The sequence below is a fragment of the Saccopteryx leptura genome, chromosome X (assembly GCF_036850995.1).
Source record: "Saccopteryx leptura isolate mSacLep1 chromosome X, mSacLep1_pri_phased_curated, whole genome shotgun sequence".
In the NCBI taxonomy this organism is placed as follows: domain Eukaryota; kingdom Metazoa; phylum Chordata; class Mammalia; order Chiroptera; family Emballonuridae; genus Saccopteryx; species Saccopteryx leptura.
Genome location: NC_089516.1, coordinates 110,509,936 through 110,581,539, shown reverse-complemented (window position 1 = coordinate 110,581,539; position 71,604 = coordinate 110,509,936). Strand labels below are relative to the sequence as shown.

General features: G+C 39.0%; 2 protein-coding genes across 2 annotated transcripts; both read right to left on the bottom strand.

Annotated features, from left to right (window-relative positions):
• Positions 1-20,152: 20,152 nt before the first annotated feature.
• On the bottom strand, positions 20,153-20,791 carry LOC136386457 (cancer/testis antigen family 47 member C1-like). The gene has a single exon (XM_066357869.1). It carries the CDS (start codon positions 20,789-20,791, stop codon positions 20,153-20,155), a length of 639 nt encoding a protein of 212 aa, XP_066213966.1.
• A 41,773-nt stretch (positions 20,792-62,564) lies between these two features.
• On the bottom strand, positions 62,565-63,203 carry LOC136386456 (cancer/testis antigen family 47 member B1-like). Its single transcript, XM_066357868.1, has one exon. It carries the CDS (start codon positions 63,201-63,203, stop codon positions 62,565-62,567), a length of 639 nt encoding a protein of 212 aa, XP_066213965.1.
• Between the last annotated feature and the right edge of the window lie 8,401 nt (positions 63,204-71,604).

Genomic DNA, 71,604 nt, shown 5'->3' with positions numbered 1-71,604 from the left:
TTCTTTGAAGTAACTATTGTAGTGGAATAATCCATCTCATGAACTTGAATGGGAACACAGCCAACAAGAAAAGAATGTTCTGCCAAGAGAATTGTTTTGTGATTCGCAGGGGAGTCACTGAAACAAGTCTATGTGACCGAAAGCGGTTGCTACACTCCCTTCTCAGCAAAACATTCTCATAAGGTTTTACTGCTTCCTTCAAGGCTATTCCTTGAGATAAAAGAAAGGAATGTTGTGGGAACCATAGAATCAATAGCAGTTAATGCCTTTTGATATTGTATTGTTATTAAGCTATCATGCAATTGTATTCCATGTATATTTAAGTAAAGGTTATGCTTGATTCTATGCCAATTTCTCAGTAAACAAGCTTTTTGAAATCTTGTGAACAAAATTAGGACACAGCACGAACTCGGTGCCATTTGCCTGAGAGAGCGGTGGTCCTATGCTAGTTCACAATGATTTTGTCTGCTGATCTCTCTCTCTGTGACTCTGACTCTCAACAATATTTGGCACCTACCATGGGGCCTTAAGAAGGGATTAAGAATGGGTGAAATTGGCCCTGGCCGGTTGGCTCAGCGGTAGAGCGTCGGCCTAGCGTGCGGAAGACCCGGGTTCGATTCCTGGCCAGGGCACACAGGGGAAGCGCCCATTTGCTTCTCCACCCCTCTGCCACGCCTTCCTCTCTGTCTCTATCTTCCCCTCCTGCAGCCAAGGCTTCATTGGAGCAAAGATGGCCCGGGCGCTGGGGATGGCTCTGTGGCCTCTGCCTCAGGTGCTAGAGTGGCTCTGGTCGCAACATGGCGACGCCCAGGATGGGCAGAGCATCGCCCCCTGGTGGGCAGAGCATTGCCCCATGTTGGGCGTGCCGGGTGGATCCCGGTCGGGCGCATGCGGGAGTCTGTCTGACTGTCTCTCCCTGTTTCCAGCTTCAGAAAAATGCAAAAAAAAAAAAAAAAAAAAAAAAAAAGAATGGGTGAAACTGAAAGGGTAAGTTGGACACGCTGTGTATGCAAAACTTTTGGGAATAACTAGCAAAGTCATGGGGAATTCCCATTTATTACTAGATGATTATGTACAAGTTTTAAAATCCCATTTAAAGGGACCTGGAATTCAAAAAAAGACAAGGCTTTGTTATGTCTTCTAAATGCTATTCAGAAACATTGTAATTATTATTCTCCTGAACATCGTAATCAATTGAATTTGAATGTTTGGCAACAAGTAGGGAAATCTTTATGCCGTGCTCATCATCACAGAGCTCTGCTTGATGCTGAAATGTGGGCTGCTTATAATCTTACTGCTACACCCCTTGGCCCTTTGCAATCAGATGGAGATTCTGTTAAAGACTTGAGTGAGGTTATTTAGAATGAGCCTGAAGGACATGATTCAGCACAGAATGAGCAGAATAATAACTTGGTCAATACTGCTTCTGCTTCTGAGGTTACTAATAATGTTAATGAAATTCAGACACCCATAAACTTTCATCCCTCTTTCCAAAAAATGACAGAGCCCCAATAGATGATGTTGACTGTCTAAAACATTTATTAAATAAACTACAACTTACACTGGAACAACAGGAAACTGGAAATCAGTTTACGGCTTATCCTGTTCAAAATTAAAATATATGTGAGCCTATGGCTCCTCCAATTCAAGGTCAAGAATTAATTGGTACTGGCAGGGGAAGGATTTTTCAATTCCCTGAAATCTCTAAAATGCAACAGGTGCTTGTGCGTCATGATGATTTAGAATCTAATTCTAGTAATTTTTCTGCATCTATTTTTCCAATTATTCGACAGCCTTTTCCTCCTAATGATCGTGGGGGAGGGCATAATGTCCAATTTGACCAAATTGAATTTACTTTCTTAAAGCTAGTCAAACAATCTGTTGCTACGTATGGACCTCAGTCCCTATACGTTCAAGGTCTTATCTCTTCCTACTGGAATGATCATTTAGTGATTCCTTTGGATTGGGATTTACTTGCTAGTATGGTTTTGGAACCGGGGCCATATTTACAATTCAAATCTTGGTGGAGAAAGGAGGTTCTTGGAATATCTCATATAAATGCCAGAAATAATCCCCCAAAGCCACTTTTGAAATGCTCATTGGCACTGGTACTTATGGAGCTGTGGGACAAAAAAATGGTTATACTGATGCTGTGATAGCTCAGATTAGATCTGCTTGTCTTAAAGCCTAAATGCAAATCACTGGAGTTGGAAACAAGGGAGAAAAGCTTGTAGCTTTACATAAGTTGGTACAAATTCAATTAGAATTAGGTCATATAGAAGAATTATGAAGTTCTTAGAATTCTCTAGTCTTTGTAATTATAAAAAAATAAATAAATACTGATTTTCTTTGGTGTTTTAGCTACAATCCTCTGAGCTCTCATTTTGTTTCGTTCTTATTCTTTGCCTGGAAACTGAGGCGGGGGCATGTGTTGGATCTGACTTTAGAAAATATCCCAACAGTTGCCAAGAGAATTTTTTGGGGCAAATTTTGTTGTGTCATCCATCGTCAGACCCTCTTTCAGAAAATGCCCTGATTAAAATCAGGCAGGAATTTTTCTAATCTGACTGTGCTCTGAAATCTTGGGTTTCTCTTTGGCTTGTCTATTCTAGTTTGTCTGATTCCAATTTCTGTTTATTTTTTGTTTGATGTCTAAAATGTGATTTTTAAGGCCTCAATTAAGTGTTTACATGCAAAAATTAAAAATACTGGCGTTTATATTGAAAATATAGTTTCATCCATATATTTATTGCTTTAAAATTAAAAATTATAAAGCACACTCATTTAAATTTAAATTAAATAAATATGAATCCTTAAGACTTGCTAATTTGAGTGATGTCTGAGAAATGGTGCCGTGAGGAGTGAGACCGACAGATCTCCCCAAAATTTCAACAAGTTCATCAACCAGAGACAGAAAAATCTATCCTTGGAGCATATGGAAGTTTCACACACTGAAGGTGAAGGTAAGACCGAGAGAAAAATTGACGAAATATATAATCAACCCTGAAGGAAATAAGTCGGACAAAGAAACATTCTGCCTTCCTCACTAAGCTGAGCAAAGGCTGATTTCAATAGGAACTGAGAGTGAGGGGGGAGCTAAGGGTGTGGAGGAAGCTAGACTGTGGCATGGATGTTCATTCAAGCCGAGGAAAGAGTGTGCCTGTGGTGAATCAGCCCACATGAGCAACCGCCCGTGCGCCACGAACAACAGCCCGCACACAGCGCCGCGAGCAACCCAGCTACCCGCAGGCCAAGCCACGAGCATTTCGACCGCCTGCATGCCATACCGTGACTAGCCAGGCTGCCCGCGCATGCCATGTGCAATACCTGCACGCAAGCAACCGCATGCGCCACAAGCAGCAGCTGCGAGTGCCACACCAAGAGAGTGCCAAAGCGAACTTCCCTACGCCCAAGCTTCTCTAGACGAGCGGGGCACCTCACCGAGCCATTCAAGCTAACAAACAAGCGTTGGAGGATGGGTGCACGGGCAGCTTGCAGTCCTTTCTGGAGCAATTTGGCAGATCAAATCACTGAAATTAGCTTAACCCACAGGCTACTCACCTCCCAACTGAACTACGTGGCTCTAATTGAAAAGATCTCTCTCAGTTCAGCGATCCAAGACAAGAGGAGTGATATGTTTTAGTGCCTCTTGCTAAAGGGGTGGGGGCAACTTCTGATTGGCAGAGATTTCATATTCAGGGATATATGCTAAAAAAAGAAACTTGGCAGACGTTAACACCACCTGTACTGCAGGCAGCGACTAGGGCATCTTCTTCCCAGCCAAAACAGTTACAAACTGTGGAAAGCCTGAGGAGAGTGGTCCCACAGAGTGCTAGGCATGCTGAACAGGCCTGGAGGATCATAGAAAGTTACCTTGAGAGCTATTGGCTCCCAGCCCCCCTGATTATGCTGGAGGCTCTGACTGCCAGAGCCTTACCCAGAGACCTGCATTGAGTGGGGATAGAGTGGGGATTTGCCAGCTCTTTGAGCCTCTTACTCCCCAGGCAGAGGCAGCAGCAGCCTCAAAGCTGGATTATCAGGCTGCTAATTTAGGAAGGAGAGACTAGGAGAGAGGCTGCGGGAAAATGGACTCTCTCATTCTTGGAGCCTGCAAATGCTAACAAGCCTTGACTACCAACGAGACTGAAGCCAAATATATGACATTGCCGTAGAGTCTCATCAACTGCAAATCCATACCTAAGCATGACACAGGGGCAGAGCCTGGTGTACAGAGTCACCGACCAGGAAGAAGGAGAGGAAAGAAAAAGGAAGAAGTTATCCTCTCAAAATCAAGAAAAATCCACAAACTTTATAATTTGTTCCACTATTTTTTGTTTCTTACATCTTCTTGCCTTTTTTTATTATTATTTCTGTTTCCTCCACCTTGATCCTTTTATTCTCTGCCTGTCTTACTCTTTCCTTTTCTTGAACTACACAACCCATAAGTGTTACATTTTATTTCTTTTCTTCTTCCTTACTCTCCATGAGGGTTCCACTCCAAAACCCCTAACTCTCTCTTTCTCTTTTTGTTTTCTTTTTTTTCCTTTCCTTTTCCCCTTTTTCTTATTTCTCCCTTTCTATTAGTTTCTTCTTTTCTTCTTTTACTTTTCCTCTCATTCAATCCTCAATCATGAACAAAGTATTTAAATTGGGACACAACCATTTTTTGTGGCATTTTGGGTGCTTTTTACTTCACTTTTTAACTCATTAGCATTCCTCCCAACCCAGGATCTCCATTCTATTTAGATTTTGCTCCACTTAATACAAGTTTTTTTTCCTGTTTCCTGTTTCCCTCTTATCCCTCTCATTATATCTCTTAGTCGACCATGACTTAGAAGTAAACAATTTTATACTTGACCCAAATTTTTTTCTTTTTTTGCATTTTGTGGGTCCCTACTTCCTTTTTTGCCCCTTGACCACTTTCCCCCAACTCAGGCCCTCTGATATAGGCAGTTTTTATTCCATTTAGCATAATATAATTCACAGTTCATCACAATATTTTTCTAAGGAGGAAGGGAGAGAAGAGGAAGAGAACAAAGAAAAGGGGGGAAAATAATAAATTATTATTGGGATTTTAAGTATTTTTTTTCCAATTTTTTTTACTTTTTCTTTTCTACCTTTGTTTTAACTTTTTTATTTTTTATTAATTCTCATTAGTTCTATCAACAAGACCACCCTCAAATGCCATCAAGAAAAATGAAATCAAATATCATGGATACAAAAGATATAGAAGTAACAAAGATAGATGTGAAAAATGTATAGAGAAAAAATTAATATATTGGAAACCTTGGAGCTAAATGACAGAGAACTTAATATAGAAATCCTAAATATACACAGAGATATACAAGAAAACACAGAAAGTCAAATGAGGTAGCTCAGAAAACAACTCAAGGAACACAAAGAATATATTACCAAAGAAATTGAAACTATAAAAACAAATCAAACAGAGATGAAAAACTCAATTCATGAACTGAAAAATGAGGTAACAAGCTTAGCTAATAGAACAGGCCAGATAGAAGGTAGGATTAGTGACATAGAAGACAAGCAACTTCAGGCACAACAGAGAGAAGAAGAGAGAGACTCAAAAATTAAAAAACAAGAGAGAGCCCTACAGGAATTTTCTGACTCCATCAAAAAGAATAACATAAGAATAATAGGTATATCAGAGGGAGAAGAGAGAGAAAATGGAATAGAGAATATATTCAAACAAATTATAGACAAGAACTTCCCAAGTCTGTGGAAAGAACTAAAGCCTCAAATTCAAGAAGCAAACATAACACCGAGTTTTCTTAAACACAGTAAACCTACTCCAAGGCACATCATAAAGAAAATGGCACAAACCAAAGACAAAGATAAAATTCTCAAGTCAGCCAGGGAAAAGAAGAATACAACATATAAAGAAAAGCCTATTAGATTATCATCAGATTTCTCAGCAGAAACTCTACAAGTTAGAAGAGAGTGGACCCCAATATTCAAAGCCCTGAAAGAGAGGAACTTTCAGCCAAGAATACTATACCCATCAAAGCTATCCTTCAAGTATGAAGGAGAAATAAATACAGAAAAGATGAGGGAGTTTATCATCAGAAAATCCCCATTCCAGGAACTACTAAAGGGGGTTTTCCAACCAGATTCTAAAAACAAAACAAAACCACAAGTAAGAGCTCCACCAAGAACACAATAAAACCAAATTTAAACTGTGACAACAAAAGCAAAAAAAAAAGAAAAAAAAAAACAGGGAGAGGACGAAGATTAATAGTAGCAAAGGATGACGAAGTGCAGAAACACTCATAAGATAGGTTACTACAATGAATATGGTAGGTACCCTTTTCATTACTTAATGGCAAACACCCTTGAAAAAACCACCACAGAAGCACATGTCCTAGAAAAGGTAGCAACAGAGAAAAGAAGTATGGAATACAAACAAACAAAAACAAATGATAGAAAAACAAAAGAGAAGAATCAAACAAGATACAAAACTAACAGAAAGCAAATTATAAAATGGCAATAGGGAACCCACATGTGTCAATAATTACACTAAATGTAAATGGATTAAACTCACCAATTAAAAGACACAAGAGTAGCAGAATGGATTAAAAAAAATCCAACTGTATGCTGCCTACAAGAAACACATCTAAGCAACAAGGATAAAAAGAAATTCAAAGTGAAAGGCTGGAAAACAATACTCCAAGCAAATAACATCCAAAAAAAGCAAATGTAGCAATATTCATATCTAATAATGCTGAGTATAAGACAGAAAAAGTACTCAGAGACAAAAATGGTCATTTCATAATGATTAAGGGGATGCTGAATCAAGAAGACATAACAATCCTTAATATATATCCACCAAACCAAGGAGCATCAAAATATATAAGACAGCTACTTATTGACCTAAAAACAAAAACTGACAAAAATATAATCATACTTGGAGAACTCAATACACTGCTGATGGCTCTAGATTGGTCATCCAAACAGAGAATCAATAAAGATATATTGGCCTTAAACGAAACACTAGAGAACTTGGATATGATAGACATTTATAGGACACTTCATCCCAAAGTGACAGAGTATACATTTTTCTCCAGTGTACATGCAACAGTCTCAAGAATTGACAATATGTTGGGCCACAAAAATAACATCAACAAATTCAGAAAAATTGAAATTGTACCAAGCATATTTTCTGATTATAAAGACTTGAAACTAGAATTCAACTGCAAAAAATAGCAAAAAACCCCACAAAAATGTGAAAACTAAAGAACATACATTTAAAAAATGAATGGGTCAAAGAAGAAATAAGCACAGAGATCAAAAAATATATACAGACAAATGAAAATGACAATACAACATACCAGAATCTCTGGGATGCAGCAAAAGCACTAATAAGACGGAAGTTCATATCACTTCAGGCCTATATGAACAAACAAGAGAGAGCCCAAGTGAAGCACTTAACTTCACACCTTAAGAACTAGAAAAATAAAAACAAAGACAACCCAAAACCAGCCAAAGAAAGAAAATAATAAAAATTAGAGCAGAAATAAAAGAAATAGAGAACAGAAAAACTGTAGAAAAAATTAATAAAACAAGAAGCTGGGTCTTAGAAAAGATCAACAAAATTGACAAACCCTTGGCAAGAATCACCAAGAAAAAAATAGAAAGGACTCATATAAACTAAATTCGAAATAAAAGACAAGAAATCACCACGGACATCATAGATATACAAAGAATTATTGTAGAATACTACAAAAAACTATATGCCACCAAATTCAACAATCTAGAAGAAATGGATAAATTCCTAGAACAATACAACCTTCCTAGACTGAGTCATGAAGAAGCAGAAAGCCTAAACAGAACAATTAGCAGGGAGGAAATAGAAAATCTATTAAAAACCTCCCCAAAAATAAAAGTCTGGGTCAAGACGGTTACACTATTGAATTCTATCAAACATTCAAAGAAGACTTGGTTCCTATTCTACTCAAAGTCTTCCAAAAAATTGAAGAAGAAGCAATACTTCCAAACACATTTGATGCGGCCAACATAACCCTCATACCGAAACCTGGCAAGGACGGCACAAAAAAAGAAAACTAAAGACCAATATTGCTAATGAATACAGATGCTAAAATACTAAACAAAATACTGGCAAATCGAATACAACAACATATTAAAAAAATAGTACAACATGATCAAGTGAGATTCATCCCAGAATCTCAAGGATGGTTCAACATACGTAAAATGGTTAATGTAATACACCACACCAACAAAACAAAGAACAAAAACCACATGATCTTATCAATAGATGCAGAAAAGGCATTCAATAAAATACAGCACAACTTTATGTTTAAGACATTCAACAAAATTGGTATGGAAAGAAAATATCTCAACGTGATAAAGGCCATATATGATAAACCATCAGCTGACATCATATTAAATGGCATAAAACTGAGGACTTTCCACGTTAAATCAGGAACAAGACAGAGTTGTCCACTCTTATTTAACTTGGTGCTAGAAGTTCTGGCCAGAGAAATCAGACAAGAGAAAGAAATAAAAGGCATCCATATCAAAAAAGAAGAAGTAAAGGTATCACTTTTTGCAGATGATATGATTCTATTCTTCGAAAACCCCAAAGACTCCACAAAAAGATTACTAGAAACAATAAACCAATACAGTGAGGTCACAGGATACAAAATTAACATACAAAAGCCCATAGCCTTTAATATGCCAACCATGAAATATTAGAAAACGAACTCAAAAAAATTATCCCCTTCACAATTGCAACAAAAAAAATAGAATACCTAGGAATAAACATGACAAAGAATGTAAAGTACCTATATAACGAAAACTACAAAGCATTGTTAAGGGAAATAGAAAAAGATTCAATGAGATGGAAGAATATTTCTTGCTCTTGGATAGGAAGAATAAATATAATCAAGATGGCCATAATACCCAAAACAATATACAAATTTAATGCAATTCCCATCAAAATTCCAATGACATTTTTTAAAGAAATGGAACAAAAACCCATCAGATTTATATGGAACTATAAAAAACCCCAAATAGCCAAAGCAATCCTAAGGAAAAAGAATGAATCTGGGGGCATTACAATACCTGACTTCAAACAATATTATAAGGCCACAACAATCAAAACAGCATGGTATTGGCAGAAAAATAGACACTCAGACCAATGGAACAGAATAGAGAGTCCAGAAATAAAACCACATACATATGGTCAAATAATTTTCGATAAAGGGGACAACAACACACAATGGAGAAAAGAAAGCCTGTTCAACAAATGGTGCTGAGAAAACTGGAAAGCCACATGCAAAAGAATGAAACTCGACTACAGCTTGTACTCTGGCACTAAAATGAATTCAAAATGGATCAAAGATCTAAATATAATACCAGAAACAATAAAGTACATAGAAAAAGACATAGGTACTAAACTCATGGACCTGGGTTTTAAAGAGCATTTTATGAATTTGACTCCAAAGGAAAGAGAAGTGAAGGCAAAGATAAATGAATGGGACTACATCAGACTAAAATTTTTTGCTCAGCAAAAGAAACTGACAACAAAATAAACAGACAGCCAACAAAATGGGAAATGATATTTTCAAACAACAGCTCAGATAAGGGCCTAATATCCAAAATTTACAAAGAACTCATAAAACTCAACAACAAACAAACAAACAATCCAATAAAAAAATGGGAAGAGGACATGAACAGACACTTCTCCCAGGAAGAAATACAAATGGCCAACAGATATATGAAAAGATGCTCATCTTCTTTAGCTATTAGAGAAATGCAAATCAAAACGGCAATGAGATACCACCTCACACCTGTTAGATTAGCTATTATCAACAAGACAGGTAATAGCAAAAGTTGGAGAGGCTGTGGAGGAAAAGGAACCCTCATTCACTGTTGGTGGGAATGTAAAGTAGTACAACCATTATGGAAGAGAATACGGTGGTTCCTCAAAAAGCTGCAAATAGAACTACCTTATGACCCAGCAATCCCTCTGCTGGGTATATACCCCAAAAACTCAGAAACATTGATACGTAAAGACACATGTAGCCCCATGTTCATTGCAGCATTGTTCACAGTGGCCAAGACATGGAAACAACCAAAAAGCCCTTCAATAGAAGACAGGATAAAGAAGATGTGGCACATATACACTATGGAATACTACTCAGCCATAAGAAATGATGACATCGGATCATTTACAACAAAATGTGGGATCTTGATAACATTATAAGGAGTGAAATATGTAAATCAGAAAAAAACAAGAACTACATGATGCCATACATTGGTGGGACATAAAAATGAGATGAAGAGACATGGACAAGTGTGTGGTGGTTACCGGGGATAGGGGGGAGGGGAGGTGTGGGAGGGAGGGAGGGATAGGGGAAAGGGGAGGGGGAGGGGCACAAAGAAAACTAGATAGAGAGGGATGGAGGACAATCTGATTTTGGGTGATGGGTATGCAACGTAATTGAATGAGAAGATAACCTGGACATGTTTTCTTTGAATATATGCACCCTGGTTTATTGATGTCACCCCATTAACAATAATAAAAATTTATTTTAAAAAGAGACTTGCTAATTTGGTTAATACATTGTAAGGTGTATTCAAAGTTTGAATTCAAATAAGAATTCAAGTATTAGGATTAATTAAAGTTATAGGTTATATGATACTTGTGTTTCTGTGTTGCAAATTATCTTATTTGTATGTAAAATATGCTTAAAACTGTAAAACTAAAGAATTAAGTGAAATTAAATCATTTTAAGAATTTATCTCAAGCTGCTTCAGGCAGTTGGCTGTTTGTAAGGCCACATCCTGAAAAAGGAGGCACTGAGGAAAGTGGCAATTTAGTTCCTCTGATGCCCTATAATAAACTTAACAATACAAAAGACTTTTAGATATAGAAGCTGATGCATCTCTTTTTACTAAGCAACATTAGTTTTCTTTTTAGCCCACTTAGGCAGTAGTCACTAAGCTGCAAGGCTTAGGGAAAGTTCCTAACAAAGCTCTAATATTTGGTTTTTACAACAGGAAAATAACAAGGGTCATTTGACCTCTGATAAAGAAAAACATTTATCTTATAAATAATTAAAAGAGCAACTTTTTAAATTACAGTCTAAACTTTCTGACAAGGAGTTTTTTATACTCACTAGGACCAAATTTCTATCAAAGCTCTTAAAGAGTTAAAAACGGCTTGCTCCCAGCATAGAACTAACTGTCTTCATACGCAGGATCTGCTATCCTCCTTCATAGACTCTGAATGTTTTATCTAAGGAAATTTAGAAATGTTAGCTCGGACTGTTCTTTCAAAAGGGAAAGAGTTACAATTTATGACTTAGTAGGAGAATCAGGCTGTATTCAAGCTGATTGGAATGCTAATGCTAACCCTCTTGTTAATATTACACAAGATGAACTTTTTAGATGGACAGTTTGCTAATTTACAACAGCAATGTAGGCAAAATGTAGGGGTGAGGAGTTGCTCTTATCTCCACAGATACGGGAGACCAATAGATACCTTCCAGAAGATTGAAGCCTTGACATGAGTCGAAAATAGGAGAAAGAATGTTTTGACAATTAAATAAACTTACCCAGAAGGCAAAGAATGTTTTAATTAAGACTAAGACTTCAAAAAACATCTTTGACTCTGTTTCTAACAATGCTAGCTGTTGTGTCTATAACAATAAGCAGAACTAACTATTCTTACTAAGTTTATATTACTTCCACAAGCAATGTTGAATAGCCCGACACTGTATCAACATTATGTAAATCAACCTTTATAAAAAATTCATCAGAAATATCCTCAATTTTTAATAATCCATTATAGATGATATATGAATAGCTTGTGATAATAATGCTGAACTTGCAGTCATCCTTAAAGATACTTCTGAAACCTTAAGTCAGTATAGTTTAATTATAGCTGAAGACAAAATTCAAATATCCTGTCCTATTAACATTGTTATTGATTCACAATACGTAGAAAATATAGTTAAACTTATAGAAACTGATTATACTTCAAATGATAGTTCTAGATTGCAAAAATTGTCTCAAGAGTTACAACTTTTATTGTAAAAACGAAATTTGCCTGTCTATATAACTTACATTTGTTTTCATACAGCTTTACCAGGACCTATGTCTACAACAAATAATAAAGTTAATCAATTACTCATTAGATCAATAGAAATAGCTACTAAATTTCATACAAAGACTCATACAAATAGAAAAGGTTTAATGCAAAAATTTAAAATGACCAGGCAAGGAGCTCAGAATATTGTTAGAAACTGTCCTTGGTATAGTATTATAAATGCTCCTCCGTTACCGAGAGGAATGAATCCTAGAGGAAAACACAGTAATAACCTATAGCAAATAGATATTACTCATATTTCTTCTTTTAGAAAACTATCTTATGTACAATTCTATTAATATTTATTCTTCCTTTCAATAGGCCACACCTTTGTCCAGAGAAAAGTCTAATTGTGTCATTCAACATCTTATTGAAGCTTTTGATGTTATAGGCATTCCTAAAGCAATTATTTAAAACTGACAATAGTCCTGCCTATACATCTGCTAAATTTCAACAGTTCTTAGCATTTTAGAATATTAAACATACTACTAGAATTCCATAGAACCCACAAGGACAAGCAATTATTGAACGCAGTAATTGCACTCTAAAAAATATGTTACTTAAACAAAAAGGAGAGACAAGGAAGATTATCCCCTAGACTTATGTTACCCAAAGCTTTATTTACTTTAAATTTCTTAAATACAGGAGAAGATAATTTGACTGTTGCAGCAGACATTGGACAAAAAATAACAGTTCTAAGATTAATCAACCTCTGCATTATAAAAATGAGTTGGATCAATAGGTACCTAGTGTAGTGCAACATTGGGGAAGAGGGTTTGCTTGTGTCATTGCAGAATCCAGTGAATTCCTTTGGATTTCTGCTCGCAGAATTAAACTAACAACATGAATAAGAACAATAGATTGTTTCCATATCTGCCCATTGCTGAGAAAGAAGAAATGAATTTCAAAAGAAGAATCTTAAAGAAGCAGCAGGTGCTGCTGCCTGGTATTGAAAAGGCTAAAATATCAAGTTGGGGTGAACTTAAAAAGCTGACCTTTAATGGTAAAAAGATGCTACAAGCTACTAGAAAAGAAAAAAAATGTTACTAACCTGTTTTTAGCAATGATTGCTTTGGTAAAAATTCCAGTAAGTAGAGCTGAAAATTTTAGTTATTAGGCATATATCCCTAATCCTGCATTAAGTAGAGATATTCATTAGGAAAATAGTGCCTTTCCTATTTTTGTTAATGACTCTAATTGGCTTCCAGGATCTTTTAATGATAGAAGTCCCTTAGCACCTTTGGAAGAAGGCATGAAATTAGAAAATTATACAACAGGAGTTGAGGGATTACCTATATGTATAGGACATGAGCCACATTGTTTCAAAATAGAAGCTCAAGCTTGGCTCTCTATTGTCAAAGATAACAGTAAAGGAGAAGGAAAAGAAAAATATTTGTTATAAGGATACGAATTTAAAAGAAATATATCTGTACATGACATGTCATAGATTAAAGCCCTCATGGTTCCGACCCAGTGAAAGGGCAGGGTGCTGATTTAAAGTGGCATAAGAACAATGGTTTAATTACAGCTGGTGGTCAAGGTAATCATACTATCATATGGCATAGAGGAGGGATGTCACCTCGAGCTCCACATATAAAATTTGGTCCTATACAATATCATTTGTAGAAAGTAACCACGGCACTTAAACATATGTCAGCGTAGAAAGAAAAAAATCTGGAGAAACTATCCTTCTAATCATATTATGTTAATCTTTAAGAGAAATGAATCACATTTCATATCTGCTTGTGTTAGATTGCCTTATATGTTTATTATAGGTGAAAGCAAATAGACAGCTGAAAATTATTCAGTAACTTTCAATAAGTGTACTTTTTATACATGTATTAACTCTTCTATTCCTTTTAATGAAAATAGTCAAAGTCTTTACATTTTAAGAACCCAAACAGGAGTCTGGATTCCAGTACAGATGAATTGGATGTGACAGGGTTCCCCTTCCATAATGCTGTTACAACATCTTATTATGTCTTTGAAGCAAACCAAGAGACCGGTTGGCCTGATGATCACCATCATTATGGGACAAATAGCTGTAACCACCTGTATCTGGAGTTGCATTACATCAAAGTATACAGACTGTGGACTTTGTACAAAAATGGCATGAAGATTCTGAACAACTGCGGACTTCTCAATAATGTATAGATAGTAACATTAATGCTAAAGTTAATGATTTAGAACAGACTATGATTATGTTAAGAGATCAAATTGTTAGCCTACAAAGACAAATTAAGCTAAAATGTGATTAGAATGTAACTACTTTTTGTGTTACCCCTATTCCTTAAAATCATACTTACTTCTCTTAGGAAAATGTTAAAAAGCATTTGTTAAATCATGATAATATGACTAAAGAAATAATTGAATTACAAGACATATTCAATAAGCTTTTCAAAGGAAATTAGAAATTCTGATAGATCAACCTATATTGAAGGGATTAATAAATAATTTATCACAATTAAAACCTATTGAACATATTAAAGGATTTATGGGATCCATTGTAGGACTTTTTATAATAGTATTAATACTATGTCTTCTTCTATATGTATTCTGTTGACTAATGAAAGCAAGAGAAATAAGGGATGAACGACAGAACGCTGTGTTTTCTGTGGTGCTTCATAACATGCAGCATAAACAAAAAAGGAGAAATGTGGTGGAAAAATCCATCGCATGACCTTGGATGGGAACACAGCCAACAAGAAAAGAATGTTTAGCCCTGGCCAGTTGACTCAGTGGTAGAGCGTCGGCCTGGCGTGCAGGAGTCCCGGGTTCGATTCCCGGCCAGGGCACACAGGAGAAGCGCCCATCCGCTTCTCCACCCCTCCCCCTCTCCTTCCTCTCTGTCTCTCTCTTCCCCTCCTGCAGCGAGGCTCCATTGGAGCAAAGATGGCCCAGGCGCTGGGGATGGCTCCTTGGCCTCTGCCCCAGGCGCTAGAGAGGCTCTGATCGTCACAGAGCGACGCCCCAGAGGGGCAGAGCATCGCCCCCTGGTTGGCAGAGCGTCGCCCCTGGTGGGCGTGCCGGGTGGATCCCGGTCAGGCACATGCTGGTGTCTGTCTCTCCCCGTTTCCAGCTACGGAAAACTACAAAAAAAAAAAAAAGAAAGAAAAGAATGTTTTGCCAAAATAATTGTTTTGTGATTTGAAGGCGAGTCACTGAAACAAGTCTATGTGACTGAAAGTGGTTGCTAGACTCTGTTCTCAGCAAAACATTCTCATAAGATTTTACCGCTTCCTTCCAGGCTATTCCTTGAGATAAAAGAAAGGAATGTTGTGGGAACCATAGAAGCAATAGCAGTTAATGCCTTTTGATATTGTATTGTTATTAAGCTATCATGTAGATGTATTCCATGTATCTTTAAGTAAAGGTTATGCTTGATGCTATGCCAATTTCTCAGTAAACAAGCTTTTTGAAATCTTGTGAATAAAAATAGGACACAGCACGAACTTGGTGCCATTTTCCTGAGTGAGCGGTGGTCCTTTGCTAGTTCACGATGATTTCGTCTGCTGATCTCTCTCTCTCTGTGTGTGCCCCGACTCACAACAACAAACTATCATCATAAATGAGATGTTTATCTTTCCCATGATGCTGTTGCACACTATAACTCTATGCATCTCTCATATACATGCTTTTTGCTCTAGATATTTGTATCCACAATCAATATATGGTGATAATTTTGTATGTATTCCATGAACTATAGAAATGATCCCTGAAAGTATAGTCTTTGCATGTTTTTTAGACTTTATACCTATACCTGGTATTCTTTTTGTATCTCCCTAGGATCAGCTATTTCCCTTATGCATCATTCTGCAGCCATCACCCACTCTTGGCCCCTCTGTCTCTCAGCCCCTGTGAATTCCAGCCTCCTGCCCAGTCCGGCCCTTGCCATCCTGTTCCGTTTCCCTGCGACAGTCCTAAGCCAGTGAGTTCAGGCTGGTCCTCCCATCGGTGAGTCTCACCTTCTTCCTCTGGGGCTTCAAACTAGTGCTTTTCAAATTTGAGCTGCATCCCAATTCCCTGCAAGGCTTGTTAAAACACAGCTTGCTGGGCCTACCCTCAGAGTTTCTGCCGGAGTAGGTCTTGGATGGAGCCTGAGAATTCTTGGGTGATGGTGATGATGCTGATTTGAGAACCAAATATTGAGAGCCACTGCTCCAGATCAACATCTGGGCACAGTCTCAGCTTTCCTTCAGAACTGTGTGCTACAGCCTCTCTGTCTACCAGATGTATAATGCAAGTCACATGTGTAATTTTAAGGTTTCTTACACAGCTAAGTAAAAAAGAAAAAAAACCTGCAAAATTTATTTTAATAATATATTTTAATTCAATATATTACCACTTAAACAGGTAATCAGTATAAGAGTTATTAGTGAGACAGGTGACATTGTTTATAGTTACAGCACATCTCAAACTAGACTAGCCATATTTCAAGTGCTCAGTAGCCATGAATGGCTGGTGTCTAACATAGTGGACAAAACAGCTCCAAAGGTTTGACGTCATCTTTCTCTTCACAAAAAATTGCTTTGAACTTGACATATTAGTTTATTTTGGGCTGCCATAAAATAACTTATACAGGCTTACAAGATAGTGGAAAATGATTTCCTTCAAAACAAAGGTAAGTGGGGGATTTGAGTCAGGATCATCTAAATAAAATCAACCTGCTTTTAGGTTTAATTAAAAACTAACTTATTGTTAACTAAAAGAAACACTGTAGAATAAAACTATAAGAAATGAAATAAATCATTGGATATCATCGTTTGAGTGGTGAACTTTGGAATGATATTAGTATTTATTAAAATGCCCATGGACTTATGAAAATGAAAAATTTAAAAAGAATGAACAACAGTTTCTTCTTTCTCTGTCTTCTTTCTATTCCTTCAAACTGCAGGATGAAATGAGAGAAAATATACAATTAATACAGCATTAACGAGCTCCAATGACTTTCTAAATCTAATAACTCTATGTGCATCACCTGCATTTGTGTGCTATATCTCAACAAGTAGAGAAGAAAGGCACATTTCCCTCTTGTAGCCTGCCTTCAGGATATTCAGTCCTGTCCAAAAGATCCATTGAGACATTTGGTCCACAGTAAAAGGTCCCTGATAATTAGTTCCGTCTAAAATGCCCATGCTTACAAAACATCCTTAGTTCAAAGAGCCCATAATGTTGATTTACACTTCTGGATTACAGAATTAATACATAAAAGAATTACTATCTTGTTTTATTGGTCCAACAATTGTATTGTGACTGTACCACCAATAATAACCCTTCTTGCCTTGGTAGCCTAACTGGTAATGGCACATTGGGTTAGATAGAGGGGTCAGAGTTCAAATCTTGCAGGAGAGTGGAATTTAAACATCAAGGATCTTTTGGTATGGACCAAATGTCCAATAATCATAACCAGTACTCTGGAATATAGGGTGTTCCTGTAACTGATGGCTTCAATCATGTGATCATACAAACTCTGTCTCCCTCTTGCCTACCTAACACCGTAAATGCTTTCTCAAGATGCTTCTTTTCCTTGAGAAGCCGTTCTGGGATTTAAACAAATCTCTCCACCTTAATAGCTTGTGTTCATTCTACAAGTGACACTCTTACCCTCCCAGACCCTCAGTATTCCATATATCTCATATGAGAGACTGTTACAAAATATGCAGCTGTGAAAGTGTAAAAAAAAAAAAGGAATATCAATCTTTTACATATACTCAAAAAGAAGATAGGCCTTGATACTTAACAACTCATTCACTGATAAACAATCATGCTATGACTAAGTTTCTTTTCTTTTGACTGTCATATAAAATATAAAAACCTACAGCCAAACAAACAGTTACGTATTAGTTATTAAATATGGTTCTACCTTGCAACAGAGGGAAAAAGGGGATGGAGGGTGCAGGAGTAAAAAGAGGGAATGAGGGGTGTAAAGAGACTTTGCAGGGGGTATGAGGGGCATAATGTGGTGTATAGGTGGTATATAGAGTGGGACACTTGAAAACATGTCAACACAATCAATTAAAAATAAATTTTATAAAAAGAAGAAAAATAATACTATAGCAGAGACCTGATGATGTGAGAATGAAGAAAATATCGAATTGAGCATTCAGTAAATACAAAGCATTAATCATAATTCTGGTATTCTGACACTGTAATATTTTAGAACACAGCTACTGGAGTCCCTAAAAGCCAATCATTTTAGAATTATAGAGGGCCAGATTTAAAAGGGGCCTTAGAGAGCTCTTAATCCAAATTATTTTCTTCTACTCTTAGTGCAAATACTTCTTCTGGAGCCTAGGAAGCATGTTGCCCAAGTACGGTAAGTAGTTTTAAATAAACATACAACATGAAAAACAGAAAAGGAAAAAATGTGGTCCTTCCAGAAATTAGTAACACTTTGTTATTTGTAAGTATACCTTGTCTCCTAGTTAGTACAGGAGACTGTATTTCTGTGGCCAAGTAACGAAGGCCCAACTAGGGCAGAGCCCAGCGACCTGAGCTTCTGCATCTAGTAATGTATTATAATAACTATTGGTCTTAGGTATTGACACAGTGCTCATTTGTTAGTAGTCTGTACAGGGAGGACAGAGGGCCTCATAAGAACTAATGAGTAGCCATGAAGTATATATATTTCAGTACATAATGCATGTCATATTACTACGTATATGAGGATAATGTTAACATGCCAAGAAGATGAAATTGAATTTTTAAACTAGATTTAAACAGACCTTTTTTCTTAATTTACTGGGGAAATTAAAATAACTAAAGCTGTTGGTAACAGGTAAATGCCAGGAACGGTCGGGTGATACTCAAAGCTACACACAGATACCTGGATTTTCCGGGGCTGTTCTCTGCTGAGTCCATGTCGCTTTGCGGTCCTTCTTCTTTTTTGTTAAACTCCTCTTCTTCTTCCTTCCTTTCAGCATCTTGGGCTTCTTCCTCAGCGTTTTCACATTGATATTTACTTGTTCCTTTAGTTAAGAATAAGACAAACTTTGGGACCAGACATTCACAGGAAAAAATCCCAATTCATAAGGAATGGGGACATCCAGCACTCAACCCACAAGTGAAGCAAGACAATGGAAGTGACCAGGAAAAGAACAGCTAGGCACCTTCCTACTGGTTGATGCAACACTCCCGTGGCCCCTCATTGCTGCTGCTCGATTGTTTTCACAGTGACCCGATTTCCCTAGTAAAGCTGTGCTGCTGATGCCTGCTGGCCCTTCAGAGAAGGGATCAGAATCAACGGGGTCTAGGGCATTCCGTAGGGTTTGGTCAGAACTTTCTTGGAAAATATTGTTTCCTTCCCTGACAAATTCTATGGTGAAGTTCAGTTGGTTCTCAACCCTATGGGGGGATGGATGGAGATATATATATATATATATATATATAACTTTTTTTTTTTTAAAGTCTCCCTATCAGTTCGTAATGTTTGCGGGTTGACTTTTTAAGGCTCTTGATACTTTTGGCAGCCATGAAGCAAACAGGAGACATGACATTGGCTTGTTCCTCTCCTTTGGGTTCCCCTCCATGTCCTCCCTGCTCACTCCTGAGCACCTTCCCCCTGGGCCGTTCGGACATTCGCCTATAGGCTGTGCCCTGCACTGAGGAGCTCAGGTTGCTTAGCGCAGGTTGGGAGAGGGCAAGCTATTTTTTCTCAAGGTGGGGAAGGTCGTTATGAAGTTGGGCTTCTCTTCCACAAGGCCTGTAGTGCCCTGGTTCTCAACCTTTCTAGTGCCGTGACCCCGCAATACAGTTCCTCATGTTGTGGTGACCCCAAACCAAAAAATAATTTTGGTGGCTACTTCATAACTGTAATTTTGCTACAGTTATGATTTGGAATGTAAATACCTGATATGCATTATGAATTTTCCGAGGGCTTTAGGCGACCCCGGCGGGGTCAAGACCCACAGGTTGAGAACCGCTGCTGTAGTGTGTTCAGGGCCCCAACCCACCCTGGTGCACATGGCCAGCCAGGGCGCCAGCTGTGCCTACAGGCCTTGGGGCTTCCCTGGCCCTGGGGCCTCACAATCCTGATGCCTTTTCTGGGTGATCCTCACCTTCCAGGGCTTCAGACTCCTGCGTGGGCTCCTCCCTGGCCTCGGGCTGGTCCTCGGGCTCCAGGGCCAGGGCACCCTCTCCAGAGCCTGTGGCTCTACCTCCAGGGCCCTCAGGCACCAAGACGGCAGCCCCTTCTCTGGTGCACGGGTGGGCCTGGCCAGGGATGCCGGACAGACGAGGTCTGGCCGGGAACGTCCTGCGGCGGTCGCGAGGTCGCTCAAGGATGTGGTCATTGTGGTATATGCGGTTCAGCGACCTGCTCACCGAGTCCATGAAAAAGATGTGAAAACCCTCCCTAGGCAACTGGCGGGCGGCTTCGGGCACATTCCAGTCGGGCTCCATGTCGTCCTCCCCCTCGTCAGCTGCCCCGATGTCAGAATCCTCGCTGACCCTGCCCTCTGGGACTTCCACTGCTGCGGCTTCCTCCCCCAGGCCCCTGATAGCTCTTCCCACTACCTCCAGCCCGGCCACGTTTTCCCCGTGGAGCTCCAGGTCTTGAATCACTGCCCCCTCATCTCCAGCTGCCCAGACCCCAGCTCCCGCCTCATCCATGGGGTTCTCCTGGACACTGGGGGCCAGGTTTCTATCACCAGAGTCAGACATGGCTCCAGGAAATACCTCAACCTAGACGGGATCAGGCTATGGCGTCAAAGGCCAAGATGGTGGCTACCGGGAGGAGACTGCGGACCCGGATGTGAGGTGGACGGAGTCGTAGAAGGGACAATAGTCTCCGCTGGTGCCTGAAGAAGCTCAGGGACCACTAGGGCAGGGGCGAAGAGGCAACAGGGGGCCATACACTTTGGTCACAAGCTCACTGGCTGAGAAGCAAAGATTGACATGCCATATGTCCAATAAATGACCATAGCCCTTCAGTTCTAGGATGACTTAGAACTGCCTCCCTTTTCTTTGAGGCTTTTGGGTCCTGAGCTGCCTTCAGATACACACAAGTCCTGCCCTTTTAATTTTGTGATTGTCTGAAAAACTATAGTAGTCTAATATGGAGGCACCCTGGGCCATATGAACTGAGAGGCATTCCCCTATTTTCATGTGCTAATTGTTCAGGTGAGTAGGGAAAGAATCATAAAAATGCTGTGTGGCCCAGACCTCAGCAGCAGTAACACTCCCCTCCCGAAAAAAGAGAGAATAACTTGGACCTATAATGTGGTTAAAGCTCCTTGGAAAATAATATAATTGAAATAGATGCATTCAGAACTGTGTATTGAAGTGGTAAATGGCAGGACCTGGAAGGTAGGTAATAAACCTGACATTCACTTCAAACCTCTAAAGAAGGAATAAAAAAGACACATGTCTTTTATTTTTATTTTTTATTTATTTTTATTTTTAAAAGATACATGTCTTTTAAAGCAGTGGTCCCCAACCTGTTTTGGGCCACGGACCCGTTTAATGTCAGAAAATATTTTCACGGACCGGCCTTTAGGGTGGGATGGATAAATGTATCATGTGACCGAGACAAGCTTCAAGAGTGAGTCTCAGATTGATGTGACAGAGGGAACCTGGTCATTTTTTAAAAATAAAACGTGATTCAGACTTAAATATAAATAAAACGGAAATAATGTAAGTTATTTATTTTTTCTCTGCGAACCGGTACCAAATGGGCCACAGACCGGTACCGGTCTGCGGCCTGGGGGTTGGGGACCACTGTTTTAAAGGATCAGGTCAGGGGTCCCCAAACTTTTTACACAGGGGCCAGTTCACTGTCCCTCAGACCGTTGGAGGGCTGGACTATAAAAAAACTATAAACAAATCCCTATGAACACTGCACATATCTTATTTTAATGTAAAATCAAAATGGGAAGAAATACAATATTTAAAATAAAGAACAAGTAATTTTAAATCAACAAACTGACCAGTATTTCAATGGGAACTATGGGCCTGCTTTTGGCTAATGAGATGGTCAATGTGCTCCTCTCACTGACCACCAATGAAAGAGGTGCCCCTTCCGGAAGTGCGGCAGGGGCTGGATAAATGGCCTCAGGGGCCGCATGCGGCCCGCGGGCCGTCGTTTGGGGACCCCTGGATTAGGTTATCTTCTAAGAGCTAATCATGATCCACATGAAAAGAGCGGGCTTTCTAGATGTTTCTGAGGCAACAGTACAAGATTGTTGATGGATGTTAAGATTCAGGTGATCAAGACCTCAAGTGTAAGCAATTCTGAAAATTATAGAAAAATTATTTTATATTCATTCTGTAAAAACACATTTTGTAACACTAATTTTTTTTGAAAAACAAATGTATATAGTTATGTATAATATTTAGATAAGTGTAATATTTAAATATTATTTTATAATGCCAATATAATCCTATCAAGATAGATTTCACATTGAACATCAAATGGATTTTCACATTTCAATGTTTTTTTTCTTCTTCTGGTCCCACCTCAAGAATGGAGCATGATGTCATAAATCACTGGTTTAAAGATGGAAGGTAATGTCAAAAATCTGTAATCCAAATCGTTACTATAGAGACAGCAAAACGGAGGCAGAATCTCAATCTGAGATCTAGAGTTGGCTTTAACATTTTCCCCCCTGATGAGATCTTGGGAAAGCTACTTATCATATCCAGGCCTTAGTTTTATCACCCATCTGAAAAAGTAATGATTACCTATCTCTGACAATCAAATAAGATAATGCTGAAAAAGTCCTATTCACAATGTGAAATTCTATATACATATTAGGGGTTATTATATCAATAATAATTTTTCTGTTCTTGATTTACTGCAGAGACGTTATTGTGTATTCTCTCAGGCCTTCAGAGGAAATAATTTATTTTCATTTTGGAGAAATCAGTTGTTCCCAGCTATATGGAGTTACATCCTTCCTCCTTGGCTGAGTTCACACCCTATCTTCAGTCAAGATTTGAGTGAGATAGATAGATTAAATGAAATAGGATTATGTTTAGAATATTAACCATTCATGAGAATATTTTTCCTAGTTTTACTTTTGCCTTCTAAGTTGGTTAATATTTCTAAGTACATAGTATTCCATTTTTATGTTTCAATATCTAATAGTATTTTCTTTTTCATGGTTTTAACATCATTGTAAGTTTGTAAGTCTTTTCTTAACCATAAAAAATTGATATTTTCTTCCTTTTGGAGATTTTCTGAATGTTTGTGTTTAACTCCTTATCCATTTGGAATTAATACTGACACATACTATAAGATTTGTTGTGTGTATGTGACAGAGAAGAGACAGGGAGAGGGACAGATAGGGAGAGAGATAGATGAGAAGCATCAATTCTTCGTTGCGACTCCTTATTTGTTCGTTGATTGCTTTCTCATATGTGTTTTGACCAGGGAGCTACAGCAGACCGGGAACCCCTTGCTCAAGCCAGTGACCTTAGGCTCAAGCTGGTGAGCCTTGCTCAAACCAGATGAGTCCACGCTCAAGCTGGTGACCTCAGGATTTTGAACCTGGGTCCTCCGCACCCTACTCTGATGCTCTATCCACTGCACCACTGTCTGGTCAGGCAAGGCTTTTGTTTCTAGAAGCTCACCTATAGCACCATTTTTGAGCAATCATTCAACTCTCTAATGAAGTGTGACCATGCAGCCTTTACCACTTTCCTTAAAGGCAGAAGAGATGCAAGAGGAAACATATTATCCCCAAATCTCAGAGCTGGGAAGGCCTTTAGAGATTGAATCTAAGACCATTCTTTTTAAAATGAAGAAGTAAAGGTATATGGCAGCTAACTGGCTTTTCTAATGTCATGTTGTGATTAGAACCAACCTCCTGACCTTTAATCTGAACTTGAGACAGGCTTATTTCTTATACATGCAGCTTCAGGAGAAACTTGGAAGAAGAAGGTTAATTAACCATGCAAAACATAAAGAGCCATGAGTTGAGGGTCTCTAAAAGCCCCAGACCACCCCTCCTGATCCGCAATCAGACAGCAAGAATTTACCCAACACCTACATACAATGCCTCATGCAAGCCCTTGCCAAGGACGGAGAAGCAAGTGCCAACATCTCAGGGAACAAGCATCTCACAGTTTAATTGGGAGAAATGACTGCATGTTCAGAATAAAATAAAGAAAAAGAAGCTCCTGACATTCAGAGTTTAACTGGCACTTACACCTAAGACATCTTATTCTTCTATAACACATAAGCAGTCCTTACATAGAGCACCAACATCAGATAAGGCCAATCTGAGACCATGACATAAGAAAACCACAAGGCCACTTTGTAATTTTGTTTAAGCAGAGTCAAAAACAAGGTCACAACATATTAAACATCTCCTTCTGTTAGCTAAAATGAGTGCCTACCTCTTATTTACCAATTATAGCTATATCCTGATTTTAGTTCCCCCTTCTAATAGATAAGATTTATTGAACTACCCATCACAGAATTGCCACTGCTTAGTAATCCCATCTAATCTAGAGGAAACCCCCATTTTTTCAAAACTTCTCCAAATAACCCAACTGAAACTCAAATTCTATAAGGGAGGACTTAGATGATGGGCAGCATGTCCTGCCTGAGAAGACATGCAAAGGCAGGGTATTTTCTCCACATGGCCCGTGCTATAATGTGCTCATAACCTCAGAGGGTCTAAGAATAGCCTGAATTTTGGGGCAGGGAATGGGAGCAGATGTTGCTCCTGGCTGGAGGGTAAATCTAGGGGATTTGATATAAGTTCTGTGGTGAGGAACGTGCCAGATGGAGCACTCTTGTTTCCTACTGCATGTTGTGAGCTAGGACCGGGTCTGCCTCCACTCTTTCTTAGAAAAAACAAATACACTCTGGGAGATGTTTTATTTTGTATTATTAAAACAGCACTCCTGCTTTATTTACCTCCATTTTGTTTTTGTTCATCCATTCTTTTTACCTAAACCTTTCAACACTACCCTCACTATTCACTTAATGAGGAGATAGCATGTTACTAAAGCATAATGAAACAAAAACAAAACAATATCCACACAAATGTCTTTCAAGGTCATGAAAAGCTGGGCTGTCCACTTGATGCTATAGGACAAATATTCTAGACACTAGCCAGTCACTAGCTGAGCATGTTTTAAACACCTACTATGTGCCTGAAATTATGTTAAGGGTTCAGGACTCACCAGTGCACAAAAGCCATGGTTTATCCTAGACCATGGTCTAGGTTTGACATGCACTTTGATAATGATCTAGTAAAAGGATGAACAGAAAGTATTATGGGAGCATGGATGGGGAATGATTGGTGGGGGAGAGGGGAGGGAGGTGGTTTTGTGGTCAAGAGGAGGCATTTCAGTTGGGTCCTAAAAACTAGGAGTCCCAACTGTAAGTAAATGTGGGTGGAAGGGAGGTTACTGTGGGTAAAGGAAGCAACAAGAACAGTGGCAGAGATGTGTGTGTGCTATATAGGGAATGAAATGTCTGGGTTACTGGGCAGAGTGGCATTTCGGACTTTAAAGCAAATTAGAACCACAAGTGCATTAGTAAAGCACTTTGTCCTAAAAGTGGGGATTCTGTCTTCCAAACAAATGACCATTGAGATGGTGACAGAGTGAGTGGAATAGTTTGTGGTGCATTCATGAATGAGTAGTCAAGAAAATGTTTGCTTGTGTCCATGTCCTGGCCACTGTGAACAATACTCCAATAAAAGCCCATCAATAATTGAATGGATAAAGAAACTGTCGCACATATACACTATGGAATACTACTCGGCCATAAGAAATGATGACATCGGATCATTTACAGCAAAATGGTGGGATCTTGATAACATGATGCAAAGCGAAATAAGTAAATCAGAAAAAAACAGGAACTGCATTATTCCATACGTAGGTGGGACATAAAAGTGAAACTAAGAGACATTGATAAGAGTGTGGTGGTTACAGGGGGGAGGGGGAAAAGGGAGAGGGAAAGGGGGAGGGGGAAGGGCACAAAGAAAGCTAGATAGAAGGTGACAGAGGACAATCTGACTTTGGGTGATGGGTATGCAACATAATTGAATGACAAGATAACCTGGACTTATCTTTGAATATATGTGTCCTGATTTATTGATGTTGCCCCAATAAAAAAATAAAATTATTTTTAAAAAAAAAAAGAAAAAGTTTGCTAAGGCACTCAAAGTTCTTCATAGCAAGTTTTAGTACTCATACTTCTTATAAAATGAATACGTTCTTGTATGACAGATTAATAAAACAGACATGCCAAAACAGAGAAACAAAACTCATACACATCTTGCTCATAAAAATCTATAGGGCCCTGGGTGGTTGGCTCAGTGGTAGAGTGTCGACCTGGCATGTGGATGTCTGGGGTTCGATTCCTGGTAGGAGCACACAGGAGAAGCACTCACCTGCTTCTCCACCTCTCTCTCCTCTTGCCTCTCTCTCTCTCTCTCTCTCTCTCTCTCTCCTCTTCCTGCAGCATGGCTCAGTTGGAGCAAGTCGGAATCGGGTGCTGGAAATTGCTCCATGGTCTCATCCTCAGTGCTTTGTTGCAGAGCAAAAGAGCAATGCTCCAGATGGGAAGAATGTCGCCCCCTAGTGGGTTTTCCTGGTGTATCCTGGTTGGGGCACATGGGGGAATCTGTCTCTGCCTCCCCTCCTCTCACTGAATAAAAAAAAATCTATAAGATAATAAGCCAATACAACAACGAACAAAAGAGATTGATACATAGATCATAGATAAATGCAAATGATTTTTAAACAAATGGATAAGTGACTTTTGACCACATGAACATATGCTTAAACCCAATGCAAATTAATTGTGTTGAGGTAATAATCATTACCATTTTTTAAGTGCTCATTATAGGTTGGGCACTATTTTAAGTACTTATATAGATTATTTAATCCTTGCAACAATTTATGATGTGAATACTATTATTATCCATCTTCTGCAAATGAGGAAATCAAAACAGAGAGAGGTCTAGCAACTTTCCCAAGGTTATACATCTTGTAAGGGGCAGAGCCTGAATTAAGAAAAAAAGTCACCCTTGCCAACCCTTGTTATTTGAGTATTTACTGATGATAGCCATTCTGGCAAGTGTGAGGTGATATCTCATTGTGGATTTAATTTACATCGCTGTGATGATTAGTGACATTGAGCATCTTTTCATATGTCCATTGGCCTTCTATAAGTATTCTTGAGAAAAGAGTCTATTCAGATCCTCTGCCCATTTTTTAATTGGATTATTTGTTTCTTTGGTGTTAAGTAGCATGGGTTCTTTATAAATTTTGGATATTAATCCCTATTAGGTGTATCATTGGTGAATATGTTTCCTTACTGAGTAGGTTGTCTCTTCATTTTTTTATGCTTACCTTTGCTGTGAAACAATTTTTAGTTTGTTGTAATACCATTTGTTTATTTTTAATTTTTTTTTCCCTGCCAGAGGAGATATATCAGAAAAAAATATACTGAGACTCATGGACATAGATAAAAATTAAGTGGTTACTACGGAAAAGGGGCAGGGAGGAGGGGATTAAAGAGGGACAAATATCTATTCCTCATAGGTGGGATATAAAACTGAGACTCATGGACATATAGATAAATGTAAAATGGTTACTTGGGGGAGGGATGAGGTGGAAAGGAGTAAAGAGGGACAAATATACAATGACAGAAAATGATTTGATTTTGGGTGATGGGCACACAACGCAATCACCAGTCCAAATGCTATAGAGGTCTTCACCTGAAACATGTGTAGTCTTATTGATCAATATCACCCCATTAAATTTAATTTTAAAGAAGAGGTAATTGAGCTAAAGTGAGATCATTTGAGTGGACCTTAATCTAATATGATTGGTGTCCTTATAAGAAAAAGAAATTTGGACACCACTACATAAAAAGAAAAGATGATGTGAAGACACAGGGAGATTGTGGCCATCCACAAAACAAGGAGAGGCCTGGAACCAAGTCTTCCCTCAGAAAGAACCAACCTTGCCAACACCTTGATCTTGGACTTCTAGACTCCACAATTGAAGAAAATAAATTTCTGTTGTTTAAGCCCCCCCCCCCAAAAAAAATATTGCTAAGAGAAATGTCAGAGATTTTACTGTCTATGTTTTCTTCTAGGATTTTTGTGATTTTGAGTCTTACAAGTTTTTAATCCACTTTGAGTTTGTTTTTGAGTATAGCTTAAAGAGGTGATCTAGTTTCATTTCTCAGCAAGTGTCTGTTCAATTTTCCCAGCACCATTTAGTGAATAGACTGTCTTTCTTCATTGTATGTTCTTGCCTCCTTTGACAAATATTAATTGACCATATAAACATGTGCTTATTTCTGGGCTCTCTATTCTGTTCCATTAATCTGTCTGTTTTTATGCCAGCACCATGTTGTTTTGATTACTATGGCGTTGTAGTATAGTTTGATATCAGGTAGCATGATACTCCTAACTTTCCTGTTCTTTCTCAATATTGCTGAGGCTGTTTGGGAATTTGTTTTTGATCCCATATAATTTTTTGGATTATATGTTTTAGTTCTACAGAATATGCCATTTTTATTTTGACACGGATTGCACTGAATCTATACTTTCTTATGGGTAGTATCAACATTTTATTAGAGGAATGGTGTTATCTTAACAAACCATTAACAAACACAGTGTATGCTTTCATTTATATGTGTCTTATTTCATTTCTTTCTTCACTGTTTTATGATTTTCGATTACAGGTATTTTGCCTCCTTGGTGAAATGTATTCCTAGGTATTTTTGGTGAAAAAGTAAATGAAATTGTTTTCTTAGTTTCCTTATGGAGTGTTGGTGAGGATGCATAGAAAAAGGAACCCTTGAGCACTGTTGGTGGAAATGCAGGTTAGTAGTGCAGCCACTGTGGAAAACAATTTGGAGTTTTCTCAAACAAACTAAAACTGTATCTGTCTATGACCCACTTATTCCACTTTTGGGGATTTATCTGAAGAAATCCAACATTAATTCAGAAGAATATATCTATATATCCCTATACTTAATGCATCAGTATTTACAATAGCCAAGATATAGAAGCAACCCAAGTGCCCATCACCAGACACATAAAAAATCTGTATGACGTACATACAGTGGAATATTACTCTACCATAAAAAGAATGAAATTTTACCATTTGCAACAATATGGTGGACCTGATAGTATTATGTTAAGTGAAAAAGCCAGTTAGAGAAAGACAAATTCCATATGAATTCACTTACATGTGGAATTTTGTAAACAAAATAAACTAACAAAACAGAAACAGACTCATGCTTGACCAGGCTGGGATGCTGAACATCCAGGTTTGAAACCCCAATGTCACCAGCTTGAACAGAGGCTTACCAGCTTGAGCATGGGGTCACCAGCTTGAGCAGGGGATCATGGTCATGACCTCATGGTCACTTCCTTGAGCCCAAAAGGCACTGGCTTGAAGCCCAAGGTCACTGGTTTGACCAAGGGGTCACTGGATCAGCTGGAGCCACCCACTCAAGGAATATATGAGAAAGCAATCAATGAACAACTCAAGTGCCGCAACTATGAATTGATGCTTCTCCTCTCGCTTCCTTCCTGTCTATCTTCCCTTGTCTGTCTCTCATAAAAAAAATAGAAAAAACTCATAGATACAGAGAGAGAACTGGCGATTGCCAGAGGGGAGGTAGGTTGGTGGGCTGGGTGAAAGATATTTGGAACTAAGAAACACAAATTTTTAGTTTCAAAATCTTCATAGGAGAGTAAAGGATAGGAAATGTACTCAATAATAATTAAGTATGGTGCTGGAAATATTGAGGGAACACTATGTAAAGTGTAGGATTGTTTACTAAGCTGTATAACTAACTCAGTACGATATAAAAATCTAAAAATATGACCCATATTCTCACTACTCAGAAATAATCACTATGCCATTTGGTTATAGTTTTGTTTATTTTTTCCAGGTTGGTAAGAAACTATAACTTCTTTTACATGTAATCTAAAAGTTTATTCTTAGAAAACTCGACTTTAGAATAAACCAGATTCCTTTCCATGGAATTTTTGAAAGATAAATTATTTGTGTGCGGTGGCACAGTGAACAGAGCCTCAGACGGAGATGCAGAGGACCCAGGTTTGAAACCCCAAGGTCACCGGCTTGAGTATAGGCTTATCTGGCTGGAGCACTGGCTCACCAGTTTGAGCACAGGGTTGCTGGCTTGAGTGTGAGATCATAGACATGACCCCATAGTCGCTGGCTTGAGCCCAAAGGTTGATAGCTTTAAGCCCAAGGTCGGTGGCTTGAGCTCAAGGTCACTGGCTTGAGCAAGGGATCACTTGCTCTGCTGTATTCCCCGGTCAAGGTACATATGAGAAAGCAATCAATGAACAGCTAAGGAGTTGCAATGAAATGATGTTTCTCATCTCTCTTTCTTCCTGTCTCTCTGTCCCTATCTGTCACTCTGTCTGATTCTCTGTCTCTGTAAAAAAGAAAAAAAAAGCAAGAAAGACTCTGGAGTTTGCTACCAGTAAGGAGCTCAGATGTAGAGAGGCCAATGTAAGATGGATTATGAAGTATGCTATTATAGCATCTGGAAGAAGAGGTTATTAATGTCAATCAGTTGGTATTTATGTAACCATAAATACATGTAGAACCAAAGCCTTTTCCCCAAACTTGTGGCCCACCTTCTTTTTCTCTGATCATCTACCCTTTCACCCACTTTCTCATCTAGATTGTAGAGACTAGGCCCATTTACCACTTAAAGTCACATGTAAAACTATAGTAGTACTAATATGAACACTAACACAATCCTCCTCGGCACCCATGTAACCGCGCCAGCTTAAGAAGTAAAACATTAGAAACGCAGTTGAATCTCTGTGCATTCTTTCCTCAGTAGTAACCAGTGTTGTGAATTTGATGTTTCTTTCCCATGCACCTTTACTTTGCCTACATTTATTGGAATGAAACGTGTGCTATTAAATATACACTTAAATCCCAAAATATAGTATTTTTTGCATGTTTTAAAATTGTATATAAATTGTCTTATAGTATCTGTATTCTTCTGCGACCAGCTTAGTGCCTTACACTTTTCTTTACTACTACCCACCAATCATTACCTTTACAGAGGTGAGTGACTCGGGCCCCAGTGAGTTCTAGCCTCCTCTCCAGCAGAGTCCTTGCTGTCATGGTCAGTTAAACAGTAACACTTTTAAGCCAGTGAATTAATGTTGGCTTACCTTAGGTGAATGTCAGCTTATTCCACTATTGTCTTAAGCTGAAGTACAGGGCTGATATCAGCTGCATGGTGTGGCCGCCTAGATCACATTGGGACCTACACTTTTAAAAACTCTAGAGCATCGTTTTTTTTTTTAACGTCAATATTTTAGCCTTTCTTCAACAAAATAAACTGATACAAGCTGACCAAAAACTGAAAAGATATCATTCTTTGCACAAAAACTTCCTGTTAACAGTTTAAATGTACTTCATGACTAAGTATAAGAAGACAAGACTTTTTTTTTAAACATTTCAGTGCTTAATCATCTGACTATGATTAAGTTTCTTTTAATTTAATGGCCAACACAAAAATCCTCAAACAAGCTAATAGTTATCGAATATGGTCTTACTGGAACAAAACTATGCACATGGTCAGGTTAGAAGTGTATCATTTACTAAAAGTGTATCAAGACCATTTTTTTTCTACACAATGATGAAGGCACAAGTCAAGCAAGATGGCTTGAAAACTACTAACATTACTTTCTTGAAAAGGATTTCCAAGCCACTCTGGCCTTCATTAAGTATTTTGGTACTTTACAGCTGTAGTCTTATAGCTATGACAAAAGTACTTCACCTGAACCATACTATGTGAGTTCAAGGTTGCAGTTAATTCTACCCCTAGCAAAAAGAGTGGGGACCATCAAAAATTTCAGAAGAAAGCACTGATTTTAAAATCTTTAAAAAGATTCTTATTTAGCTACCTAGAAAATAAAATAAAAAAGAAGCTGTAAGCAACTCAGAGTATATTTAGTCTATTTAGTCTATCCTTTTTTAATTTTAATTTTATTTAGAAAATTAAATTTAATGAGGTGACATTAATTGCTAAGAGTACAAAGGTTTCAAGTAAATATTTCTGTAGCATTTGAACTGTTGATTTTGTTGTGTGCCCATCACCCAAAGACAGATCATTTTCTGTCACCATATATTTGTCTCCCTTTCCTCCCCTCCTCCCGCAACCTGCCCCTGGGGACCACTTCACTTTTATTTATGTCCATGAGTCTCATTTTTATACTCCACCTATGTGTAAAATGATATAGTTCTTAGCTTTTTCTGACTTACTTATCTCACTTAGTATAATGTTCTCAGGGTCCATCCATGTTGTGGTAAATGTCACTATATCGTCATTTCTTATGGCTGAGTAGTATTCTGTTGTATATATGCAGCACATATTCTTTATCTAATCCTCTATCGAGGGACACTTTCCTTGTTTCCATGTTTTGGCCATTGTGAATAGTGCTGTGATGAACATGGGGCTGCATGTGTATTTGCTTAATGACGCTTTCTTTAGTGGCATATGACACACCTGGCTAGCTACAGTTGGCACTCTGAAAAATAATGTTGGTTTTAGGGTTATCCTTCCACTTCTGATTTTGTTTTCTTTCTTTTCTTTATTCTTCTCATCTTGTTCTTTTCCTGTGTCACAGTCATCATTTTCTATACCTTCTCTTAGCAAGTATAATACTGATCTTGACACTGCATATTCATGGGGGTACAAAAACAGTAAAAGCTGCTTACAAATTTTAGCTGTAACAGCCTCACTTAACATTCCAAATGGGAGCATTTCAGGAGTATAAAAGCAATTGAAGAATTTTGTACTCAACTCTACAAGTACCATTTTCCTTGCAACCTTGTTGCTTAATGCATTCGGAGGACATTCTTCCTATTCTTCCAAAGTATTTGGCACACAATGTGGCCTATGTAACCTGTGGCCTATGAGAAAGAAGGGATCAGAATCGTCTCTGTATGAACTCATTATGTATGTTTTAGTCAATACTTTCTGAAAAGTGTTTTTTTCAGCTGAAAGAGTAATTGTACTCTGACACTCCTAGGCTCCCCAGCATCTGAGTATTTGTGCCGAATATTCTTCAGGTGCGCTAAAATAGGTTAGTAAGGTTTCTGAATCACATTTCTGTGCAACTCTGCAATCTTCAAACATTAATGCCAAAATAAAAAAATTTTTTTGGATAGACTTTACCTTCAGACTTTCTTCTCAAGTGTTTTTTTTTTTTTATTAGTATTAGTATTTACTATAACTGTCTTCTCAACACCTTGTTTCCATTTATTTTCACCTTTCGAAGGCTCGAAAGATGCTTTTGTACTTCTTATCAAACAGAGGTTGATAGAAACAGGCAGATATTCTCTCACTATCAGGAAATGCTTTATGATGTTTGGATTTTATTTTTGGAAGTTCTAAGTTTTCTGAGGGCATTTATATTACTGTTTAACAGCATTAGGCAAGTCCTGAGAGAAGTTTGCACATGCTTCAACTGAATCAACACATCATTTTTGGGAATCTGCATCAGCCTGGAATTTGGTTCCCTTCAACAGTTTTTTCTTCCTTCCTGTCCTCAGCAACGTGGTGGCCCCCTCTTGTCACACCTTCTGATGCTGGTGCCAAAGCCTCCATAGCAAAAAACAGAGCCTTCTGGGCACAGCTTGAAGGTGTTTTGCTTGTTGACCTCAGTACCTTTATTTTCCCCATCATTATGTGTGAGGCCAAGTCGCTCAAGTGTCCTCCACCCCATAATTAAGACAGGAAGCTCAGGCCTGACCAGGCGGTGGCACAGTGGATAGAGCATTGGACTGGGACGCAGAGGACCCAGGTTTGAAACCCCAAGGTCACCAGCTTGAGCGTGGGATCGCTGGTTTGAGCGCGGGATCATAGATGTGACCCCATGGTTGTTGGCTTGAGCCCAAGGTCCCTGGCTTGAGCAAGGAGTCACTCGCTCAGCTGGATCCCCTGGTCAAGGCACATATGAGAAAGCAATCAGTGAACAACTAAGGTGATGCAGCGAAAAACTAATGATTGATGCTTCTCATCTCTCTCCCTTCCTGTCTCTTCCAATCTTTCCTTCCCTCTGACTCTTTCTCTGTCAAAGAACAAAAAAAAAAAAAAAAAAAAAAAAAAAAAAAAGACAGGAACCTCAGGATGGTGTGGATCGTGAAAGATGATGGGCAGTCCCTCAGCACCTATTCTATCTTTACAGTGCCAGGTCGCCGGATCCCTCCTCTTGGCCTTCGTGGATTCCTCCTTCACATCAAGGTTAATTAACATCCTCAGCATTCCCCTGGACATTGTCAGTTTATCTCCAATGGAGCCGGTGTAATGTCGCTTTCATCATGCATGTTGGGGAACCCAGATACCTGTTGAATAGCTATAAGGGAACTGGTGGTGCAGGTGAAGCAAGCAGTGAAGAGGTAGCAGGGTGCCGCTGGAGTGAGGGAGATGGGCTGTGGCTGAAGTGGAGGCCTCCCTGCTGGGTGAACTGTTGTCAGGTCCGAGTTCAGAGGCAAAGGACAGAGGCTGCCGGTGGGGGCGGGGGCACAGGAGCTGGAAATAGACACGAGGCTTTAGGAAGACAGGACATAATTCATTGACAGTGGCAGCCATTGGCACTTTGGCCAGAGGAACCATAGCAGACTGAGGCAGTGCACAGGTGTTTTGTAGTAAAATCACACAAAAGTGGCACCAAGCCATGACTACAAGAAGTAGGGTAACATTATCAGTTATATAAGGCAGGCCCACATGCATGCTGTCCTGGCCTGTTTCCTTAGTCATGCATGGCCAGATCTAATGAAGCGGACCTGTCCTCACTGACTCCATCTTGGGCAGGCTGCTTACCAATTCTGGGGAGACCGGCTTCCCCACAACTCTATTAGGTGATGATGACTGAGGAGCAGAGACTTTGCCTGAGCCTGAGAGTTCAGGTACCTCAGTGTAGGGCAGGTCCACAGCGCCAGGCTAGCAGAGGATTTCCTGTCAACCTTGGGTTGGCATTTAAATCTGGCCAAGGTCAGGGGAAGGCAGGAAGGAGCAGCTAGGCTCAGCAAAGGTCCAGAGTCACCCCCAACCCCTGCTGTTCCGTTTAGCAGTTTCTCCAGCTGGTCCTGGAGCGCTCCAGGTCTAAGTTCATTTGCTAGAAGAGGTGATTGACAGGCACTCTGTTGGTGGCCCTGCCCACTCACCCACCCCACTGCTTTGGTTTGCTTTTGAGCTGGGGCTCACTGTTCCTCTCTGCATTCAGGCCCCAGCGGCATAGGAATACCCCAGTTCATGACTACAGATGTGCCATATGCAAAGTGCAGAACAGGCAGCTTCTAGTAGACAATCCTGTAGATATAAATCCACCGAGGGAAGCAGCTTTCCGCCACTAACGCAAACTCGAACCAAACTTTTCTTTGACCTTTTGGTGCAAGGTCAAGGACACAGCATGGTTTTGTGCAAAATGCTCTGTAGATGAACACTCAGATATCAATGAAAATGTCTTAGACCTGGAAGAGACCTCAGAATTATGGAATCGGTGAATCTTCAAACATGGTTGTAATGCAGGAATCACCTGGGAGGCTTATCGGATCAGATTGCTGGGTCCCACCCCAGAAATTAGGATTCCACGGGTCTGATGTGACCTGAGAATTCGCATCTTCAACAAGTTTCTGTGGGAGGCTGCTGCTGCTGGTCTGGGCACCGCCCTTCCAGATCCACAGGTCTGATTCAATGTCCTCATTTCACAGGTGGCTCAACTGAGGCAGAACCCCAGCTGCAGTCTAGAGTTGGTGCAATGCTGGTGGCCAAGGCCAGGCAGGTTCACGTTGGATTCGGGCAGAGGGTGGAGGAACCGCGGAGCTGGAAAGCCTTGGTTGGGCCGTTCCTGTTTAATAGATTCTGGCAATGTGGACAAGCAAACAGGCAGGGAGAACCGCTTCTCCCAGCAGCGGGCAAACCAACAGGAAAAGGGCCCCTCACAGTGGCGGGCAAGCGATCAGGGCAAAACCGCCAGGAGTCAGAGCACCCGTAGCTCTACGTAGGCTTGCACACGTGCCTCTGCCATGTGCTCATGCACTAATCATGCAAAGTGCAAGCGAGCAAACTAACACAGCCTTTTTCCCGACAGTTGGTTTTAACACTGACCAATTGTTATGCGTTTGCAATCTCAATAGCTTCTCTGGGCCTCCATTTTCCATCGGCAAAATTAGGGTAATAACCCGTGTCCTGCCTACTCCACGGAGTTGTTTAACTTAGAGGGCGGCTGCTATTGGGTAGTTACTCAGGCCTTCCGCAACAACCCTCTTTCTCGGATGGGGCAGTCACAGGATAATCGGGTCCACGAACTTAAATATTGCCTGGCTGACTACTTACTGGGTCAGAGTTCATACCCTGCCTTCCATTTCGTGCGGTACTGAAAAAGGGAGCGACCGTGTCAAATTGAGAGTAGGACAGAAACCATCTGTTCTTTCTGTGTATCTTTCTCCGTTTGTGTTTGCCTTTCTCCGTTTATGTTAGGTAATATTTCTAAGTATATTGGTTTTGCTTTTCCATGTGGGAAGTTTCTCAATGTTTTCCTTTTCTACTTCTTCCATGGTCTTTAAATTCACCAAGTTTTTTTACTGTTCATGTATATATTTTATATGATTATAATATCATTCATATATTTTTTTCATTATTCAGTGTGAATTTTATTATTTATATCTTTATCTGGAATTATATATATATATAAATAAATAAATAAATAAATATATATATATATATATATATATATATATATTTTACAAGGAGAGAGACAGTCAGAGTGATGGATAGATAGGGACAGACAGGAACGGAGAGAGATGAGAAGCATCAATCCTCAGTTTTTCGTTGCAACACCTTAGTTGTTCATTGATTGCTTTCTCATATAAGCCTTGACCGCGGGCCTTCAGCAGACTGAGAAACCCCTTGCTTGAGCCAGTGAAGCTGGTGAGCTTTTTTTATTTTTTTTCAAGCCAGATGAGCCCGCACTCAAGCTGGCGACCTCGGGGTCTCGAACCTGGGTCCTTCCGCATCCCAGTCTCACGTTCTACCTACTGCGCCACCGCCTGGTCGGGCTATCTGGAGTTATATTGACATGTAAGTTGCAGTTTCAGTTGGCTTTTTTCCCCTGCAACCATTAACTTCTGGCACAATTTATTTTATACTCCCTTTCCTCTATCTTGTGTGGTTAGTCTAGTGTAGTGGTTGTCAAAGTGTGCGCCAGGTGCACTGGTGCACCCTAGAAGATTTCTAGGTGCGCCCTATGGTATTCCAGAGAAATATGTGCCTGTTGGGGACAAAAAAACAACAGAGATTTGGAGTTTAGATTTTTGGGGAACACAGGTGTGGGGGATTGGCTGTAAGCTGACAGTCTGCCCAACCCTCCACCTCACTTGCCTGATTAGGTTGCGAAAGGCTGTTAAGCTGTGGTGCTGGATTGTTTACACTACCTCTCATGTTCCTGAGAAACACTGGAGGCAAGTTTCTTCTATCCTTTGTTTGGTGTCAAGTTAAGATAATATGTATGGTGGGGTTTTTGGTACTCAACACAACTGAGGATAAAAAGAGAAATTCTTCAATGTATTGACGAGGAAATGAGAGTTTGCCCTTCAAATAGATGCCCAAACATTGAAGAAATTGCTAGGACCCATCAGGCTCATGTTTCTCATAAACACAAGATGAAAAAACTTAACACATTTGCACTGGGACCTGCCGAATTTTCTAATCTTACTAAGAATTTATCTATATATATAAAAAGATAACTTTTTGTTGTTTTTTAAAATATTTTAACCCCTCTATTTTACAAATTCTAAAACTCATAACTCATAAAATGTAACAAAATGTTTTACAATGTCAGAATAAATTTAATTTTGTTGTATTTATTTTGTTTAAAAACCAAAAAAGGGCCCTGGCCGGTTGGCTCAGCGGTAGAGCGTCGTCCTGGCCGGCGGGGGACCCGGGTTCGATTCTCGGCCAGAGCACATAGGAGAAGCGCCCATTTGCTCCTCCAACCCCCTCCCCTCCTTCCTCTCTGTCTCTCTCTTCCCCGCCTGCAGCTGAGGCTCCATTGGAGCAAAGTTGGCCCGGGTACTGGGGATGGCTCCTTGGCCTCTGCCCCAGGCGCTAGAGTGGCTCTGGTCGCGGCAGAGCGACGCCCCGGAGGGGCACAGCATCGCCCCCTGGTGGGCAGAGCGTCGCCCCTGGTGGGCGTGCTGGGTGGATCCTGGTGGGGCGCATGCGGGAGTCTGTCTGACTGTCTCTCCCCATTTCCAGCTTCAGAAAAAATAAAAAAACAAAAACAAAAACAAAACAAAACAAAACAAAAAAACAAAAAAGCACACTTGGATTTTATATAGGTATATTTTAATATTTCACTTAATTTTATAACATGTTTTTCAGAAATTTGTATATAGTGTGGCTACAGTTATTTGTAGGATTTTGAATGCACCCCAGCTTTAAACAGTTTGAGAGCCACTGGTCTAGTGTAATGCCAGTGGTTGAGGCCAGGCAGGTTAGCATTGAATCTGGCAAGTTGTAGAGGAACTGCTGAGCTGGAAACATGGGTCATTCCTGTTTATTACATTCTTGTAACAGCCGGTGAGCATCAGGCAGGGGAAACTTCTTCTCATGGTGGTGGGCGAGCAAACCAGAAAACAGCCCAAAGGGTAAGTGCCTGTAACCTTATATAGGCTACACACACTTGGCATTTTGCCACATGCTCATGTACTAATCATGCAAAGTACAAGCAAGCAAGCCTAACACAGCTGTTTTCCCTACATCTACCTAAAAGTTTTTCAATTTTGTTTAGCTTTTAAAATAAACGTTTAGTGTCATTGATCATTTCTATTGTTTTTATATTCTCTGTTTTATTTCCTTTTTTATTAAGTTTAATGCAGTGACATTGATAAATCAGGGTACATATGTTGAGAGAAAACATCTCCAGATTATTTTGACATTTGATTGTGCTGTATACCCCTCCCCCAAAGTCAAATTGTCTTCTGTCACCTTCTATCTGGTTTTCTTTGTGCCCCTCCCCTCCCCCAACCCCTCTCTCCTTCCTCGCCCCATCCCCCCTCCCCCCACTCCCCACCCCTGTTGCCATCACACTCTTGTTCATGTCTCTGAGTCTTATTTTTATGTCCCATCTATGTATGGATTCATATAGTTCTTAGTTTTTTTCTCTGATCTACTTATTTCACTCCGTATAATGTTATCAAGGTCCATCCATGTTATTGTAAATGATGCGATGCCATCATTTCTTATGGCTGAGTAGTACTCCATAGTATATATGTACCAAAGCTTTTTAATCCACTCGTCCTCTGACGGACACTTGGGCTGTTTCCAGATCATCGCTATTGTGAACAATGCTGCCACAAACATGGGGGTGCATTTCTCCTTTTGGAGCCATTCTATGGTGTTCTTGGGGTATATTCCTAAAAGTGGGATAGCTGGTTCAAAAGGCAATTCAATTTTCAGTTTTTTGAGGAATCTCCATACTGTTTTCCACAGTGACTGCACCAGTCTGCATTCCCACCAGCAGTGCAGGAGGGTTCCCTTTTCTCCACATCCTCGCCAGCACTTACTCTGTGTTGTTTTGTTGATGAGTGCCATTCTGACTGGTGTGAGGTGCTATCTCATTGTGGTTTTAATTTGCATTTCTCTAATGACTAGTGATGTTGAGCATTTTTTCATATGCCTATTGGCCATCTGTATGTCCTCTTTGGAGAAGTGTCTATTCATTTCTTTTGCCCATTTTTGGATTGGATTGTTTGTCTTCCTGGTGTTGAGATTTACAAGTTCTTTATAAATTTTGGTTATTAACCCCTTATCAGACGTATTATCAAATATGTTCTCCCATTGTGTAGTTTGTCTTTTTATTCTGTTCTTATTGTCTTTAGCTGTGAAAAAGCTTTTTAGTTTGATATAGTCCCATTTGTTTATCCTGTCTTTTATTTCACTTCCGCGTGGAGATAAATCAGCAAATATATTGCTCTGAGAGATGTCGAAGAGCTTACTGCCTATGTTTTCTTCTAAGATGCTTATGGTTTCATGGCCTACATTTAAGTCTTTTATCCATTTTGAGTTTATTTATGTAGAGAGGGAAATGCTTGGAAGCAGAAGTGGGGTCTCTAAACCATGGAGCTCGGGACAGAGGTCTCTCTTGCCTGAGTCTAAAAGCAAGACTATAGTATCAACTTGCACAGTGTAAGCACGGACAAATCAAAACCAGTTTGAAGGTGCTTCAATCCCACTATATGGAATAAGGTCTATTGGCCTGCCCTTCCATTATAAGTAGTGATGACAACAGGCCTGTGCCTCTGCTTCACCATATGGTTCTAGCCATAAGAAATAAATCATAAATTTTAAAATGTCAACACACACATACACATACAAAATGGACGTGGAAGTGTTAGGTTTGCTTCACTTTAACAGACATTAGTAGAGCACCTACTAAAGAAAAACCCAGTAGACTTTGGAAAAGAAAGAAAACCTTTTACAGTCCCAGCCATTCAGAAGTTCATAGTCCAGGTGGTCAGGATCCAGGAGGAGGGACGGGGAAGTAGACACACGCACACACACACATACAAATATTTAAAAATAATGCACAAATACTTGGTCATGAACGTTTATAGCAGCACTATTTATGACAGCCAAAAGGTAGAAACAATGCAAATGTACATCAGCAGAAGAATGGATAAACAACTTGAGATACATGCATACAATAAAATATTATTCATCCATAAAAAAATGAAGTACACATACATACAACGTGGATGAACCTTAAAAATATGCTAACTGAAAGAAGCCAGACAGAAAAGGGTAGATAATATATGATTCATTTATATGCGATATCCAGAATAGATAAATTCATGGAGGTGGAAAGCAGATTATTGGTTGCCAGGGGCTGGTGGATGGGGAGATGGGGAGTGACTGCTTAATGGGTACAGGGTTTGGAGGTGATGAAAATATTTTGGAGATAAAGAGTTGGTGGTGGTTGCACAAAATTTCGGATGTCACTGAATTGTTCCACTTTTAAATGATTAGTTATAAGTGAATTTTGCCCCAAATATAGAATGATGATATAACGTAGAATATGAGATGTGTCACCACAGAACATAAGAGAAAGTATCAGTTCTACCAGGACAGCACTTAGGAAACATTAACTAAATGCAGAAATGAGGCTGTCTAGTGTCCCCCTACAACCCTACGCCTGCTGTGATCCTTTGGTCAATATGACTTTACCATTTTTTCCATGTTAAACAGTCTAGAGCAGGGGTCAGGAGCCTGTGGCTCATGAACCAGATGTGGCTCTTTTGATGACTGCATCTGGCTCGCAGAAAAATCTTTAATAAAAAAAATAATAATGTTAAAATTAGAAAACATTCTCAGGTATTACAATCCATTCATTTCCTACCACTCATGTTCATGGTTGCGGGTGGCTGGAGCCAATCACAGCTGTCCTCTAGGACAACACCAAATTTTTATTGGATAATGCGTAATGTACTCGGGTTGTTGTATGGTTCTCACGAAATTACATTTTAAAATATGTGGCGTTCATGGCTCTCTTAGCCAAAAAGATTCCCGTCCCCTGATCTAGAGATTAAGCCCATTCTTTCTCTTTCTTCTTTATTTTTTTCATTTTGGTTAAGAAATATTTCAGACCTACATAAAGGTATAGAGAATAGTACTATCAACATCTATGCATGCACCACTCAGCTTTAGAAATGTACAGTATTTCCCAGGTATAAGATGCACTTCTTTGGGGGGAAAATTTGGGGTCTAAAAACTGGGTGTGTCTTCTACAGTTTTGTAGATTTTTTTACTTGCACATTTTCCCTTCTTGGCTTTTGTGCTCATTATTGAAGAAAGTGATTTGTCATCAGACACAGATGAGGACAACAAGCTAATGGATGGGAGTTTTGACTGTGATGAGGAGTGGCATGAATTTTATGATAAGACTTGAATTCAATAACTTTATGTAATACATTTCTTCCAAATTTCTGGCCCCAAAATTAAGGTGCGTCTTATACATGGGATCATCTTATACATGGGGAAATATGATAAATTGAAGCTCACTGTGGAACCCTTTTCCACTCTGCACTGTCGTATACGTACCTGTGCTAATTCTGACACTGGAGCCTCGGAACCCTCCTCAATAAGATCCTTTCCCTTTCTTTCTTTGAAGTAACTATTGTAGTGGAATAATCCATCTCATGAACTTGAATGGGAACACAGCCAACAAGAAAAGAATGTTCTGCCAAGAGAATTGTTTTGTGATTCGAAGGGGAGTCACTGAAACAAGTCTATGTGACCTAAAGCGGTTGCTACACTCCCTTCTCAGCAAAACATTCTCATAAGGTTTTACTGCTTCCTTCAAGGCTATTCCTTGAGATAAAAGAAAGGAATGTTGTGGGAACCATAGAATCAATAGCAGTTAATGCCTTTTGATATTGTATTGTTATTAAGCTATCATGCAATTGTATTCCATGTATATTTAAGTAAAGGTTATGCTTTATGCTATGCCAATTTCTCAGTAAACAAGCTTTTTGAAATCTTGTGAACAAAAATAGGACACAGCGCGAACTCGGTGCCATTTGCCTGAGAGAGCGGTGGTCCTATGCTAGTTTACAATGATTTTGTCTGCTGATCTCTCTCTCTGTGACTCTGACTCTCAACAATATTTGGCACCTACCATGGGGCCTTAAGAAGGGATTAAGGATGGGTGAAATTGGCCCTGGCCGGTTGGCTCAGCGGTAGAGCGTCGGCCTAGCGTGCGGAAGACCTGGGTTTGATTCCTGGCCAGGGCACACAGGGGAAGCGCCCATTTGCTTCTCCACCCCTCTGCCACGCCTTCCTCTCTGTCTCTATCTTCCCCTCATGCAGCCAAGGCTTCATTGGAGCAAAGATGGCCCGGGCGCTGGGGATGGCTCTGTGGCCTCTGCCTCAGGCGCTAGAGTGGCTCTGGTCGCAACATGGCGACGCCCAGGATGGGCAGAGCATCGCCCCCTGGTGGGCAGAGCATTGCCCCATGTTGGGCGTGCCGGGTGGATCCCGGTCGGGCGCATGCGGGAGTCTGTCTGACTGTCTCTCCCTGTTTCCAGCTTCAGAAAAATGCAAAAAAAAAAATAAAAATAAAAAAAGAATGGGTGAAACTGAAAGGGTAAGTTGGACACGCTGTGTATGCAAAACTTTTGGGAATAACTAGCAAAGTCATGGGGAATTCCCATTTATTACTAGATGATTATGTACAAGTTTTAAAATCCCATTTAAAGGGACCTGGAATTCAAAAAAAGACAAGGCTTTGTTATGTCTTCTAAATGCTATTCAGAAACATTGTAATTATTATTCTCCTGAACATCGTAATCAATTGAATTTGAATGTTTGGCAACAAGTAGGGAAATCTTTATGCCGTGCTCATCATCACAGAGCTCTGCTTGATGCTGAAATGTGGGCTGCTTATAATCTTACTGCTACACCCCTTGGCCCTTTGCAATCAGATGGAGATTCTGTTAAAGACTTGAGTGAGGTTATTTAGAATGAGCCTGAAGGACATGATTCAGCACAGAATGAGCAGAATAATAACTTGGACAATACTGCTTCTGCTTCTGAGGTTACTAATAATGTTAATGAAATTCAGACACCCATAAACTTTCATCCCTCTTTCCAAAAAATGACAGAGCCCCAATAGATGATGTTGACTGTCTAAAACATTTATTAAATAAACTACAACTTACACTGGAACAACAGGAAACTGGAAATCAGTATACGGCTTATCCTGTTCAAAATTAAAATATATGTGAGCCTATGGCTCCTCCAATTCAAGGTCAAGAATTAATTGGTACTGGCAGGGGAAGGATTTTTCAATTCCCTGAAATCTCTAAAATGCAACAGGTGCTTGTACGTCATGATGATTTAGAATCTAATTCTAGTAATTTTTCTGCATCTATTTTTCAAATTATTCGACAGCCTTTTCCTCCTAATGATCGTGGGGGAGGGCATAATGTCCAATTTGACCAAATTGAATTTACTTTCTTAAAGCTAGTCAAACAATCTGTTGCTACGTATGGACCTCAGTCCCTATATGTTCAAGGTCTTATCTCTTCCTACTGGAATGATCATTTAGTGATTCCTTTGGATTGGGATTTACTTCCTAGTATGGTTTTGGAACCGGGGCCATATTGACAATTCAAATCTTGGTGCAGAGAGGAGGTTCTTGGAATATCTCATATAAATGCCAGAAATAATCCCCCGAAGCCACTTTTGAAATGCTCATTGGCACTGGTACTTATGGAGCTGTGGGACAAAAAACTGGTTATACTGATGCTGTGATAGCTCAGATTAGATCTGCTTGTCTTAAAGCCTAAATGCAAATCACTGGAGTTGGAAACAAGGGAGAAAAGCTTGTAGCTTTACATAAGTTGGTACAAATTCAATTAGAATTAGGTCATATAGAAGAATTATGAAGTCCTTAGAATTCTCTAGTCTTTGTAATTATAAAAAAATAAATAAATACTGATTTTATTTGGTGTTTTAGCTACAATCCTCTGAGCTCTCATTTTGTTTCGTTCTTATTCTTTGCCTGGAAACTGAGGCGGGGGCATGTGTTGGATCTGACTTTAGAAAATATCCCAACAGTTGCCAAGAGAATTTTTTGGGGCAAATTTTGTTGTGTCGTCCATCGTCAGACCCTCTTTCAGAAAATGCCCTGATTAAAATCAGGCAGGAATTTTTCTAATCTGACTGTGCTCTGAAATCTTGGGTTTCTCTTTGGCTTGTCTATTCTAGTTTGTCTGATTCCAATTTCTGTTTATTTTTTGTTTGATGTCTAAAATGTGATTTTTAAGGCCTCAATTAAGTGTTTACATGCAAAAATTAAAAATACTGGCGTTTATATTGAAAATATAGTTTCATCCATATATTTATTGCTTTAAAATTAAAAATTATAAAGCACACTCATTTAAATTTAAATTAAATAAATATGAATCCTTAAGACTTGCTAATTTGAGTGATGTCTGAGAAATGGTGCCGTGAGGAGTGAGACCGACAGATCTCCCCAAAATTTCAACAAGTTCATCAACCAGAGACAGAAAAATCTATCCTTGGAGCATATGGAAGTTTCACACACTGAAGGTGAAGGTAAGACCGAGAGAAAAATTGACGAAATATATAATCAACCCTGAAGGAAATAAGTCGGACAAAGAAACATTCTGCCTTCCTCACTAAGCTGAGCAAAGGCTGATTTCAATAGGAACTGAGAATGAGGGGGGAGCTAAGGGTGTGGAGGAAGCTAGACTGTGGCATGGATGTTCATTCAAGCCGAGGAAAGAGTGTGCCTGTGGTGAATCAGCCCACATGAGCAACCGCCCGTGCACCACGAACAACAGCCCGCACACAGTGCCGCGAGCAACCCAGCTACCCGCAGGCCAAGCCACGAGCATTTCGACCGCCTGCATGCCATACCGTGACTAGCCAGGCTGCCCGCGCATGCCATGTGCAATACCTGCACGCAAGCAACCGCATGCGCCACAAGCAGCAGCTGCGAGTGCCACGCGGAGAGTGTGCCAAAGCGAACTTTCCTACGCCCAAGCTTCTCTAGACGAGCGGGGCACCTCACCGAGCCATTCAAGCTAACAAACAAGCGTTGGAGGATGGGTGCACGGGCAGCTTGCAGTCCTTTCTGGAGCAATTTGGCAGATCAAATCACTGAAATTAGCTTAACCCACAGGCTACTCACCTCCCAACTGAACTACGTGGCTCTAATTGACAAGATCTCTCTCAGTTCAGCGATCCAAGACAAGAGGAGTGATATGTTTTAGTGCCTCTTGCTAAAGGGGTGGGGGCAACTTCTGATTGGCAGAGATTTCATATTCAGGGATATATGCTAAAAAAAGAAACTTGGCAGACGTTAACACCACCTGTACTGCAGGCAGCGACTAGGGCATCTTCTTCCCAGCCAAAACAGTTACAAACTGTGGAAAGCCTGAGGAGAGTGGTCCCACAGAGTGCTAGGCATGCTGAACAGGCCTGGAGGATCATAGAAAGTTACCTTGAGAGCTATTGGCTCCCAGCCCCCCTGATTATGCTGGCGGCTCTGACTACCAGAGCCTTACCCAGAGACCTGCATTGAGTGGGGATAGAGAGGGGATTTGCCAGCTCTTTGAGCCTCTTACTCCCCAGGCAGAGGCAGCAGCAGCCTCAAAGCTGGATTATCAGGCTGCTAATTTAGGAAGGAGAGACTAGGAGAGAGGCTGCGGGAAAATGGACTCTCTCATTCTTGGAGCCTGCAAATGCTAACAAGCCTTGACTACCAACGAGACTGAAGCCAAATATATGACATTGCCGTAGAGTCTCATCAACTGCAAATCCATACCTAAGCATGACACAGGGGCAGAGCCTGGTGTACAGAGTCACCGACCAGGAAGAAGGAGAGGAAAGAAAAAGGAAGAAGTTATCCTCTCAAAATCAAGAAAAATCCACAAACTTTATAATTTGTTCCACTATTTTTTGTTTCTTACATCTTCTTGCCTTTTTTTATTATTATTTCTGTTTCCTCCACCTTGATCCTTTTATTCTCTGCCTGTCTTACTCTTTCCTTTTCTTGAACTACACAACCCATAAGTGTTACATTTTATTTCTTTTCTTCTTCCTTACTCTCCATGAGGGTTCCACTCCAAAACCCCTAACTATCTCTCTCTCTCTCATTTTTGTTTTCTTTTTTTTCCTTTCCTTTTCCCCTTTTTCTTATTTCTCCCTTTCTATTAGTTTCTTCTTTTCTTCTTTTACTTTTCCTCTCATTCAATCCTCAATCACGAACAAAGTATTTAAATTGGGACACAACCATTTTTTGTGGCATTTTGGGTGCTTTTTACTTCACTTTTTAACTCATTAGCATTCCTCCCAACCCAGGATCTCCATTCTATTTAGATTTTGCTCCACTTAATACAAGTTTTTTTTCCTGTTTCCTGTTTCCCTCTTATCCCTCTCATTATATCTCTTAGTCGACCATGACTTAGAAGTAAACAATTTTATACTTGACCCAAATTTTTTTCCTTTTTTGCATTTTGTGGGTCCCTACTTCCTTTTTTGCCCCTTGACCACTTTCCCCCAACTCAGGCCCTCTGATATAGGCAGTTTTTTATTCCATTTAGCATAATATAATTCACAGTTCATCACAATATTTTTCTAAGGAGGAAGGGAGAGAAGAGGAAGAGAACAAAGAAAAGGGGGGAAAATAATAAATTATTATTGGGATTTTAAGTATTTTTTTTCCAATTTTTTTTACTTTTTCTTTTCTACCTTTGTTTTAACTTTTTTATTTTTTATTAATTCTCATTAGTTCTATCAACAAGACCACCCTCAAATGCCATAGAAAAAAAAAGAAATCAAATATCATGGATACAAAAGATATAGAAGTAACAAAGATAGATGTGGAAAAATGTATAGAGAAAAAATTAATATATTGGAAACCTTGGAGCTAAATGACAGAGAACTTAATATAGAAATCCTAAATATACACAGAGATATACAAGAAAACACAGAAAGTCAAATGAGGTAGCTCAGAAAACAACTCAAGGAACACAAAGAATATATTAACAAAGAAATTGAAACTATAAAAACAAATCAAACAGAGATGAAAAACTCAATTCATGAACTGAAAAAAGAGGTAACAAGCTTAGCTAATAGAACAGGCCAGATAAAAGGTAGGATTAGTGACATAGAAGACAAGCAACTTCAGGCACAACAGAGAGAAGAAGAGAGAGACTCAAAAATTAAAAAACAAGAGAGAGCCCTACAGGAATTTTCTGACTCCATCAAAAAGAATAACATAAGAATAATAGGTATATCAGAGGGAGAAGAGAGAGAAAATGGAATAGAGAATATATTCAAACAAATTATAGACAAGAACTTCCCAAGTCTGTGGAAAGAACTAAAGCCTCAAATTCAAGAAGCAAACATAACACCGAGTTTTCTTAAACACAGTAAACCTACTCCAAGGCACATCATAAAGAAAATGGCACAAACCAAAGACAAAGAAAAAATTCTCAAGTCAGCCAGGGAAAAGAAGAATACAACATATAAAGAAAAGCCTATTAGATTATCATCAGATTTCTCAGCAGAAACTCTACAAGTTAGAAGAGAGTGGACCCCAATATTCAAAGCCCTGAAAGAGAGGAACTTTCAGCCAAGAATACTATACCCATCAAAGCTATCCTTCAAGTATGAAGGAGAAATAAATACAGAAAAGATGAGGGAGTTTATCATCAGAAAATCCCCATTCCAGGAACTACTAAAGGGGGTTTTCCAACCAGATTCAAAAAACAAAATAAAACCACAAGTAAGAGCTCCACCAAGAACACAATAAAACCAAATTTAAACTGTGACAACAAAAGCAAAAAAAAAAAAAAAAAAAAAAAAAAAAAAAAAAAAAAAAAAAAACAGGGAGAGGACGAAGATTAATAGTAGCAAAGGATGACGAAGTGCAGAAACACTCATAAGATAGGTTACTACAATGAATATGGTAGGTACCCTTTTCCTTACTTAATGGCAAACACCCTTGAAAAAACCACCACAGAAGCACATGTCCTAGAAAAGGTAGCAACAGAGAAAAGAAGTATGGAATACAAACAAACAAAAACAAATGATAGAAAAACAAAAGAGAAGAATCAAACAAGATACAAAACTAACAGAAAGCAAATTATAAAATGGCAATAGGGAACCCACATGTGTCAATAATTACACTAAATGTAAATGGATTAAACTCACCAATTAAAAGACACAAGAGTAGCAGAATGGATTAAAAAAAATCCAACTGTATGCTGCCTACAAGAAACACATCTAAGCAACAAGGATAAAAAGAAATTCAAAGTGAAAGGCTGGAAAACAATACTCCAAGCAAATAACATCCAAAAAAAGCAAATGTAGCAATATTCATATCTAATAATGCTGAGTATAAGACAGAAAAAGTACTCAGAGACAAAAATGGTCATTTCATAATGATTAAGGGGATGCTGAATCAAGAAGACATAACAATCCTTAATATATATCCACCAAACCAAGGAACATCAAAATATATAAGACAGCTACTTATTGACCTAAAAACAAAAACTGACAAAAATATAATCATACTTGGAGAACTCAATACACTGCTGATGGCTCTAGATTGGTCATCCAAACAGAGAATCAATAAAGATATATTGGCCTTAAACGAAACACTAGAGCACTTGGATATGATAGACATTTATAGGACACTTCATCCCAAAGTGACAGAGTATACATTTTTCTCCAGTGTACATGCAACAGTCTCAAGAATTGACAATATGTTCGGCCTCAAAAATAACATAAACAAATTCAGAAAAATTGAAATTGTACCAAGCATATTTTCTGATTATAAAGACTTGAAACTAGAATTCAACTGCAAAAAATAGCAAAAAACCCCACAAAAATGTGAAAACTAAACAACATACATTTAAAAAATGAATGAGTCAAAGAAGAAATAAGCACAGAGATAAAAAAATATATACAGACAAATGAAAATGACAATACAACATACCAGAATCTCTGGGATGCAGCAAAAGCACTAATAAGACGGAAGTTCATATCACTTCAGGCCTATATGAACAAACAAGAGAGAGCCCAAGTGAAGCACTTAACTTCACACCTTAAGAACTAGAAAAATAAAAACAAAGACAACCCAAAACCAGCCAAAGAAAGAAAATAATAAAAATTAGAGCAGAAATAAAAGAAATAGAGAACAGAAAAACTGTAGAAAAAATTAATAAAACAAGAAGCTGGGTCTTAGAAAAGATCAACAAAATTGACAAACCCTTGGCAAGAATCACCAAGAAAAAAATAGAAAGGACTCATATAAACTAAATTCGAAATAAAAGACAAGAAATCACCACGGACATCATAGATATACAAAGAATTATTGTAGAATACTACGAAAAACTATATGCCACCAAATTCAACAATCTAGAAGAAATGGATAAATTCCTAGAACAATACAACCTTCCTAGACTGAGTCATGAAGAAGCAGAAAGCCTAAACAGAACAATTAGCAGGGAGGAAATAGAAAAAACTATTAAAAACCTCCCCAAAAATAAAAGTCTGGGTCAAGACGGTTACACTATTGAATTCTATCAAACATTCAAAGAAGACTTGGTTCCTATTCTACTCAAAGTCTTCCAAAAAATTGAAGAAGAAGCAATACTTCCAAACACATTTGATGCGGCCAACATAACCCTCATACCGAAACCTGGCAAGGACGGCACAAAAAAAGAAAACTAAAGACCAATATTGCTAATGAATACAGATGCTAAAATACTAAACAAAATACTGGCAAATCGAATACAACAACATATTAAAAAAATAGTACAACATGATCAAGTGAGATTCATCCCAGAATCTCAAGGATGGTTCAACATACGTAAAATGGTTAATGTAATACACCACACCAACAAAACAAAGAACAAAAACCACATGATCTTATCAATAGATGCAGAAAAGGCATTCAATAAAATACAGCACAACTTTATGTTTAAGACACTCAACAAAATTGGTATGGAAAGAAAATATCTCAACGTGATAAAGGCCATATATGATAAACCATCAGCTGACATCATATTAAATGGCATAAAACTGAGGACTTTCCACGTTAAATCAGGAACAAGACAGAGATGTCCACTCTTATTTAACTTGGTGCTAGAAGTTCTGGCCAGAGAAATCAGACAAGAGAAAGAAATAAAAGGCATCCATATCAAAAAAGAAGAAGTAAAGGTATCACTTTTTGCAGATGATGATTCTATTCTTCGAAAACCCCAAAGACTCCACAAAAAGATTACTATAAACAATAAACCAATACAGTGAGGTCACAGGATACAAAATTAACATACAAAAGCCCATAGCCTTTAATATGCCAACCATGAAATATTAGAAAACGAACTCAAAAAAATTATCCCCTTCACAATTGCAACAAAAAAAATAGAATACCTAGGAATAAACATGACAAAGAATGTAAAGTACCTATATAACGAAAACTACAAAGCATTGTTAAGGTAAATCGAAAAAGATTCAATGAGATGGAAGAATATTTCTTGCTCTTGGATAGGAAGAATAAATATAATCAAGATGGCCATAATACCCAAAGCAATATACAAATTTAATGCAATTCCCATCAAAATTCCAATGACATTTTTTAAAGAAATGGAACAAAAACCCATCAGATTTATATGGAACTATAAAAAACCCCGAATAGCCAAAGCAATCCTAAGGAAAAAGAATGAATCTGGGGGCATTACAATACCTGACTTCAAACAATATTATAAGGCCACAACAATCAAAACAGCATGGTATTGGCAGAAAAATAGACACTCAGACCAATGGAACAGAATAGAAAGTCCAGAAATAAAACCACATATATATGGTCAAATAATTTTCGATAAAGGGGACAACAACACATAATGGAGAAAAGAAAGCCTCTTCAACAAATGGTGCTGAGAAAACTGGAAAGCCACATGCAAAAGAATGAAACTCGACTACAGCTTGTCCCCTTGTACTAAAATGAATTCAAAATGGATCAAAGATCTAAATATAATACCAGAAACAATAAAGTACATAGAAAAAGACATAGGTACTAAACTCATGGACCTGGGTTTTAAAGAGCATTTTATGAATTTGACTCCAAAGGAAAGAGAAGTGAAGGCAAAGATAAATGAATGGGACTACATCAGACTAAAATTTTTTGCTCAGCAAAAGAAACTGACAACAAAATAAACAGACAGCCAACAAAATGGGAAATGATATTTTCAAACAACAGCTCAGATAAGGGCCTAATATCCAAAATTTACAAAGAACTCATAAAACTCAACAACAAACAAACAAACAATCCAATAAAAAAATGGGAAGAGGACATGAACAGACACTTCTACCAGGAAGAAATACAAATGGCCAACAGATATATGAAAAGATGCTCAGCTTCATTAGTTATTAGAGAAATGCAAATCAAAACTACAATGAGATACCACATCACACCTGTTAGATTAGCTATTATCAACAAGACAGGTAATAGCAAATGTTGGAGAGGCTGTGGAGAAAAAGGAACCCTCATTCACTGTTGGTGGGAATGTAAAGTAGTACAACCATTATGGAAGAGAGTACGGTGGTTCCTCAAAAAGCTGCAAATAGAACTACCTTATGATCCAGCAATCCCTCTGCTGGGTATATACCCCAAAAACTCAGAAACATTGATACGTAAAGACACATGTAGCCCCATGTTCATTGCAGCATTGTTCACAGTGGCCAAGACATGGAAACAACCAAAAAGCCCTTCAATAGAAGACAGGATAAAGAAGATGTGGCACATATACACTATGGAATACTACTCAGCCATAAGAAATGATGACATTGGATCATTTACAACAAAATGTGGGATCTTGATAACATTATAAGGAGTGAAATATGTAAATCAGAAAAAAACAAGAACTACATGATTCCATACATTGGTGGGACATAAAAATGAGATGAAGAGACATGGACAAGTGTGTGGTGGTTACCGGGGATAGGGGGGAGGGGAGGTGTGGGAGGGAGGGAGGGATAGGGGAAAGGGGAGGGGGAGGGGCACAAAGAAAACTAGATAGAGAGGGACGGAGGACAATCTGATTTTGGGTGATGGGTATGCAACGTAATTGAATGAGAAGATAACCTGGACATGTTTTCTTTGAATATATGCACCCTGGTTTATTGATGTCACCCCATTAACAATAATAAAAATTTATTTTAAAAAGAGACTTGCTAATTTGGTTAATACATTGTAAAGTGTATTCAAAGTTTGAATTCAAATAAGAATTCAAGTATTAGGATTAATTAAAGTTATAGGTTATATGATACTTGTGTTTCTGTGTTGCAAATTATCTTATTTGTATGTAAAATATGCTTAAAACTGTAAAACTAAAGAATTAAGTGAAATTAAATCATTTTAAGAATTTATCTCAAGCTGCTTCAGGCAGTTGGCTGTTTGTAAGGCCACATCCTGAAAAAGGAGGCACTGAGGAAAGTGGCAATTTAGTTCCTCTGATGCCCTATAATAAACTTAACAATACAAAAGACTTTTAGATATAGAAGCTGATGCATCTCTTTTTACTAAGCAACATTAGTTTTCTTTTTAGCCCACTTAGGCAGTAGTCACTAAGCTGCAAGGCTTAGGGAAAGTTCCTAACAAAGCTCTAATATTTGGTTTTTACAACAGGAAAATAACAAGGGTCATTTGACCTCTGATAAAGAAAAACATTTATCTTATAAATAATTAAAAGAGCAACTTTTTAAATTACAGTCTAAACTTTCTGACAAGGAGTTTTTTATACTCACTAGGACCAAATTTCTATCAAAGCTCTTAAAGAGTTAAAAACGGCTTGCTCCCAGCATAGAACTAACTGTCTTCATATGCAGGATCTGCTATCCTCCTTCATAGACTCTGAATGTTTTATCTAAGGAAATTTAGAAATGTTAGCTCGGACTGTTCTTTCAAAAGGGAAAGAGTTACAATTTATGACTTAGTACGAGAATCAGGCTGTATTCAAGCTAATTGGAATGCTAATGCTAACCCTCTTGTTAATATTACACAAGATGAACTTTTTAGATGGACAGTTTGCTAATTTAAAACAGCAATGTAGGCAAAATGTAGGGGTGAGGAGTTGCTCTTATCTCCACAGATACGGGAGACCAATAGATACCTTCCAGAAGATTGAAGCCTTGACATGAGTCGAAAATAGGAGAAAGAATGTTTTGACAATTAAATAAACTTACCCAGAAGGCAAAGAATGTTTTAATTAAGACTAAGACTTCAAAAAACATCTTTGACTCTGTTTCTAACAATGCTAGCTGTTGTGTCTATAACAATAAGCAGAACTAACTATTCTTACTAAGTTTATATTACTTCCACAAGCAATGTTGAATAGCCCGACACTGTATCAACATTATGTAAATCAACCTTTATAAAAAATTCATCAGAAATATCCTCAATTTTTAATAATCCATTATAGATCATATATGAATAGCTTGTGATAATAATGCTGAACTTGCAGTCATCCTTAAAGATACTTCTGAAACCTTAAGTCAATATAGTTTAATTATAGCTGAAGACAAAATTCAAATATCCTGTCCTATTAACATTGTTATTGATTCACAATATGTAGAAAATATAGTTAAACTTATAGAAACTGATTATACTTCAAATGATAGTTCTAGATTGCAAAAATTGTCTCAAGAGTTACAACTTTTATTGTAAAAACGAAATTTGCCTGTCTATATAACTTACATTTGTTTTCATACAGCTTTACCAGGACCTATGTCTACAACAAATAATAAAGTTAATCAATTACTCATTAGATCAATAGAAATAGCTACTAAATTTCATACAAAGACTCATACAAATAGAAAAGGTTTAATGCAAAAATTTGAAATGACCAGGCAAGGAGCTCGGAATATTGTTAGAAACTGTCCTTGGTATAGTATTATAAATGCTCCTCCGTTACCGAGAGGAATGAATCCTAGAGGAAAACACAGTAATAACCTATAGCAAATAGATATTACTCATATTTCTTCTTTTAGAAAACTATCTTATGTACAATTCTATTAATATTTATTCTTCCTTTCAATAGGCCACACCTTTGTCCAGAGAAAAGTCTAATTGTGTCATTCAACATCTTATTGAAGCTTTTGATGTTATAGGCATTCCTAAAGCAATTATTTAAAACTGACAATAGTCCTGCCTATACATCTGCTAAATTTCAACAATTCTTAGCATTTTAGAATATTAAACATACTACTAGAATTCCATAGAACCCACAAGGACAAGCAATTATTGAACGCAGTAATTGCACTCTAAAAAATATGTTACTTAAACAAAAAGGAGAGACAAGGAAGATTATCCCCTAGACTTATGTTACCCAAAGCTTTATTTACTTTAAATTTCTTAAATACAGGAGAAGATAATTTGACTGTTGCAGCAGACATTGGACAAAAAATAACAGTTCTAAGATTAATCAACCTCTGCATTATAAAAATGAGTTGGATCAATAGGTACCTAGTGTAGTGCAACATTGGGGAAGAGGGTTTGCTTGTGTCATTGCAGAATCCAGTGAATTCCTTTGGATTTCTGCTCGCAGAATTAAACTAACAACATGAATAAGAACAATAGATTGTTTCCATATCTGCCCATTGCTGAGAAAGAAGAAATGAATTTCAAAAGAAGAATCTTAAAGAAGCAGCAGGTGCTGCTGCCTGGTATTGAAAAGGCTAAAATATCAAGTTGGGGTGAACTTAAAAAGCTGACCTTTAATGGTAAAAAGATGCTACAAGCTACTAGAAAAGAAAAAAAATGTTACTAACCTGTTTTTAGCAATGATTGCTTTGGTAAAAATTCCAGTAAGTAGAGCTGAAAATTTTAGTTATTAGGCATATATCCCTAATCCTGCATTAAGTAGAGATATTCATTAGGAAAATAGTGCCTTTCCTATTTTTGTTAATGACTCTAATTGGCTTCCAGGATCTTTTAATGATAGAAGTCCCTTAGCACCTTTGGAAGAAGGCATGAAATTAGAAAATTATACAACAGGAGTTGAGGGATTACCTATATGTATAGGACATGAGCCACATTGTTTCAAAATAGAAGCTCAAGCTTGGCTCTCTATTGTCAAAGATAACAGTAAAGGAGAAGGAAAAGAAAAATATTTGTTATAAGGATACGAATTTAAAAGAAATATATCTGTACATGACATGTCATAGATTAAAGCCCTCATGGTTCCGACCCAGTGAAAGGGCAGGGTGCTGATTTAAAGTGGCATAAGAACAATGGTTTAATTACAGCTGGTGGTTAAGGTAATCATACTATCATATGGCATAGAGGAGGGATGTCACCTCGAGCTCCACATATAAAATTTGGTCCTATACAATATCATTTGTAGAAAGTAACCACGGCACTTAAACATATGTCAGCGTAGAAAGAAAAAAATCTGGAGAAACTATCCTTCTAATCATATTATGTTAATCTTTAAGAGAAATGAATCACATTTCATATCTGCTTGTGTTAGATTGCCTTATATGTTTATTATAGGTGAAAGCAAATAGACAGCTGAAAATTATTCAGTAACTTGCAATAAGTGTACTTTTTATACATGTATTAACTCTTCTATTCCTTTTAATGAAAATAGTCAAAGTCTTTACATTTTAAGAACCCAAACAGGAGTCTGGATTCCAGTACAGATGAATTGGATGTGACAGGGTTCCCCTTCCATAATGCTGTTACAACATCTTATTATGTCTTTGAAGCAAACCAAGAGACCGGTTGGCCTGATGATCACCATCATTATGGGACAAATAGCTGTAACCACCTGTATCTGGAGTTGCATTACATCAAAGTATACAGACTGTGGACTTTGTACAAAAATGGCATGAAGATTCTGAACAACTGCGGACTTCTCAATAATGTATAGATAGTAACATTAATGCTAAAGTTAATGATTTAGAACAGACTATGATTATGTTAAGAGATCAAATTGTTAGCCTACAAAGACAAATTAAGCTAAAATGTGATTAGAATGTAACTACTTTTTGTGTTACCCCTATTCCTTAAAATCATACTTACTTCTCTTAGGAAAATGTTAAAAAGCATTTGTTAAATCATGATAATATGACTAAAGAAATAATTGAATTACAAGACATATTCAATAAGCTTTTCAAAGAAAATTAGAAATTCTGATAGATCAACCTATATTGAAGGGATTAATAAATAATTTATCACAATTAAAACCTATTGAACATATTAAAGGATTTATGGGATCCATTGTAGGACTTTTTATAATAGTATTAATACTATGTCTTCTTCTATATGTATTCTGTTGACGAATGAAAGCAAGAGAAATAAGGGATGAACGACAGAACGCAGTGTTTTCTGTGGTGCTTCATAACATGCAGCATAAACAAAAAAGGAGAAATGTGGTGGAAAAATCCATCGCATGACCTTGGATGGGAACACAGCCAACAAGAAAAGAATGTTTAGCCCTGGCCAGTTGACTCAGTGGTAGAGCGTCGGCCTGGCGTGCAGGAGTCCCGGGTTCGATTCCCGGCCAGGGCACACAGGAGAAGCGCCCATCCGCTTCTCCACCCCTCCCCCTCTCCTTCCTCTCTGTCTCTCTCTTCCCCTCCTGCAGCGAGGCTCCATTGGAGCAAAGATGGCCCAGGCGCTGGGGATGGCTCCTTGGCCTCTGCCCCAGGCACTAGAGAGGCTCTGATCGTCACAGAGCGACGCCCCGGAGGGGCAGAGCATCACCCCCTGGTTGGCAGAGCGTCGCCCCTGGTGGGCGTGCCGGGTGGATCCCGGTCAGGCACATGCTGGTGTCTGTCTCTCCCCGTTTCCAGCTACGGAAAACTACAAAAAAAAAAAAAAAGAAAGAAAAGAATGTTTTGCCAAAATAATTGTTTTGTGATTTGAAGGCGAGTCACTGAAACAAGTCTATGTGACTGAAAGTGGTTGCTAGACTCTGTTCTCAGCAAAACATTCTCATAAGATTTTACCGCTTCCTTCCAGGCTATTCCTTGAGATAAAAGAAAGGAATGTTGTGGGAACCATAGAAGCAATAGCAGTTAATGCCTTTTGATATTGTATTGTTATTAAGCTATCATGTAGATGTATTCCATGTATCTTTAAGTAAAGGTTATGCTTGATGCTATGCCAATTTCTCAGTAAACAAGCTTTTTGAAATCTTGTGAATAAAAATAGGACACAGCACGAACTTGGTGCCATTTTCCTGAGTGAGCGGTGGTCCTTTGCTAGTTCACGATGATTTCGTCTGCTGATCTCTCTCTCTCTGTGTGTGCCCTGACTCACAACAACAAACTATCATCCTAAATAAGATGTTTATCTTTCCCATGATGCTGTTGCACACTGTAACTCTATGCATCTCTCATATACATGCTTTTTGCTCTAGATATTTGTATCCACAATCAATATATGGTGATAATTTTGTATGTATTCCATGAACTATAGAAATGATCCCTGAAAGTATAGTCTTTGCATGTTTTTTAGACTTTATACCTATACCTGGTATTCTTTTTGTATCTCCCTAGGATCAGCTATTTCCCTTATGCATCATTCTGCAGCCATCACCCACTCTTGGCCCCTCTGTCTCTCAGCCCCTGTGAATTCCAGCCTCCTGCCCAGTCCGGCCCTTGCCATCCTGTTCCGTTTCCCTGCGACAGTCCTAAGCCAGTGAGTTCAGGCTGGTCCTCCCATCGGTGAGTCTCACCTTCTTCCTCTGGGGCTTCAAACTAGTGCTTTTCAAATTTGAGCTGCATCCCAATTCCCTGCAAGGCTTGTTAAAACACAGCTTGCTGGGCCTACCCTCAGAGTTTCTGCCGGAGTAGGTCTTGGATGGAGCCTGAGAATTCTTGGGTGATGGTGATGATGCTGATTTGAGAACCAAATATTGAGAGCCACTGCTCCAGATCAACATCTGGGCACAGTCTCAGCTTTCCTTCAGAACTGTGTGCTACAGCCTCTCTGTCTACCAGATGTATAATGCAAGTCACATGTGTAATTTTAAGGTTTCTTACACAGCTAAGTAAAAAAGAAAAAAAACCTGCAAAATTTATTTTAATAATATATTTTAATTCAATATATTACCACTTAAACAGGTAATCAGTATAAGAGTTATTAGTGAGACAGGTGACATTGTTTATAGTTACAGCACATCTCAAACTAGACTAGCCATATTTCAAGTGCTCAGTAGCCATGAATGGCTGGTGTCTAACATAGTGGACAAAGCAGCTCCAAAGGTTTGACGTCATCTTTCTCTTCACAAAAAATTGCTTTGAACTTGACATATTAGTTTATTTTGGGCTGCCATAAAATAACCTATACAGGCTTACAAGATAGTGGAAAATGATTTCCTTCAAAACAAAGGTAAGTGGGGGATTTGAGTCAGGATCATCTAAATAAAATCAACCTGCTTTTAGGTTTAATTAAAAACTAACTTATTGTTAACTAAAAGAAACACTGTAGAATAAAACTATAAGAAATGAAATAAATCATTGGATATCATCGTTTGAGTGGTGAACTTTGGAATGATATTAGTATTTATTAAAATGCCCATGGACTTATGAAAATGAAAAATTTAAAAAGAATGAACAACAGTTTCTTCTTTCTCTGTCTTCTTTCTATTCCTTCAAACTGCAGGATGAAATGAGAGAAAATATACAATTAATACAGCATTAACCAGCTCCAATGACTTTCTAAATCTAATAACTCTATGTGCATCACCTGCATTTGTGTGCTATATCTCAACAAGTAGAGAAGAAAGGCACATTTCCCTCTTGTAGCCTGCCTTCAGGATATTCAGTCCTGTCCAAAAGATCCATTGAGACATTTGGTCCACACTAAAAGGTCCCTGATAATTAGTCCCGTCTAAAATGCCCATGCTTACAAAACATCCTTAGTTCAAAGAGCCCATAATGTTGATTTACACTTCTGGATTACAGAATTAATACATAAAAGAATTACTATCTTGTTTTATTGGTCCAACAATTGTATTGTGACTGTACCACCAATAATAACCCTTCTTGCCTTGGTAGCCTAACTGGTAATGGCACATTGGGTTAGGTAGAGGGGTCAGAGTTCAAATCTTGCAGGAGAGTGGAATTTAAACATCAAGGATCTTTTGGTATGGACCAAATGTCCAATAATCATAACCAGTACTCTGGAATATAGGGTGTTCCTGTAACTGATGGCTTCAATCATGTGATCATACAAACTCTGTCTCCCTCTTGCCTACCTAACAGCATAAATGCTTTCTCAAGATGCTTCTTTTCCTTGAGAAGCCGTTCTGGGATTTAAACAAATCTCTCCACCTTAATAGCTTGTGTTCATTCTACAAGTGATACTCTTACCCTCCCAGACCCTCAGTATTCCATATATCTCATATGAGAGACTGTTACAAAATATGCAGCTGTGAAAGTGTAAAAAAAAAAAGGAATATCAATCTTTTACATATACTCAAAAAGAAGATAGGCCTTGATACTTAACAACTCATTCAGTGATAAACAATCATGCTATGACTAAGTTTCTTTTCTTTTGACTGTCATATAAAATATAAAAACCTACAGCCAAACAAACAGTTACGTATTAGTTATTAAATGTGGTTCTACCTTGCAACAGAGGGAAAAAGGGGATGGAGGGTGCAGGAGTAAAAAGGGGGAATGAGGGGTGTAAAGAGACTTTGCAGGGGGTATGAGGGGCATAATGTGGTGTATAGGTGGTATATAGAGTGGGACACTTGAAAACATGTCAACACAATCAATTAAAAATAAATTTTATAAAAAGAAGAAAAATAATACTATAGCAGAGACCTGATGATGTGAGAATGAAGAAAATATCGAATTGAGCATTCAGTAAATACAAAGCATTAATCATAATTCTGGTATTCTGACACTGTAATATTTTAGAACACAGCTACTGGAGTCCCTAAAAGCCAATCATTTTAGAATTATAGAGGGCCAGATTTAAAAGGGGCCTTAGAGAGCTCTTAATCCAAATTATTTTCTTCTACTCTTAGTGCAAATACTTCTTCTGGAGCCTAGGAAGCATGTTGCCCAAGTACGGTAAGTAGTTTTAAATAAACATACAACATGAAAAACAGAAAAGGAAAAAATGTGGTCCTTCCAGAAATTAGTAACACTTTGTTATTTGTAAGTATACCTTGTCTCCTAGTTAGTACAGGAGACTGTATTTCTGTGGCCAAGTAACGAAGGCCCAACTAGGGCAGAGCCCAGCGACCTGAGCTTCTGCATCTAGTAATGTATTATAATAACTATTGGTCTTAGGTATTGACACAGTGCTCATTTGTTAGTAGTCTGTACAGGGAGGACAGAGGGCCTCATAAGAACTAATGAGTAGCCATGAAGTATATATATTTCAGTACATAATGCATGTCATATTACTACGTATATGAGGATAATGTTAACATGCCAAGAAGATGAAATTGAATTTTTAAACTAGATTTAAACAGACCTTTTTTCTTAATTTACTGGGGAAATTAAAATAACTAAAGCTGTTGGTAACAGGTAAATGCCAGGAACGGTCGGGTGATACTCAAAGCTACACACAGATACCTGGATTTTCCGGGGCTGTTCTCTGCTGAGTCCATGTCGCTTTGCGGTCCTTCTTCTTTTTTGTTAAACTCCTCTTCTTCTTCCTTCCTTTCAGCATCTTGGGCTTCTTCCTCAGCGTTTTCACATTGATATTTACTTGTTCCTTTAGTTAAGAATAAGACAAACTTTGGGACCAGACATTCACAGGAAAAAATCCCAATTCATAAGGAATGGGGACATCCAGCACTCAACCCACAAGTGAAGCAAGACAATGGAAGTAACCAGGAAAAGAACAGCTAGGCACCTTCCTACTGGTTGATGCAACACTCCCGTGGCCCCTCATTGCTGCTGCTCGATTGTTTTCACAGTGACCCGATTTCCCTAGTAAAGCTGTGCTGCTGATGCCTGCTGGCCCTTCAGAGAAGGGATCAGAATCAACGGGGTCTAGGGCATTCCGTAGGGTTTGGTCAGAACTTTCTTGGAAAATATTGTTTCCTTCCCTGACAAATTCTATGGTGAAGTTCAGTTGGTTCTCAACCCTATGGGGGGATGGATGGAGATATATATATATATATATATAAAACATTTTTTTTTCAAAGTCTCCCTATCAGTTTGTAATGTTTGTGAATTGACTTTATATATATATATATATATATATATATATATATATATATATATATATATATAAAACTTTTTTTTTTTTCAAAGTCTCCCTATCAGTTCGTAATGTTTGCGGGTTGACTTTTTAAGGCTCTTGATACTTTTGGCAGCCATAAAGCAAACAGGAGACATGACATTGGCTTGTTCCTCTCCTTTGGGTTCCCCTCCATGTCCTCCCTGCTCACTCCTGAGCACCTTCCCCCTGGGCCGTTCGGACATTCGCCTATAGGCTGTGCCCTGCACTGAGGAGCTCAGGTTGCTTAGCGCAGGTTGGGAGAGGGCAAGCTATTTTTTCTCAAGGTGGGGAAGGTCGTTATGAAGTTGGGCTTCTCTTCCACAAGGCCTGTAGTGCCCTGGTTCTCAACCTTTCTAATGCCGTGACCCCGCAATACTGTTCCTCATGTTGTGGTGACCCCAAACCAAAAAATAATTTTGGTGGCTACTTCATAACTGTAATTTTGCTACAGTTATGATTTGGAATGTAAATACCTGATATGCATTATGAATTTTCCGAGGGCTTTAGGCGACCCCGGCGGGGTCAAGACCCACAGGTTGAGAACCGCTGCTGTAGTGTGTTCAGGGCCCCAACCCACCCTGGTGCACATGGCCAGCCAGGGCGCCAGCTGTGCCTACAGGCCTTGGAGCTTCCCTGGCCCTGGGGCCTCACAATCCTGATGCCTTTTCTGGGTGATCCTCACCTTCCAGGGCTTCAGACTCCTGCGTGGGCTCCTCCCTGGCCTCGGGCTGGTCCTCGGGCTCCAGGGCCAGGGCACCCTCTCCAGAGCCTGTGGCTCTACCTCCAGGGCCCTCAGGCACCAAGACGGCAGCCCCTTCTCTGGTGCACGGGTGGGCCTGGCCAGGGATGCCGGACAGATGAGGTCTGGCCGGGAACGTCCTGCGGCGGTCGCGGGGTCGCTCAAGGATGTGGTCATTGTGGTATATGCGGTTCAGCGACCTGCTCACCGAGTCCATGAAAAAGATGTGAAAACCCTCCCTAGGCAACTGGCGGGCGGCTTCGGGCACATTCCAGTCGGGCTCCATGTCGTCCTCCCCCTCGTCAGCTGCCCCGATGTCAGAATCCTCGCTGACCCTGCCCTCTGGGACTTCCACTGCTGAGGCTTCCTCCCCCAGGCCCCTGATAGCTCTTCCCACTACCTCCAGCCCGGCCACGTTTTCCCCGTGGAGCTCCAGGTCTTGAATCACCGCCCCCTCATCTCCAGCTGCCCAGACCCCGGCTGCCGCCTCATCCATGGGGTTCTCCTGGACACTGGGGGCCAGGTTTCTATCACCAGAGTCAGACATGGCTCCAGGAAATACCTCAACCTAGACGGGATCAGGCTATGGCGTCAAAGGCCAAGATGGTGGCTACCGGGAGGAGACTGCGGACCCGGATGTGAGGTGGACGGAGTCGTAGAAGGGACAATAGTCTCCGGTGGTGCCTGAAGAAGCCCAGGGACCACTAGGGCAGGGGCGAAGAGGCAACAGGGGGCCATACACTTTGGTCACAAGCTCACTGGCTGAGAAGCAAAGATTGACATGCCGTATGTCCAATAAATGACCATAGCCCTTCAGTTCTAGGATGACTTAGAACTGCCTCCCTTTTCTTTGAGGCTTTTGGGTCCTGAGCTGCCTTCAGATACACACAAGTCCTGCCCTTTTAATTTTGTGATTGTCTGAAAAACTATAGTAGTCTAATATGGAGGCACCCTGGGCCATATGAACTGAGAGGCATTCCCCTATTTTCATGTGCTAATTGTTCAGGTGAGTAGGGAAAGAATCATAAAAATGCTGTGTGGCCCAGACCTCAGCAGCAGTAACACTCCCCTCCCGAAAAAAGAGAGAATAACTTGGACCTATAATGTGGTTAAAGCTCCTTGGAAAATAATATAATTGAAATAGATGCATTCAGAACTGTGTATTGAAGTGGTAAATGGCAGGACCTGGAAGGTAGGTAATAAACCTGACATTCACTTCAAACCTCTAAAGAAGGAATAAAAAAGACACATGTCTTTTATTTTTATTTTTTATTTATTTTTATTTTTAAAAGATACATGTCTTTTAAAGCAGTGGTCCCCAACCTGTTTTGGGCCACGGACCCGTTTAATGTCAGAAAATATTTTCACGGACCGGCCTTTAGGGTGGGATGGATAAATGTATCATGTGACCGAGACAAGCTTCAAGAGTGAGTCTCAGATTGATGTGACAGAGGGAACCTGGTCATTTTTTAAAAATAAAACGTGATTCAGACTTAAATATAAATAAAACGGAAATAATGTAAGTTATTTATTTTTTCTCTGCGAACCGGTACCAAATGGGCCACAGACCGGTACCGGTCTGCGGCCTGGGGGTTGGGGACCACTGTTTTAAAGGATCAGGTCAGGGGTCCCCAAACTTTTTACACAGGGGCCAGTTCACTGTCCCTCAGACCGTTGGAGGGCTGGACTATAAAAAAACTATAAACAAATCCCTATGCACACTGCGCATATCTTATTTTAATGTAAAAAACAAAATGGGAAGAAATACAATATTTAAAATAAAGAACAAGTAATTTTAAATCAACAAACTGACCAGTATTTCAATGGGAACTATGGGCCTGCTTTTGGCTAATGAGATGGTCAATGTGCTCCTCTCACTGACCACCAATGAAAGAGGTGCCCCTTCCGGAAGTGCGGCAGGGGCTGGATAAATGGCCTCAGGGGCCGCATGCGGCCCGCGGGCCGTCGTTTGGGGACCCCTGGATTAGGTTATCTTCTAAGAGCTAATCATGATCCACATGAAAAGAGCGGGCTTTCTAGATGTTTCTGAGGCAACAGTACAAGATTGTTGATGTTAAGATTCAGGTGATCAAGACCTCAAGTGTAAGCAATTCTGAAAATTATAGAAAAATTATTTTATATTCATTCTGTAAAAAAACATTTTATAACACTAAATTTTTTTTGAAAAACAAATGTATATAGTTATGTATAATATTTAGATAAGTGTAATATCCAAATATTATTTTATAATGTCAATATAATCCTATCAAGATAGATTTCACATTGAACATCAAATGGATTTTCACATTTCAATGTTTTTTTTTCTTCTTCTGGTCCCACCTCAAGAATGGAGCATGATGTCATAAATCACTGGTTTAAAGATGGAAGGCAATGTCAAAAATCTGTAATCCAAATCGTTACTATAGAGACAGCAAAACGGAGGCAGAATCTCAATCTGAGATCTAGAGTTGGCTTTAACTTTTGCCCCCTGATGAGATCTTGGGAAAGCTACTTATCATATCCAGGCCTTAGTTTTATCACCCATCTGAAAAAGTATGATTACCTATCTCTGACAATCAAATAAGATAATGCTGAAAAAGACCTATTCACACTGAGAAATTCTATATACATATTAGGGGTTATTATATCAATAATAATTTTTCTGTTCTTGATTTACTGCAGAGACGTTATTGTGTATTCTCTCAGGCCTTCAGAGGAAATAATTTATTTTCATTTTGGAGAAATCAGTTGTTCCCAGCTATATGGAGTTACATCCTTCCTCCTTGGCTGAGTTCATACCCTATCTTCAGTCAAGATTTGAGTGAGATAGATAAATTAAATGAAATAGGATTATGTTTAGAATATTAACCATTCATGAGAATATTTTTCCTAGTTTTACTTTTGCCTTCTAAGTTGGTTAATATTTCTAAGTACATAGTATTCCATTTTTATGTTTCAATATCTAATAGTATTTTCTTTTTCATGGTTTTAACATCATTGTAAGTTTGTAAGTCTTTTCTTAACCATAAAAAAATTGATATTTTCTTCCTTTTGGAGATTTTCTGAATGTTTGTGTTTAACTCCTTATCCATTTGGAATTAATACTGACACATACTATAAGATTTGTTGTGTGTATGTGACAGAGAAGAGACAGGGAGAGGGACAGATAGGGAGAGAGATAGATGAGAAGCATCAATTCTTCGTTGCGACTCCTTATTTGTTCGTTGATTGCTTTCTCAAATGTGTTTTGACCAGGGAGCTACAACAGACCGGGAACCCCTTGCTCAAGCCAGTGACCTTAGGCTCAAGCTGGTGAGCCTTGCTCAAACCAGATGAGTCCACGCTCAAGCTGGTGACCTCAGGATTTTGAACCTGGGTCCTCCGCACCCTACTCTGATGCTCTATCCACTGCACCACTGTCTGGTCAGGCAAGGCTTTTGTTTCTAGAAGCTCACCTATAGCAGCATTTTTGAGCAATCATTCAACTCTCTAATGAAGTGTGACCATGCACCCTTTACCACTTTCTTTAAAGGCAGAAGAGATGCAAGAGGAAACATATTATCCCCAAATCTCAGATCTGGGAAGGCATTTAGAGATCGAATCTAAAACCATTCTTTTTAAAATGCAGAAGTAAAGGTATATGGCAGCTAACTGGCTTTTCTAATGTCATGTTGTGATTAGAACCAACCTCCTGACCTTTAATCTGAACTTGAGACAGGCTTATTTCTTATACATGCAGCTTCAGGAGAAACTTGGAAGAAGAAGGTTAATTAACCATGCAAAACTTAAAGAGCCATGAGTTGAGGGTCTCTAAAAGCCCCAGACCACCCCTCCTGATCCGCAATCAGACAGCAAGAATTTACCCAACACCTACATACAATGCCTCATGCAAGCCCTTGCCAGGGATGGAGAAGCAAGTGCCAACATCTCAGGGAACAAGTATCTCACAGTTTAATTGGGAGAAATGACTGCATGTTCAGAATAAAATAAAGAAAAAGAAGCTCCTGACATTCAGAGTTTAACTGGCACTTACACCTAAGACATCTTATTCTTCTATAACACATAAGCAGTCCTTACATAGAGCACCAACATCAGATAAGGCCAATCTGAGACCATGACATAAGGAAACCACAAGGCCACTTTGTAATTTTGTTTTAGCAGAGTCAAAAACAAGGTCACAACATATTAAACATCTCCTTCTGTTAGCTAAAATGAGTGCATACCTCTTATTTACCAATTATAGCTATATCCTGATTTTAGTTCCCCCTTCCAATAGATAAGATTTATTGAACTACCCATCACAGAATTGCCCCTGCTTGGTAATCCCATCTAATCTAGAGCAAACCCCCATTTTTTCAAAACTTCTCCAAATAACCCAACCGAAACTCAAATTCTATAATGAGTTCTTTTTGACACCTTACTGAGACACCACATGGTTCCCCATGGTGAATGTTTTCCCAAACTGCAACAAGTAATAAACCCAACTTGTTCAACTACAACCATGTTCCTGTGCTCTTTGGTTGGAGGACAATGACAATGTAAAACAGTTCATCTTTATACTCTTATATATTAATTCATTCAATTCTGCAGCAGAGAGAGTCAGGAGGCATCACAGTTGATGGGTTTTTCTCAGGAAGGCTTCCCAGTGGAGGGAGGACTTAGATGATGGGCAGCATGTCCTGCCTGAGAAGACATGCAAAGGCAGGGTATTTTCTCCACATGGCCTGTGCTATAATGTGCTCATAACCTCAGAAGGTCTAAGAATAGCCAGAGTCTTGGGGCAGGGAATGGGAGCAGAGGTTGCTCCTGGCTGGTGTGTAAATCTAGGGGATTTGATATAAGTTCTGTGGTGAGGAACGTGCCAGATGGAGCACTCTTGTTTCCTACTGCATGTTGTGAGCTAGGACCGGGTCTGCCTCCACTCTTTCTTAGAAAAAACAAATACACTCTGGGACATGTTTTATTTTGTATTATTAAAACAGCACTCCTGCTTTATTTACCTCCATCTTGTCTTTGTTCATCCATTATTTTTACCTAAAGCTTTCAACACTACCCTCACTATTCACTTAATGAGGAGATAGCATGTTACTAAAGCATAATGAATCAAAAACAAAACAATATCCACACAAATGTCTTTCAAGGTCATGAAAAGCTGGGCTGTCCACTTGATGCTATAGGACAAATATTCTAGACACTAGCCAGTCACTAGCTGAGCATGTTTTAAGCACCTACTATGTGCCTGAAATTATGTTAAGGGTTCAGGACTCACCAGTGCACAAAAGCCATGGTTTATCCTAGACCATGGTCTAGGTTTGACATGCACTTTGATAATGATCTAGTAAAAGGATGAACAGAAAGTGTTATGGGAGCATGGAGGGGGAATGATTGGTGGGGGAGAGGGGAGGGAGGTGGTTTTGTGGTCAAGAGGAGGCATTTCAGGTGGGTCCTAAAAACTAGAAGTCCCAACTGTAAGTAAATGGGGGTGGAAGGGAGGTTACTGTGGGTAAAGGAAGCAACAAGAACAGTGGCAGAGACTTGTGTGTACCTATCTAGGGAAAGAAATGGCTGGGTCATTGGGCAGAGTGGCAGTTCGGCCTTTAAAGCAAATTAGAACCACAAGTGCTTTAGTAAAGATTTTTCCCTTTGTCCTAAAAGTGGAGTTTCTGTCTTCCAAACAAATGACCATTGAGATGGTGGTAGAGTGAGTGGAATAGTTTGTGGTGCATTCATGAATGAGTAGTCAAGAAAAAGTTTGCTTGTTTCCATGTCCTGGCCACAGTGAACAATGCTGCAATAAAAGCCCGTCAATAGATGACTGGATAAAGAAGATGTGGCACATATACACTATGGAATACTACTCGGCCATAAGAAATGATGACATCGGATCATTTATAGCAAAATGGTGGGATCTTGATAACATGATGCAAAGCGAAATAAGTAAATCAGAGAAAACCAGGAACTGCATTATTCCATGCGTAGGTGGGACATAAAAGTGAAACTAAGAGACATTGATAAGAGTGTGGTGGTTACGGGGGGGGAGGAGGGAAAAGGAGACAGAAAGGGGGAGGGGGAGGGGCACAAAGAAAGCTAGATAGAAGGTGACAGAGGACAATCTGACCTTGGGTGATGGGTATGCAACATAATTGAATGACAAGATAACCTGGACTTGTTATCTTTGAATATATGTGTCCTGATTTATTGATGTTGCCCCATTAAAAAAATAAAATTATTTAAAAAAAAAAAGAAGCATAAAGTTTGCTAACGCACTCAAAGTTCTTCATAGCAAGTTTTAGTCCTCATACTTCTTATAAAATGAATACGTTCTTGTATGACAGATTAATAAAACAGACCTGCCAAAACAGGGAAACAAAACTCATACACATCTTGCTCATAAAAATCTATAGGGCCCTGGGTGGTTAGCTCAGTGGTAGAGTGTCGACCCGGCATGTGGATGTCTGGGGTAAGATTCCTGGTAGGAGCACACAGGAGAAGCACTCACCTGCTTCTCCACCTCTCCCTCCTCTTGCTTCTCTCTCTCTCTCTCTCTTTCTCTCTCTCTCTCTCTCTCTCTCTCTCTCTCTCTCTCTCTCTCTCTCCCCCCTTCCTGCAGCCATGGCTCAGTTGGAGCAAGTCGGACTCGGGTGCTGGAAATGGCTCCATGGTCTCATCCTCAGTGCTTTGTTGCAGAGCAAAAGAGCAATGCTCCAGATGGGAAGAATGTCGCCCCCTAGTGGGTTTTCCTGGTGTATCCCGGTTGGGGCACATGGGGGAATCTGTCTCTGCCTCCCCTCCTCTCACTGAATAAAAAAAATCTATAAGATAATAAGCCAATACAACAACGAACAAAAGAGATTGATACATAGATCATAGATAAATGCAAATGATTTTTAAACAAATGGGTAAGTGACTTTTGACCACATGAACATATGCTTAAACCCAATGCAAATTAATTGTGTTGAGGTAATAATCATTAACATTTTTTAAGTGCTCATTATAGGTTGGGCACTATTTTAAGTACTTATATAGATTATTTAATCCTTGCAACAATTTATGATGTGAATACTATTATTATCCATCTTCTGCAAATGGGGAAATCAAAACAGAGAGAGGTCTAGCAACTTTCCCAAGGTTATGCATCTTGTAAGGGGCAGAGCCTGAATTAAGAAAAAAAGTCACCCTTGCCAACCCTTGTTATTTGAGTATTTACTGATGATAGCCATTCTGGCAAGTGTGAGGTGATATCTCATTGTGGTTTTGATTTACATCGCTGTGATGATTAGTGACATTGAGCATCTTTTCATATGTCCATTGGCCTTCTATAAGTATTCCTGAGAAAAGAGTCTATTCAGATCCTCTGCCCATTTTAAATTGGATTATTTGTTTCTATGGTGTTAAGCAGCATGTGTTCTTTATAAATTTTGGATATTAATCTCTATTAGGTGTATCATTGGTGAATATGTTTCCTTACTGAGTAGGTTGTCTCTTCATTTTTTTATGGTTACCTTTGCTGTGAAACAATTTATGTTTGTTGTAATACCATTTGTTTATTTTTTAATTTTTTTTCCTTGCCAGAGGAGATATATCAGAAAAAAATATACTGAGACTCATGGACATAGATAAAAATTAAGTGGTTACTACGGAAAAGGGGCAGGGAGGAGGGGATTAAAGAGGGACAAATATCTATTCCTCATAGGTGGGATATAAAACTGAGACTCATGGACATACATAAATGTAAAATGGTTACTTGGGGGAGGGATGAGGTGGAAAGGAGTAAAGAGGGACAAATATACAATGACAGAAAATGATTTGATTTTGGGTGATGGGCACACAACGCAATCACCAGTTCAAATGCTATAGAGGTGTTCACCTGAAACATATGTAGTCTTATTGATCAATATCACCCCAATAATTTAATTTTAAAAAAAGAGGTAATTAAGCTAAAGTGAGGTCATTTGAGTGGACCTTAATCCAATATGATTGGTGTCCTTATAAGAAAAAGAAATTTGGACACCACTACATAAAAAGAAAAGATGATGTGAAGACACAGGGAGATTGTGGCCATCCACAAAACAAGGAGAGGCCTGGAACCAAGTCTTCCCTCAGAAAGAACCAACCTTGCCAACACCTTGATCTTGGACGTCTAAACTCCACAATTGAAGAAAATAAATTTCTGTTGTTTAAGCGCCTCCCCAAAAAAAATATTGCTAAGAGAAATGTCAGAGATTTTACTGTCTATGTTTTCTTCTAGGATTTTTGTGATTTTGAGTCTTACAAGTTTTTAATCCACTTTGAGTTTGTTTTTGAGTATAGCTTAAAGAGGTGATCTAGTTTCATTTCTCAGCAAGTGTCTGTTCAATTTTCCCAGCACCATTTAGTGAATAGACTGTCTTTCTCCATTGTATGTTCTTGCCTCCTTTGTCAAATATTAATTGACCATATAAACATGTGCTTATTTCTGGGCTCTCTATTCTGTTCCATTAATCTGTCTGTTTTTATGCCAGCACCATGTAGTTTTGATTAATATGGCCTTGTAGTATAGTTTGATATCAGGTAGCATGATACTCCTAACTTTCCTGTTCTTTCTCAATATTGCTGAGGCTGTTTGGGAATTTGTTTTTGATCCCATATAATTTTTTGGATTATATGTTTTAGTTCTACAGAATATGCCATTGGTATTTTGACACGGATTGCACTGAATCTATACTTTCTTATGGGTAGTATCAACATTTTATTAGAGGAATGGTGTTATCTTAACAAACCATTAACAAACACAGTGTATGCTTTCATTTATATGTGTCTTATTTCATTTCTTTCTTCACTGTTTTATGATTTTCGAGTACAGGTATTTTGCCTCCTTGGTGAAATGTATTCCTAGGTATTTTTGGTGAAAATGTAAATGAAATTGTTTTCTTAGTTTCCTTATGGAGTGTTGGTGAGGATGCATAGAA

Coding starts and splice junctions, on each gene's coding strand:
- LOC136386456 (XM_066357868.1), bottom strand. CDS start 63,203: ATGTCTGACTCTGGTGATAGAAACCTGGCCCCCAGTGTCCAGGAGAAC.
- LOC136386457 (XM_066357869.1), bottom strand. CDS start 20,791: ATGTCTGACTCTGGTGATAGAAACCTGGCCCCCAGTGTCCAGGAGAAC.